The sequence below is a fragment of the Scyliorhinus canicula genome, chromosome 5 (genome assembly GCF_902713615.1).
Source record: "Scyliorhinus canicula chromosome 5, sScyCan1.1, whole genome shotgun sequence".
In the NCBI taxonomy this organism is placed as follows: domain Eukaryota; kingdom Metazoa; phylum Chordata; class Chondrichthyes; order Carcharhiniformes; family Scyliorhinidae; genus Scyliorhinus; species Scyliorhinus canicula.
In genome coordinates, this window is record NC_052150.1 from 222611128 (window position 1) to 222675401 (window position 64274).

Genomic DNA, 64274 nt, shown 5'->3' on the forward strand with positions numbered 1-64274 from the left:
CCAGCTCTGGGTCACTGTCCGTGGGGAGTTTATTGTGTGGAGATGCCGGCGTTGGACTGGGGTAAGCATAGTAAGTGCTGTTGGACTTTAACCTGGTGTTGTAAGACTTCTTACCGTGTGGAGTTTGCACATTCTTCCCGTGTTTGCGTGGGTTTCGCCCCCACAACCCAAAGATGTGCAGGCGAGGTGGATTGGCCGCGCTAAATTGCCCATTAATTGGGAAAAAATGAATTGGGTACTCTAAATTTATTTTCAAAATAATAAATAAATAAAAAGGAGTGGCAGGTGAAGTACAATGTGGAAAAGTCTGAGGTCAAGCACTTTGGAAGGAGGAATAGAGGCAGAGACTATTTTTTAAATGGGGAAATGCTGAGGAAATCAGAAGCACAAAGGGACTCAAGAGTCCGAGTTCAAGATTCTCTTAAGGTTAACGAGCAGGTTTCAGTCGTTAGTGAGGAAGGAAAATGCAATGTTAGCATTCATATCGAGAGGGCTAGAATACAAGAGCAGCCGTTCTGTTTGGTCCCCGGTGGGAAGGCCAGTGCTGAACGGCACTTGCCCAAGGTTTCCGAGGCGATGGGGATGAATCCCAAAGCCTGGGGCACATTCAAGTGAGACTAGCTGTCTCGCTCTAATATGCAGATTTGCCAAAGGATGATCCCGCCCACAATGGGCTGGATTCACATCGCAACGTCCCGCCAGATTGCGTTGGATGTCGCGAGGCACTGCGAGCCTGGAGCGGGGTCTCCCAGCATTTATCGGTCTCACTTCTCCGTGGCGTACTGCGTTTCCGTCGTGGCAGGCCATTGGATCGCACCCGTTAACTTGAGAATTGAGGTACCCCCCCGGAACAGATCGAATGGGCAGGTTTGGATAGAGGAAGTGTGCTGAGGGGGGGGGAGGATGTATTGACAGGTAGGGAGGTTGATGGGTGACATGTATAGCAGGCGGTTCCATTATTTCAAACTAAAATTGGAAGAATGTTTATCGTGAAAAGCCACACATTATCCGGGAGGTTTGTTGCTATTTTTCAGGGTCCCATTCTGCAGTGTTTCTTATTGACTGTTGACGTCTACCGGGAGCTGAGATGCAATTGGCTCATTCGGGGCAGAATGCGATTGACTTGCTCTCTTTTGTAAGGTCATTCAGGAGGTCACGAAGTTTCAGTGACATAGCAACCTGGAGTTAGAAACAAAGGAAGACGTTACATTGATATAGCTCCTTCCGCATCCCCAGGAAATCTCAGCGGGTCTGACAGCAGCTGTGGAGAGAGACACAGAGTTAAGGTTTCGAGCCTGGATGACTCTTTGTCAGAGCTAGGGGGGAGTCTGGCTGACTCTTCCTGAAAGTCACCCAGGCTCGAAACGTGAACTCTGTTTCTCTCTCCACAGATGCTGTCAGACCCGCTGAGATTTTCCAGCATTTCTGTTTTTGTTTCAGATTCCAGCAGCCGTAGCAATTTACTGTTATCTCAGGGGAAACTCACTTATTCTTCTTTGAAATATTGCCGTGGGATCCTACCCGAGAGAACACATGGACCTCAGATTAACATCTGATTCAAATTATGACACTTCCGATAGCATTCCCTCAATGACGAAGCTGGGAATTTTGACCTGGTTTAAAACCTCAAGTGACTGGAGTGGGATTTGAACCCACCCCTGGAAGGTAGTGCTAATCCACTGAGTCAGGGACAACTAAGCCAAACATGGCATTACAGGATCATGGGGTCAGCAGAGTTTCTTACCAGGGGTCACGGAGAGAAGGCGTTTGGGGTTTCATAGAGTTTTCAGACGGGGAGGGGCGATGGCTGGTGTGCAGGGTCCATCACTGTCCCTGTCCTCCGTCATCCCCGGACACGGTACCCTCCCTCCCCAAGAACCCCGCAAGGCGGCCTTGGAAACCAATCCCATCGCCCACCTCATTTCAAGGCCACTTTAGGTTGAATCCCCACCAATCCTGGTTGGAAGATGGGCTGCCGAGAATGTCAATGAGTTTCCAATTGGCCACCTCGCTACCCAGAAGCCCAAAACAGGCCCGGAGTTAAAATCGGGAGAGAGGAGGCCTTACCCTTCTGCTCAATCGGAGCTCATAGAAAGAAAACTGGCAGAAACCTGGCTTCATCTTTGTTCTCCTACCTGGTAGGGAATAGGATCCTGAAGGTGCTTGTGCTTCAGATGTAGGTTGTTCAGAGAGTTCTGCACATGGCTCTTGATCTCAGATGTTGTACACAGGCTCTGGGAAAGCTAAAAGGAAACCCAAAACACACAGTTAGAAAGGGATGGACTGCTCACGTATTCAATTCCATTTGTTTCCTATCATTCTCCTGGGATCCTAACTCTAAATCTCGTACTGCCCAGGAAAGGTATCAATGTTTCTTCCCAGAGGGGCTGGTTTAGCAGAGGGCTAAATAGCTGGCTTTTAATGGCAGGCCAAGGCCAGGCCAGCAGCACGGTTCAATTCCCGTACCAGCCTCCCCGAACAGGCGCCGGAATGTGGCGACTAGGGGATTTTCACAGTAACTTCATTTGAAGCCTACTTGTGACAATAAGCGATTTTCATTTCATTAATCCACCAGGGGGCAGAATTCAGAGGTAGAGAAAGACACAAGAGTGTTCCCTCTGTCCCTTTTGTGCAGAGTGCAGATTAGTATTATGGGTAGTGTTCTGGGAGCCTCACTCTAGATCAGACCTGTGTGGATAGATGGAGTGCTCTATATGACCATGCACACGGATCTTAGAGTTTTGTCTTATCTGTAGCCCCCCCCATTCCCTCTGTAGATCTGTTGAGGTACAGGTCAGTGATAATCTAATTGAATAGAGGAACATTATTTAGAAATAATCCTTATCGTCAGAAGTAGGCTTACATCAATAAAGTTACTGTGAAAAGCCCCTAGTCGCCTGTTTGGGTACACTGAGGGAGAATTCAGAATGTCCAATTCACCTCACAAGCACGTCTTTCAGGACTTGTGGGAGGAAACCGGAGCACCCGGAGGAAACCCCCGCACACACGGGGAGAACGTGCAGACTCCGCACAGATACTGACCCAAGCTGGGAATCGAACCCGGAATTCTGACGCTGTGAAGCAACAGTGCTAGCCACTGTGCTACCGTGCCGCCCATATTGAACAGCAGAGTCCCGGGATCTCACTGCACGAGTACCTCAGGATAGTGTCCTCAGCCCAGCCATCTTCAGCTGCTTCATCAATGACCTTCTCTCCATCATGAGGTCAGATGTGGGGATGTTTGCTGATGATTACACAATGTTCAGAACCACTAGCAACTGAAGCTCCACGTCCAAAAGCAGCTTGGGCTGACAAGTGGCAAATAATATTTGTGCCACACAAATGGTCCAACTCCAACTTCAGAAAATCTAACCATCTCCTCTTGGCATTCAATGGAATTACCATGAACATATCCCCACTGTCAACATCCTCGGGGTTACCATTGACCACAAACTGAACTGGACTAGCCACTTAAATACTGTGGCTAGAGACTTCCGGTGGCGGCGATGACACAGAAAGCCGCACATTTGGGAGCTCCCGTTTTAAACGGACTTTTCGGCTCTTTTAAGAGCCCAAAACGGAAATTTTTCGACGTCTCCCGGTGGGAGAAGGTGTGCTGATCGATTTTCCCCGCAGTCCATGACTCGAACTCGGAGTGGAAAGGGGGAAAAAACGGCAGCAGCTCCCCAGAAAAAACGGGGGAAGGAATCCAAGATGGCGGCCGGCGGAGATCCAGAGGAGTGGAAGCAGTGGGCCCTGGAGCAACAAGCTGCTCTCCTGCGCTGCTTTACAGACTTCAAGGCTGAGGTACTGAGCTCTCTGCAGGAAACAAACAGAAGGCTGTCGGAGATTCAGACCACCCAGGGTGCTGCCATCAAGGAGTTGCAGACGCAGGCCACTGAACGAGAGGAGGAGGCCGTGGTCCTCGTGAGTAAGGTGGAGGGGCACGAGGCACTCTACAAGAAGCGGCAGGAACGCTTCGAGGAGCTTGATCACCGCATGAGGCGGAAAAACCTGCGGATCTAGGGCCTTGCGGAGGGGCTGGAGGGGTCGGACCTGACAACCTACGTGGCTACGATGCTGAACTCGCTAGTGGGGGCCGGGTCTTTCCATCTGCCCTTGGAGCTGGAGGAAGCGCACAGGGTGCTGGCCAGGAGGCCTAAGGAGAATGAACCCCCGCGTGCGGTGCTGGTGAGGTTCCACCGGTTCAATGATCGGGAGTGTGTGCTGCGCTGGGCCAAGAAGGCGAAGAGCAGCAACTGGGAGAATGGGGTAGTACGGATCTACCAGGATTGGAGTGCGGAGGTGGCTAAGCGGCGGTCCGGATTTAATCGGACGAAAGAGGTGCTTTACAGGAAAAAGATAAAGTTTGGAATGTTGCAGCCCGCGCGCCTGTGGGTAACTTATTCGGACCGGCATTATTATTTCGATTCCCCGGAGGAGGCGTGGGCCTTCGTGCGGACGGAGAAACTGGACTTGAACTAGGGGTTGGGGGTTGCGGGGTTGGTTGTAATATCTTAGTGCTGGATTCTGCTGTTGCTGCGTTCTTCTTTTTTTGTTTTTTTGTACTTTTGCAATTTTGATATGGTTATTTACGGGGGTGTTGTTCTGCTATGTTTTTTTTGCTGTGGGGCATTGTTTGAGTTGTGTCTCTTGCGGGGAGGGTTGGGGGGGTTTGTTGTATTCTATGTCGGGTTGGGGGTATGGAGTGGGGCTGGTATTCGGGAGCTGCGTCAGAAGGGTGTGGTGGGGCAGTGCGAAAGCGCGGGCTTTCCTCTGGTTTCCCGCGCTGCGGGGCTGGGGGGCGGAGACGATGACGGGGGGAGGCGGGGCCTTAACTGGTTCTTCCCCGCGCTGGAGCGGTGCCTTGAGGAGGGATAGATTGGGGGATGATCCCACTTTGGGAGGGGTCGGGTTATTGGCGGGAGTTTCCGGGGTCAGCAGAAGTTAGCTGACCCACGGAAGTACAATGGAGGACGGTTCGCGGCTAGGAGGGTTCCTAGCCTGGGGGGGAAGGGAGGGGGGGAAAGGGGAATACCGGATTGCTGCTGGTAGGGTCAGGAAGGAGCTGGTGGGGGCTGGGGGGACAGAGGTGAGGTGTTGTCGCTGTGGGGACTGGGTCGGGCAGGGGGTGCTGGCCTGGGGCGGGCAGTCGACGGGCTATGGCTAGTCGACGGGGGAGGGGGGCGGGACGCCCTCTGATCCAGTTGGTCACCTGGAATGCGAGAGGGATTGAATGGGCCGGTGAAGCGGTCGAGGGTACTTGCTCATCTGAAGGGGCTAAAGGCAGATGTGGCAATGCTTCAGGAGACCCACCTGAAGGTGGCGGACCAGGTCCGCCTGAGGAAGGGGTGGGTGGGGCAGGTTTTCCACTCCGGGTTGGATGTGAAGAACGGGCAGCACGGTAGCATGGTGGTTAGCATAAATACTTCACAGCTCCAGGGTCCCAGATTCGATTCCCGGCTGGGTCACTGTCTGTGCGGAGTCTGCACGTCCTCCCCGTGTGTGCGTGGCGTTTCCTCCGGGTGCTCCGGTTTCCTCCCACAGTCCAAAGATGTGCGGGTTAGGTGGATTGGCCATGCTAAATTGCCCGTAGTGTCCTAAAAAGTAAGGTTAAGGGGGGGGTTGTTGGGTTACGGGTATAGGGTGGATACGTGGGTTTGAGTAGGGTGATCATTGCTCGGCACAACATCGAGGGCCGAAGGGCCTGTTCTGTGCTGTACTGTTCTATGTTCTATGTAACCGGGGAAGTGGCGATTCTGGTGGGGAAAAATGTGTTGTTTGAGGCATCGGAGGTGGTGGCGGATAAGGGGGGTAGGTATGTTATGGTTAGGGGCAGGCTACAAGGAGAGAAGGTGGTACTGGCTAGTGTGTATGCCCCAAATTGGGACGATGCGGGCTTTATGAGGCGTATGTTGGGACGGGTCCCGGATCTGGAGGAGGGAGGTCTGATCATGGGGGGGGGGGGGACTTTAATACGGTGTTGCATCCTTCACTGGATCGGTCGAGCTTTTGGACAGGTAGGAGGCCGACGGCGGCCAAGGTACTGAGAGGGTTTATGGACCAGATGGGTGGGGTGGATCCATGGAGGTTTGTGAGGCCGAGGGCACAGGAGTACTCTTTCTTCTCCCACGTACATAGGATGCAGTCAGGGAAGGCACCGGGGCCGGATGGGTTCCCGGTGGAATTTCATAAAAAGTTTGTGGACCTAGTGGGCCCCTTGCTGGTGCGGACACTCAACGAAGCGTGGGAAGGGGGGACTTTGCCCCCGACGATGTCGCGGGCGCTGATCTCGTTAATTTTAAAGAGGGACAAGGACCCCCAGCAGTGTGGTTCATACAGGCCCATATCTCTCCTCAACGTGGATGCTAAGGTGTTGGCAAAAATCCTGGCCACCAGGATAGAGGACTGTGTGCCAGGGGTTGTACACGAGGACCAGACAGGTTTTGTGAAGGGAAGGCAGCTGAACACGAATGTGCGGAGGTTGTTGAATGTCATCATGATGCCGGCGATTGAGGGGGAGGCAGAGATAGTGGTGGCGCTGGATGCGGAGAAGGCCTTCGATAGAGTGGAGTGGGGGTACCTATGGGAGGTGTTGGGGAGGTTTGAATTTGGTGAAGGGTTCATTAGATGGGTAAGGCTGCTATATGAGGCCCCGATGGCGTGCGTGACCACGAATGGGAGGAGGTCGGAGTACTTCCGGCTTTACCAAGAGACCAGGCAGGGTTGCCCCCTATCCCCCTTGTTGTTTGCATTGGTAATCGAGCCGCTGGCGATGGCGTTGAGGGATTCAGAGAGGTGGAGAGGCTTGGTGCGAGGTGGGGAGGAACATAGGGTGTTGTTGTATGCCGATGACCTGTTACTGTATGTGGTGGACCCGGTGGGAGGGATGCCGGGGGTGATGGAGCTGCTAGCCGAGTTTGGGACCTTTTCAGGTTATAAATTAAATTTAGGCAAGAGTGAGGTGTTTGTGGAGACCAGGAGGAGGGAATTGGTAGGCTCCCGCTTAGGCGGGCAGGGGAGAGCTTTAGGTACCTGGGGGTGCAGGTGGCCAGGGACTGGGGGACTCTTCACAAACATAATTTCACCAGACTTGTAGATCAGATGATCTTTCACTTTCACTTTCAGATGGAGGAGGAGTTCAAGAGGTGGGACATGCTGCCATTATCGTTGGCGGGGAGGGTACAGTCCGTCAAAATGACGGTGCTTCCGAGGTTCTTGTTCCTCTTTCAGTGCCTGCCCATCTTTATCCCCAGGGCCTTCTTTAGGAGAGGGACTAGCAGTATTCTGAGCTTTGTGTGGGCACATGGGACTCCGAGAGTGAAGAGGGTGTTCCTGGAGCGAGGGAGAGATAGAGACGGGCTGGCGCTGCCCAACCTTCTGGGGTACTATTGGGCGGCCAATGTGTCAATGGTGCGTAAATGGGTGATGGAGGGGGGAGGGGCGGCGTGGAAAAGAATGGAGATGGCGTCATGTAGCGGTACGAGCCTGGGTGCCATGGTAACGGCGCAGTTGCCGCTCTCCCCTAAGAGGTTTACCACGAGCCCGGTGGTGGCGGCGACTCTAAGAATCTGGGGACAGTGGAGACGGCATCGGGGGGAAACAGGGGGCTCGATGGAGGCTCCACTGGGTGGCAATCATCGGTTCATCCCGGGGAACAAGGATGGGGAATTTAGGGGGTGGCAAAGGGCGGGCATCAGTAAATTGAGGGACCTATTTATTGGCGGGAGGTTTGCGGGCCTGGGGAAACTGGAAGATAAATTTGGGCTTCCCCAAGGGAACATGTTCAGATACTTGCAGGTAAAGGCGTTTGCTAGGTGACAGGTAGAGGGATTCCCTTTGCTGCCCTCGCGGGGGACGATGGACAGAGTGCTTTCGGGGTGTGGGGTCGGAGAGGGGAAGGTGTCTGACATCTATAAGGTAATGCAGGAGGTGGAGGAGTCGTCAGTGGAGGAGCTGAAGGCTAAATGGGAGGAGGAACTCAGGGAGCAGATAGAGGACGGGACTTGGGCGGATGCCTTAGAGAGAGTCAACTCTTCCTCTTCATGTGCGAGGCTTAGCCTCATCCAATTTAAGGTGCTGCACCGGGCCCATATGACCAGGACTAGGATGAGTAGGTTCTTCGGGGGTGAGGACAGGTGCACGAGATGTTCGGGGAGTCCAGCGAACCACGCCCATATGTTCTGGGCATGCCCAGCACTGGAAGAATTCTGGAAGGGGGTGGCGGGGACGGTGTCGAGGGTGGTTGGATCCAGGGTCAAACCAGGGTGGGGACTCGCGATTTTTGGAGTTGCAGTAGAGCCGGGAGTGCAGGAGGCGAAAGAGGCCGGTGTCCTGGCCTTTGCGTCCCTAGTAGCCCGACGAAGGATCCTGCTACAGTGGAAGGATGCGAGGCCCCCAAGTGTGGAGACCTGGGTCAGTGACATGGCGGGATTTATAAAATTGGAAAGGGTCAAATTTGCCCTGAGAGGATCAATACAAGGGTTCTATAAACGATGGCAGCCTTTTCTGGACTTCCTGGCTCAGAGATAGGTAACTTGGTCAATAGCAGCAGCAACCAATTTCAATAAAAATTATTTCAAAAAAAAAAATACTGTGGCTACCAGAGCAGGTCAAAGGCTAGGAATCCTCCGGCGAGTAACCCACCTCCTGACTCCCCAAAGCCTGTCCAACATCTACAAGGCACAAGTCGGGAGTCCCATATTAGAGATTATTGTGCAAAATTAAAGCGCATGGGATTGGGGGAAGTATATTGAGGTGGATAGAAAACTGGTTGGCAGAGGAAACAAAGAGTAGGAATTATTCGGTCCTTTTGAAATTGGCAGGCAGTAACTAGTGGGGTACCACAGGGATCGGTGCTGGGACCCCAACTATTCACAATATATATTAATGATTTGGATGAGGGAACAAAATGTAACATCTCAAAGTTTGCAGATGATACCAAATTAGGTGGGAGGGTGAATTGTGACGAGGATGCAGGGACCCTACAGCAAGATCTGGACAGGTTGGGCGAGTGGGCAAACCAATGGCAGATGCAGTATAATTTGGATAAGTGTGAGGTTATTCATTTTGGAAGCAAAAACAGGAAGGCAGATTACTACCTGAATGGTTGTAAATTGGGAGAGGGGAGTGTGCAGCGGGACCTGGGTGTCCTTGTGCACCATTCGCTGGCTGAAGGTAAGTATGCAGGTGCAGCAGGCGGTAAAGAAGGCTAATGGTATGTTGGCCCTTCATTGCGAGAGGTTTCGAGTATAGAAGCAGGGATGGGTTGCTGCAATTGTACAGGGCCTTGGTGAGGCCACACCTGGAATATTGTGTGCAGTTTTGGTCTCTTTCTCTGAGAAAGGATGTTCTTGCTCTCGAGGGAGTGCAGTGAAGGTTTACCAGACTGATTCCAGGGATGGCGGGACTGTCATGTGAGGAGAGATTTTTTAATTTTTAAAAATGAATTTAGAGTGCCCAATTCATTTTTCCAATTAAGGGGCAATTTAGTGTGGCCAATTCACCTAGCCTGCACATCTTTGGGTTGTGGGGGCGAAACCCACACAAACACGGGGAGAATGTGCAAACTCCACACGGACAGTGACCCAGAGCCGGGATCGAACCTGGGACCTTGACGTCATGAGACAGCAGTGCTAACCACTGCACCACTGTGCTGCCCCTGTATGAGGAGAGATTGATTAGGTTGGGATTGTTCTCGCTGGAGTTCAGAAGAATGAGGGGTGATCTAATAGAAACTGACAAAATTCTAACAGGACTAGACAGGGTAGATGCAGGGAAGATGTTACCAATGATGGGTGGGTCCAGAATCAGGGGTCACAGTCTGAGGATTCAGGGTAAACATTTCGAACAGAGATGAGGAGACATTTCTTCACACAAAGAGTGGTGAGCCTGTGGAATTCATTACCACAGGAAGTGGTTGATGCTAAAACATTGAATATATTCAAGATATAGCTAGATATAGCACTTGGGGAGTATGGGATCAAAGGCTATGGGGAGAAAGCAGGATTAGGCTATTGAGTTGGATGATCAGCCATGATCGTGATTAAGGCAAAAGGCCTCCTCCTGCTCCTATATTCTATGTATCAATGTAATGGAATACTCTCCACTTGCCTGGATGAGTGCAGCTCCAACAACACACAAGAAGCTCAGCACCATCCAGGACAAAGCATTTTTATTGGCACCCCATCCACCACTTTCAACATTCACTCCCCCCACCACCAACGAACAGTAGCAGCCGTGTGCACCATCTACAAGATGCACTGCAGGAACTCACCAAGGCTCCTTAAACAGAATGTTCCTAACCGGTGACCTCCACCGTCTAGATTAGAAGGACAAGAGCAGCAGATACCTGGGAACCCCACCACCTGGAGGTTCCCCTCCAAGTCACTCCCCACCCTGACTGGGAAATATATCGGCCGTTCCTTCACTGTCGCTGGGTCAAAATCCTGGAACTCCCTCCCTAACAGCACAGTGGGTCTCCCTACACCTCAGGGACTGCAGGGGTTCAAGAAGGCAGCTCACCACCACCTTCTGAAGGGCAACTAGGGATGGGCATTAAATGCTGGTCCAGCCAGCGACACACACATCACCTGAAATAATAAATTTGTAAAAAAAACACTGATTGGTCACCTCCTGTTCCTGTCCTACTGTCGGACAATCTCAAGGAGTTGAAGATTGACCTTTGGGACAAGCGCTGCTGCGAGGCGTTTCCAGAAGAAAAATCAGAAGGGTATTGAAAACGAAAACCCACCTGAGTTCATTTTGGTAAGCATATTCCACTGGAGGGGAATGGTTGAAAGTGAGAGAGGGTCACACGTTAAAACCTTCAGGAACATATCGATTTAGCAGCTGGACCGAACAATGACTGAAGCTCGAGGTGTCTGTCACTCACCCGGCCATGTTGATAGTAAACCCGGTGAAGAGCCTCCACCCTGGCCGCCGTCACTTGGAGATACTCGGCCCTCCCATTCAGAACGTGACACTGAATTTCCTGGCCGGCCTTCGGGGCAGGCTCATCGTCCAGCATCAGGAGGTCGAGGAATGGACTTCCTGGCGGAGGGTGAGAGAGAGGATAAGAGAGGTGAGGTAGATTCATCGTTTTGACTTTCAACTTGTCATTCTTGTTGCAAAACATTTACCTCACACCCAGCAGACATGGAACACTTGCATTCCTCTTGCACTTGAAGGGCAACTAGGGATGGGCAATAAATGCTGGCCTAACCAGCGACGCCCACATCCCATGAAGTGAGTATTTTTTAAAATGTGGGCTCAATTGGCATCCAGACCTCAGATATACAGAATTGTCAAGCTGCAATGCTGCTGAGATGCTCTAAATTTAATAACCAAAGACATCAAAGGCAAGACTCCTATTATTTTACTTTCTTTTCATAAGAACTAGGAGCAGGAGTAGGCCATCTGGCCCCTCGAGCCTGCTCCGCCATTCAATGAGATCATGGCTGATCTTTTGTGGACTCAGCTCCACTTTCCGGCCCGAACACCATAACCCTTAATCCCTTTATTCTTCAAAAAACTATCTATCTTTACCTTAAAAACATTTAATGAAGGAGCCTCAACTGCTTCACTGGGCAAGGAATTCCATAGATCCACAACCCTTTGGGTGAAGAAGTTCCTCCTAAACTCAGTCCTAAATCTACTTCCCCTTATTTTGAGGCTATGCCCCCTAGTTCTGCTTTCACCCGCCAGTGGAAACAACCTGCCCGCATCTATCCCATCTATTCGCTTCATAATTTTATATGTTTCTATAAGATCCCCTCCACATCCTTCCAAAATCCAACGAGTACAGTCCCAGTCTACTAAACCTCTCCTTGTAATCCAACCCCTTCAGCTCTGGGATTAACCTAGTGAATCTCCTCTGCACACCCTCCAGCGCCAGTACGTCCTTTCTCATGTAAGGAGACCAAAACTGAACACAATACTCCAGGTGTGGTCTCACTAACACCGTATACAATTGCAGCATAACCTCCCTAGTCTTAAACTCCATCCCTCTAGCAATGAAGGACAAAATTCCATTCGCTTTCTTAATCACCTGTTGCACCTGTCAACCAACTTTTTGCGACTCATGCACTAGCACACCCAGGTCTCTCTGCACAGCAGCATGTTCTAATATTTTATTATTTAAATAATAATCCCTTTTGCTGTTATTCCTACCAAAATGGATAACCTCACATTTGTCAACATTGTATTCCATCTGCCAATCTGTTGGGCCTGCTGCTGGGCCTCTCGGTCTGTCCCACTCAGAATGAGGGGATGGTCAACAGGGCGTTTCTCTTGGAGGACATCACATGCCCTAGCTGTAGGTGTACACACTGACGATGCACAGCAGGGCTGCAACATCATTGAGGGTGCAGACATTTCGGGCTGAATCCTCCGGACTGGGGTGGTCGCTGACAGACCTCAGGAATGCCAGCCAACCCTGCCAAACATCCCAAGGTGCACACACATCTGCAATTTAAATTAAAATACCACATATAATGAATTAGTTTCTTAGAGAGATTGAGCTGGCACATTCCAGGTGTTAATAAGCTTCGGAGGGAGCCAAAGCCAGTTAAAAAATAAAATCTGAGTGGTGGTCTTAATCCATTTTACGATTTGGATTTGTTTTATTGTCATGTGTACCGAGGTCCAGTCCAGACCGATCATTCCATATGTGAAAAAACATAGGCCATACATAAATACACAATGTAAATACATAGACACAGCCATTGCGTAAAGCATATATGAGTGTAGTGTCATGTGAGAGTACCTTTAAGAAATGGGTGTTTATAAATGGGTGTGTATATAAATATCTGTAGTGGATGTACCTTTAAGAAATAGGTGTTTATAAATGGGTATGTATATAAATATCTGTAGCGAGAGTACCTTTAAGAAATGGATGTTTATAAATGGGTATGTATATACATATCTGTAGTGAGAGTACCTTTAAGAAATAGGTGTTTATTACAGCAGTGATGTCAGAGAGTGGGTGGAGCTAGGCTGTCAGCTTTTTACTTTTGCTTTAGGCTTTTTGCTGCAGGGTGGGTTTGGTTTTATTTTAGATTTGGAGAAGCTGCAATCACAGCAGGATGTGTATGAATCTCTGCAAGTGTATGAGTGTCCATTTGGGGTTTTCAAAGTGGTAACTATTCGCAGTAGTGAATTTGAATTTGATGTGCTTCTGTTAAAAGTTGTTTTTTAAGTCTTCTGGATGTTGTTTGGGAACTTATTAAGGTTTACTTCGTGTTGTAGTCTTTGGGGGTTGTATTTGAATTAATGGTTGCTAAGATGTTCACTGTATGTTTTAAAAAAGTTAACTTGAGTTCATAGAATAAACTTTGTTTTGCTTTAACAAATACTGTTAGATGTCTGCAGCATCACATCTGTAGAGTGGGCCGTGTGCTCCCCATACCACAATCTATTAAAAGCTGTGGGTCAGGTGAACGCCATGATACACTTTGGGGTTCTCTAAACCCTGGCCCATAATAGTAGCACTACTCAGCAGAGAAGATGTGTGAAGAGATCAGTTCAGTGCTTAAGCGGGTCATTCAGGAGTCTGATAACAGCGGGGAAGAAGCTGTTTTTGAACCTGTTAGTGCGTGTTCTCAGACTTTTGTATCTCCTGCCTGGTGGAAGAATGTGGAAGAGTGAATAACCCGGGTTTTTACCAGCTTGCTGTTGTGTCTTTCTCACTCTCTCCTCAGACATCCTGCCAATAGTTTTGAATCGAAGCTGGGTGCTGTAGTGTTCAATTGTTCTGCATTTGATTATGTGAATCTGCTTACTGTTGATGCTCACTGTGCTTGATTAGTTAAGCATGGGCGTGGGCTCAGAGGTAAAATGTTAAAACTAAAAGTTGCTGGGAGCATGGAGCAAACATTTTAAAACACTGCTAATAAAACCTGAGAAATTGGTGTCATTTATACATAGATCAGAGATGTAAAACATACAACAGAGGCGGCATTCTCCCGAATCGGCGCGATGGCACGACACTGGCATAGAAAACGGCACAAACCACTCCGGCGTCGGGCCGACTGGCAGCAGCGGAATTCTCCGCACTTCCGGGGGCTAGGCCGGCGGTGGAGGGGTCGGCACTGTGTCAGCCGGCGCCGAAGGGACTGCGCGGGTCAGCACATGCGCAGAACCGCCGGCATGGTCCTGCGCATGCGCAGACCGGCTGGTGTAGTCTGGCACATGTGCAGGGGGGTGTCTTCTCCGCACCGGCCATGGCGGAGCCATACAGCCGGGCCAGGTCACCGTGGAGGCCCCCTCCCTGGGGTTGGATGCCCCCCCCCCCCCAGGACCACACCAGCCAACTTACCTGCCAGGTCCCGCCTTGTGGGACCATGTCCAATCCACGCCGGCGGGACTGGCCAAAAGCGAGGCCCGAAGAATTGCCGGGGGGAGCGAAACCCACGCAAAAACCGGTGAGAATGTGCAAACTCCACACGTACAGTGACCCAGGGCCGGGATTGAACCCAGGACCTCGGCGCCGTGAGGCAACAGGGCTAACCCACTGCACCACCGCGCTGCCCAATTGAGCCAAGGTTGACCATTCCCAGCAGCCACCAAGTTAGGCCTCAGCCTCAACTCAATGTTTTAGGCCCCAAATCAAACCCAGGTGCACCACCAAGCCCAGATGTTTCACACCTTGATCAAAGTGTCTAAAACACAGCCTGTGGGGAGATACATTTTGTGTGGGTTTTCTTCTTCGATCATTTCACTAAACCAAGGAAGTTCAAAAAATGCCAGGATCGGTAACACTCAGAGATTTTCAGGGTGCGGAGTAAGGTAGCCTGACGGTGACAAGGTCCCAGGTTCGATCCCGGCTCTGGGTCACTGTCCGTGTGGAGTTTGCACATTCTCCCCGTGTCTGCGTGGAGACACCCCCACAACCCAAAGATGTGCAGGGTAGGTGGACTGGCCACTCTAAATTGCCCCTTAATTGGAAAAAATGAATTGGGCACTCGAAAAAAAATTTTAAATCTCGGTTCAATTGGTGGCATTTGTTCCCTTCGGGTCAGAAGTTTGTTGTTTTAAATCCCACTCTCGAGACTTCAGCACAGAATCACGGCTGTACTGAAGGAGTGCTGCACTGTTGGAGGTACCCCATCTTTCAGTTGAGTCCCATTTTCCTGTTTAGGTGGAGGTAAAAGATCCCAAGGCACTATTTGGAAGATGAGCAGGAGTGTTCACCTCAACCTCCTGGCCAATCAACCTCACAAAATCAGCTTCTCCTGGTCATTATCACATTGCCTTTTGTGGGAGCTTGCTGTGTATAAAATGGCTGCTTTGCGTTTCCCACATGGCAGCCAAACGTATGGACTTCATCAATTGAACAGTGCTTTGGGCCTGTGAAAGGTGCCTATTGCCAGCCTAGGCCGGTTAATTCCAGTTAGGCAGCATCCCCCCCTCCTGGCCCATCTCTCACCGTCCAGGCCGTACAATCTGCAAACTGTCTTCTTTCCTGGGAGAGTCGTTTTCTCCTTGTCCTCAGTCAGTTTGATCCGGGGTTTTCCACAGATCTGTGTCAGCTGCAGAGCAAAGGGCAAAGGTCAGTCAGCAGGCAGGAACCCAAGAATTCCCGGAGAGTGAGGTTGTGTTTATCGGGAGACGGATTCCTCACTCCAGCAGGTGAATCTGGGCAGCGAGAGCCAGCAAGCAGAGAATAGGCCCCTGTGTCTACGTGGGAGGCATTTCTCCCAGATCCCGGACCAGAGGAGCTCCGACCTGGGAACCAGCCCAGAGATGGAGCTTTGTCACGGGGATCAGTAAGGTGCTGGGGCTCTGTCATGGAGATCAGTCTGGTGACGGAGCTCTGCTACGGAGAAGGAGCTCCGTCGTGGAGATCAGTCTGGTGACGGAGCTCTGCTACGGAGAAGGAGCTCCGTCGTGGAGATCAGTCTGGTGACGGAGCTCTGCTACGGAGAAGAAGCTCTGTCGTGGAGATCAGTCTGGTGTTGGAGCTCTGCTATGGAGAAGGAGCTCCGTCGTGGAGATCAGTCTGGTGACGGAGCCCTGCTACGGAGAAGGAGCTCCGTCATTGAGATCAGTCTGGTGTTGGAGCTCTGCTATGGAGAAGGAGCTCCGTCATTGAGATCAATCTGGTGTTGGAGCTCTGCTACGGAGAAGGAGCTCCGTCGTGGAGATCAGTCTGGTGACGGAGCTCTGCTACGGAGAAGAAGCTCTGTCGTGGAGATCAGTCTGGTGACGGAGCTCTGCTATGGAGAAGGAGCTCCGTCATTGAGATCAGTCTGGTGTTGGAGCTCTGCTATGGAGAAGGAGATCCATAATGGTGCTAGTCCAGAGATGCTGCTTTGTCATGGGAATCAATCAGATGTCAAAGCTCCAACACGTGATTGGGTTTTCAATCAGAACTCCAACATGGGGACAGGGATTTATATCGAGACGGATTCCAGCATGGGGATGGGTCTAGAGTGGAAGCTCCACTGTTAGGGGTTTGGGACCAGTCATTGCAATTAGTCCGGTAACAACAATCACAACAGTGCCGACAATCCTCCCTATCTCTGTAACCTCCTCCAGATCCTACACCCGTACCTATCTCTATAACCTCCTCCAGCCCCTACAATCCTCCCGATCTCTATAACCTCCTCCAGATCCTACACCGTACCTATCTCTATAACCTCCACCAGCCCCTACAATCCTCTCTATCTCTATAACCTCCTCCAGCCCCTACAACCCTCCCTATCTCTATAACCTCCTCCAGCCCCTACAACCCTCCCTATCTCTATAACCTCCTCCAGCCCCTACAATCCTCTCTATCTCTGTAACCTCCTCCAGCCCTACAATCCTCTCTATCTCTGTAACCTCCTCCAGATCCTACACTGTACCAATCTCTATAACCTCCTCCAGCCCCTACAACCCTCCCTATCTCTATAACCTCTTCCAGCCCCTATAATCCTCCCTATCTCTATAACCTCCACCAGCCCCTACAATCCTCCCTACCTCTATAACCTCGTCCAGCCCCTATAATCCTCTCTATCTCTGTAACCTCCTCCAGATCCTACACCCGTACCTATCTCTATAACCTCCTCCAGCCCCTACAATCCTCCCTATCTCTGTAACCTCATCCAGACCCAACAACCCTTCCTAACTCTGTAACCTCCTCCAGCCCCTACAATCCTCTCTGTAACCTCCTCCAGACCCAACAACCCTTCCTATCTCTACAACCTCCTCCAGCCCCTACAACCCTTCCTAACTCTGTAACCTCCTCCAGCCCCTACAATCCTTTCTGTAACCTCCTCCAGACCCAACAACCCTTCCTATCTCTATAACCTCCTCCAGCCCCTACAATCCTCCCTATCTCTGTAACCTCCTCCAGACCCAACAACCCTTCCTATCTCTATAATCTCCTCCAGCCATACAATCCTCTCTATCTCTGTAACCTCCTCCAGATCCTACACCCGTACCTATCTCTATAACCTCCTCCAGCCCCTACAATCCTCCCTATCTCTGTAACCTCCTCCAGCCTCTATAATCCTCCCTATCTCTGTAACCTCCTCCAGCCCCTACAATCCTCCCTATATCTGTAACCTCCTCCAGACCCAACAACCCTTCCTATCTCTGTAGCCTCCTCCAGCCCCTACAATCCTCCCTATCTCTATAACCTCTTACAGCCCCTATAATTCTCCCTATCTCTGTAACCTCCTCCAGACCCAACAACCCTTCCTATCTCTATAATCTCCTCCAGCCATACAATCCTCTCTATCTCTGTAACCTCCTCCAGATCCTACACCCGTACCTATCTCTATAACCTCCTCCAGCCCCTACAATCCTCCCTATCTCTGTAACCTCCTCCAGACCCAACAACCCTTCCTATCTCTGTAACCTCCTCCAGCCCCTACAATCCTCCCTATCTCTATAACCTCTTACAGCCCCTATAATCCTCCCTATCTCTGTAACCTCCTCCAGCCTCTATAATCCTCCCTATCTCTGTAACCTCCTCCAGCATACCCTCCAGACCTAACAACCCTCCCTATCTCTATAACCTCCTCCAGCCCCTACAATCCTCTCTATCTCTGTAACCTCCTCCAGACCAATACCTTTCCTATCTCTGTAACCTCCTCCAGCCCCTACAATCCTCCCTATCTCTGTAACCTCCTCCAGACCCAACAACCCTTCCTATCTCTATAATCTCCTCCAGCCATACAATCCTCTCTATCTCTGTAACCTCCTCCAGATCCTACACCCGTACCTATCTCTATAACCTCCTCCAGCCCCTACAATCCTCCCTATCTCTGTAACCTCCTCCAGCCTCTATAATCCTCCCTATCTCTGTAACCTCCTCCAGCCTCTATAATCCTCCCTATCTCTGTAACCTCCTCCAGCATACCCTCCAGACCCAACAACCCTCCCTATCTCTATAACCTCCTCCAGCCCCTACAATCATCTCTATCTCTGTAACCTCCTCCAGACCCAACACCCTTCCTATCTCTGTAACCTCCTCCAGCATACCCTCCAGACCCAACAACCCTCCCTATCTCTATAACCTCCTCCAGCCCCTACAATCCTCTCTATCTCTGTAATCTCCTCCAGACCAATACCCTTCCTATCTCTGTAACCTCCACCAGCCCCAACAACCCTCCCTATCTCTGTAACCTCCTCCAGCCCCTACAATCCACCCTGTCCCTGTAACCTCCACCAGCCCCAACAACCCTCCCTATCTCTATACCTTCCTCCAGTCCCTAGAACCCTCCCTATCTCTATACCCTCTTCCAGTCCCTGCAGCCCACCTCCCTATCTCTGTAACCTCCTCCAGCCCCTACAGTCCTCACTATCCCTATAACCACCTACAGCCCCTACATCCCTCCCTATCTCTGTAATTTCCCCCATTCCCTACAGCCCTCAGTTTCTTTGCTAACTTGATGGATGTTGTCAGTCACTCTGCTCCATGTGTAGCTTCAGCCACCGATCCCCCCCCTGCCTGCCCCACCCTTCCCCCCGGACTCCCCTGCCTGCCCCACCCTTCCCCCCGGACTCCCCTGCCTGCCCCACCCTTCCCCCCGGACTCCCCTGCCTGCCCCACCCTTCCCCCCGGACTCCCCTGCCTGCCCCACCCTTCCCCCCCTCCCCTGCCTGCCCACCCCCCCTCCCCTGCCTGCCCCACCCTTCCCCCCCTCCCCTGCCTGCCCCACCCTTCCCCCCGGACCCCCCTGCCTGCCCCACCCTTCCCCCCCTCCCCTGCCTGCCCACCCCCCCTCCCCTGCCTGCCCCACCCTTCCCCCCCTCCCCTGCCTGCCCCACCCTTCCCCCCGGACCCCCCTGCCTGCCCCACCCTTCCCCCCGGACTCCCCTGCCTGCCCCACCCCTCCCCCCTCCCCTGCCTGCCCCACCCCTCCCCCCTCCCCTGCCTGCCCCACCCTTCCCCCCAGACTCCCCTGCCTGCCCCACCCTTCCCCCCGGACCCCCCTGCCTGCCCCACCCGTCCCCCCGGACTCCCCTGCCTGCCCCACCCCTCCCCCCTCCCCTGCCTGCCCCACCCCTCCCCCCTCCCCTGCCTGCCCCACCCTTACCCCCAGACTCCCCTGCCTGCCCCACCCTTCCCCCCCAGACTCCCCTGCCTGCCCACCCCCACACACAAACCGTACCTTATACACACAGCCCAAGGACGGCTGCAGGGGGCAAGTGACCAGATTTGTTCCCACACCAATTGAGTCAACTTCATTCCGCTGGAAAACAAGGAATTGGACAATTAGTGAAAGAGGGCTAGAGTGGGGGGGGGGGGGGGTGACCAGCAGATTTGAGAGAGAGGTGAGGGGAGGGGTCCAGAGGGTTAAAGAGTGTAGAGGGGCAGGATGGTTTGGAGGGGGAGGAGGATTAGAATGAGAGACAAGGGATTGGAGGGTTCGAATGAGGGGAATCATAGATCATAGAATTTACAGTGCAGAAGGAGGCCATTTGGCCCATCGAGTCTGCATCGACCCTTGCTCGCACCTCTCCCTATCCCTTCAACCCAGTAACCCCACCTAACCTTTTTCACACTAAAGGGCAATTTATCATGGCCAATCCACCCAACCTGCACATCTTTGGACTGTGGGAGGAAACCAGAGCACCCGGAGGAAACCCACGCACACACGGGGAGGATGTGCAGACTCCGCACAGACAGTGACCCAAACCGGGAATCGAACCTGGGACCCTGGAGCTGTGAAGCAACTGTGCTAAACACTGTGCTGCTGTTCCTCCCCCTTGTGAGACCCTCTCACCTGTCACGGTGGGTGCGTCACTCTCGCCTCTGATTGGCGAGTCACTCTTACCTGGTTCTGTAAGTTGATAAGATCCTTTTCACTGACACCATTACTGATGATAATGGGTATTTCTGAAAACCACGATACTCCGAATCTGAGGGTAAAAGCAGTTCATCGTTAAGCAGATCATTTAACATAAGGAGGGGAGAGATTTGGGAATAAGACAAAGCGAGGATTGGAGGCGAGTATGGCTGGTCAGACTTACTCCTTCGCACAGGCCTGTAATGTGCTGCGGATCTTTAAGGATTGCTGCACCAGGTCTCCACTGTCCAGCCGCAGTCCTTGTGTTTTGTAACCCATTTCATGGAGAGTCAAGGACACTGCGCAGAAGTTGGGAACGCCGCTCCTGTGAGGGAATGTGAGGACAAAGTTAGGAACCTCCCCTGGACTACCGACTCCTGCTAAAGCTGCCAAGCCAAGGTGGGGCTCCTCAGGGGGTCCACATTCAGGATGGGACCGCCCCTTAAATCTACAAGGCCTACAAGCACCGTCCTGGGCTGACAACTCTATCCCAATGGGACATGTGCTGGGTTAAACAGCAAAATGATCCTCGCAGCAGCAACACAGGGTTGAACTTTACCAGAGCCCCGCAGAAAGGTTGGGGGGCAGGGAGGCTCTGTAAAATGGCGAAGAAGATTTGGGGGTGGGGTTGGTGTGCCGGTGCCAAGGTGCCCGCTGCAGGGAAGGTGGCGGAAGGCTCTCTTTCCCAGTGGCCAATTAAGCTCTTTAAGTGGTACAATTAAGGCCCCTTTCCCAACGTTGTTGGCATTCAGTCAGGTGGGGAAATCTCCCCGCAGGCTCAGGGTGGGGCCCTCCTATTTGGTTCTCAGCATGCCCCCAGTGCCAATGGCCAGCTTCTGCGGTGGTGCTGCCATTTCCCACCCCCTCTCCAGGGCCTGCCACGCTCCCCGTTACCCCCGTGCGAGCTCCTTCCATTCATGGCGGTCATTACCTCCAGGTGCAGTCCCATCAGTGGCCACCGGTCCCGGTGGCACTGCTGAGCTACTGGCCCTCTGATTGGCCCGCAACTCCTGGGGGTGGCCGACAATCCTTAAAAGGGACAGCAGCTCTGATTGTGATGAATTATTTGTCTGGCTCCCTGTAACATGAAGCTCCAGGTCGCACAAAAGAGATGAAAGGGTGTCTCTCTGTTTTCAGACCCATTGTCTGGATTCCTATTACGGGAACAAAATTCCGGCCAAAGAATTTCTCCGGAAGGAGGCCATTTGGCCCATCCTGCCGATGTCAGCTCTTTGAACGAACGATTCAATCAATCTCTCTCCTCTGCTCTCTCCTGTCATGAGAATGTCGCTTTAAGAAATGTTTGGCTGCTCATGTTACTGCAGTGATGTCAGAGTGTGGGTGGAGCTGAGCTCTGGCTGCAGTGATGTCAGAGTGTGGGTGGAGCTGAGCTCTGGCTGCAGTGATGTCAGAGTGTGGGTGGAGCTGAGCTCTGGCTGCAGTGATGTCAGAGTGTGGGTGGAGCTGAGCTCTGGCTGCAGTGATGTCAGAGTGTGGGTGGAGCTGAGCTCTGGCTGCAGTGATGTCAGAGTGTGGGTGGAGCTGAGCTCTGGCTGCAGTGATGTCAGAGTGTGGGTGGAGCTGAGCTCTGGTTCTGCTTTTTAGTTTCACTTTGAGAAAAGCTTGGGTGTGTCTGTGTCTTTTTGGTTTCGTTTTTTGTGTGTTGTAGCTGAAGTCAGACAGAGAAGCTGTATTGCTGATCTCTCTGCCATGAAGGACTATCTCTTAATCATTTGGTGACTTCAGAATTATGAATGTTTTCAGTATTGAATGTAAACTCTGATGTGCTTCTGTTTAAAGGTTTGTTAAGTCTTTTGGGTGTAAAAGGACAGCATACGGGTTACTTAGTGTTGTATTCTTTGGGTTGTTATCTTTGAATTAATGGTTGCTAAGATATTCACTGCTTGTTTCAAAAAGGTTAACTTGCGTTCATTGAATAAACATTGTTTTGTTTGAAAAAATTACTGGTGCATTTCTGCTGTACCACACCTGTAGAGTGGGCCGTGTGCTCCCCATACCACAATCTATTCAAAGTTGTGGGTCAGGTGAACTCCATGATACACTTTGGGGTTCTCGAAACCCTGGCCCATAACAATCCCCATAACCCCAGGTCTGTCCACAGCTCCCCTATGGAGAGGAAATTACTGAACTGAAAAAGGTAGTGGAGGAAATAATATAATTGACAAGACTCCAGGACCTGATGGTGACTACCACAGGACATTAACGCAGGTCAGGAAACTGTTTCAGTGTCAGTGCTGATCTTCCAACTCTCTCGATTCAGGAATTGTCCTTGGATTAGAAAATCACCAATAACACTTTTAAAATGTATTTCACGGCATGTGGGCAATCACTGTCTAGATCAATATTTGTTGCACATCTTTAAATACCCTGAATAGGTTGGTGGGTGAGCCGCCTTCTTGAACTGCGGCAGTGTTTATGGTGTACGCACAGCCACTGTGCTGTTAGGGAAGGAGCTCCAGGATTTTGACCCAGTGACAGTGAAGGAACGACCGATATATTTCTAAGTCAGGGTGGTGAGTGACTTACATAGAACATACAGTGCAGTAGGAGGCCATTCGGCCCATCGAGTCTGCACCGACCCACTTAAGCCCAATCCTCCACCCTATGCCCGTGACCCATAAGACCATAAGACCATAAGACATAGGAGTGGAAGTAAGGCCATTCGGCCCATCGAGTCCACTCCGCCATTCAATCATGGCTGATGGGCATTTCAACTCCACCTCCCAGCATTCTCCCCATAGCCCTTAATTCCTCGCGACATCAAGAATTTATCTATCTCTGCCTTGAAGCCATTTAGCGTCCCGGCCTCCACTGCACTCTGCGGCAATGAATTCCACAGGCCCACCACTCTCTGGCTGAAGAAATGTCTCCGCATTTCTGTTTTGAATTTACCCCCTCTAATTCTAAGGCTGTGCCCACGGGTCCTCGACTCCTCGCCTAACGGAAACAGTTTCTTTGCGTCCATCCTTTCTAAGCCATGTATTATCTTGTAAGTTTCTATTAGATCTCCCCTTAACCTTCTGAACTCCAATGAATACAATCCCAGGAACGCCAGCCGTTCCTCATATGCTAGACCCGCCATTCCAGGGATCATCCGTGTGAATCTCCGCTGGACACGCTCCAGTGCCAGTATGCCCTTCCTGAGATGTGGGGCCCAAAACTGGACACAGTACTCCAAATGGGGCCTAACCAGAGCCTTATAAAGGCTCAGTAGCACATCGCTGCTTTTATATTCCAACCCTCTTGAGATAAATGACAACATAGCATTCGCTTTCTTAATCACGGATTCAACCTGCATGTTTACCTTTAGGGAATCCTCGACTAGCACTCCCAGATCCCTTTGTACTTTGGCATTATGAATTTTCTCACCGTTTAGAACGTAGTCTATGCTTGGATTCTTTTTTCCAAAGTGCAAGACCTCACATTTTCTCACGTTGAAATGCATCAGCCATTTCATGCACCACTCTCCCAAACTGTCTAGATCCTTCTGCAGCCTCCCCACTTCCTCAGCACTACCTGCCTGACCACCTAACTTCGTATCATCAGCAAACTTCGCTAGAATGCCCCCAGTCCCTTCATCCAGATCATTAATATATATGGTGAACAGCTGCGGCCCCAACACTGAACCCTGTGGGACCCAATAACCCCTCCTGACCTTTTGGGACACTAAGGGCAATTTATCATGGCCAATCCACCGAACCTGCACATCTTTGGACTGTGGGAGGAAATCGGAGCACCCGGAGGAAACCCACCCAGACACGGGGAGAACGTGCAGACTCCGCGCAGACAGTGACCCAGCCGGGAATCGAACCTGGGACCCTGGCGCTGTGAAGCCACAGTGCTAACCATTATGCTACCGTGCTGCCCGAGGAGGGGAGGGGAACTTGCAGGTGGTGGGGTTCCCAGGTATCTGCTGCCCTTGTCCATCTAAGATGGTGGTGGTTGTGTGTTTGGAAGGTGCTGCCTAAGGAACCTTGGTGAGTTGCTGCAGTGCAGACTCTATCCATAGAATCCATAACAACCCTACAATGCAGAAGGAGGCCATTTGCCCATCGAGTCTGCAGCAACCCTCTGAAAGAGCACCCTACCAAGGTCCACTCTCCCGCCCTATCCCGTAACCAGACCTAACCTGCACATCTTTGGACACTAAGGGCAATTTAGCATGGCCAACCCACCTAACCTGCACATCTTTGGGCTGTGGGAGGAAACCGGAGTACCCGGAGAAAACGGACGCACACACGGGGAGAACGTGCAAACACAGTGACCCAGTGGGGAATCGAACCTGGGACCCTGGTGCTGTGAGGCAGCAGTGCTAACCACTGCGCCACCATGCCGCCCCACTCTAGAGGGTACATACAGCTGCCACTGTGCGTCGCTGGAGGAGGGAGCGAATGTTGAAGATGGTGGATGCGGCGCCAATCAAACAGGCTTCACGATGTAAGGAGGATGGAAAAGACAAACAAAAAGACATTCTTGTCCAATCAGACTAACTTCAGCCCTGCGGATGTAACACAAATCTATGTTTACATATCATTTGAACAGAAACAGGCCATTCGGCCCAAATGGTCTCTGCTGGTGTTTATACTCCACTCAAGTCTCCTCTATACTAGGGCAGCACGATGGCGCAGTGGTTAGCACTGCTGCCTCACGACGCCGAGGTCCCAGGTTCCATTCTGGGTCACTGTCCGTGTGGAGTTTGCACATTCTCCCCGTGTCTGCGTGGATTTCGCCCCCACAACCCAAAGAGATGTGCAGGATAGGTGTATTGGCCGCGCTAAATTGCCCCTTCATTGGAAAAAAATGAATTGGGTACTCAAAATTTATTTTTAAAAAGTCTCCTCCATACTTCATCAAACCCTATCTGCATGTTCTTGTGCTTCTTTCTTCCTTGGTTGAACTTCCAAAATTTTGCACCTCTGACAGTGGAAGCTCACCCACTGCCTAGAATTAGTGACAAGGCCCTTGAGAAGGACCTGAACGCACAACGTTCTGGTGAGAGAGCCACCAACTGAGCCCATTGCTCAGCGACCCCATTGCTTTCTGAGGGACCTTACTGGGTGCACGTTTCCGTGTTAGGCTGCGACAGGTTGTCCCAAATGGCTGTTTTATTTTTTTTAAATGGCAAAATTGATTTTCTACCTCATCACACTATATGTGTCGACCAGAGCGATGAAGTTTGCTGGATATGTCATGGCGTAGGAAACGAAGGCTGCCAACTCGGAGGAATTGATTTGATCCCGGGGCACTTGTAGAAGGCAGCAGACACGAACGAGCCACGTCTCACACAGGGAGACAAAATCCACAGCGGCCTGTCCCTCAGAGGCAGGTTTCAGAGTCTGCTGGGTGTTGAGAAAACAGAAATGCCGTGAGTTTGGACATTCCATGGCCTGGAAACCGGTCCACTGTTCAGGCGCTATGTAGACGACTAAAGGCCCCAGTATGGCGAGCAGGGCCTCCTGGTGGGAGTCCGCTGCCTGGCCTAATGGACAAGGCCGAATATATCCAGAGGAGGTGTGAATGACAGAATGATGAGCTTGAATCCTGTTGAACAGAGAGACATGTTGCTCAAGCTTTTCATCTCTCACTCATCAGGACAAACACAAGAATACCAAATTTCAAACTAACACAATTTATACTCCAGCAGAAAAGGGTACTGATTGGTTAGAAAGTTGATTCTGATTGGCTGAGCTGTTGCCTTGGAGAAAGCAATGGTAAACCGTAGGCTCTCCAAGCTCCCGGGTAATTCAAAAAGATGCAAGACTTGAACATATTTCTTTTGTTTGCAGAGAATAGGTCCCTGTGTATAAATGTATGTCACCTCTAGCAGGTGCAAACATTACAAGGTAGTTGACCATCTTAAATTGCTTGTTGGTGTAACTATTAACGCACTCAGGATTGTACAGAAAGCGCTGCCCAATCGCAGGATAATGGATCAGTCATTCATCAAGTCATTTGTGTAAAGTAGTTCTACAATCTGGTTACTGATATTCCTCAACTGGGTGACCTTTCTATTTATTTATTCTTTCATGGGATATGCACATTACTGGCATTTGCCCAACCCTAACTGCCCTTGAACTGAATGGTTCGCTTGACCATTTAAGAGTCAACCACATCATAATAATAATCGCTCACTGTCACGAGTAGGCTTCAATGAAGTTACTGTGAAAAGCCCCTAGTCGCCACATTCCGGCTCCTGTTCGGGGAGGCCAGTACTGGAATTGAACCCGAGCTGCTGGCCTTGTTCTGCATTACAAGCCAGCTGTTTAGCCCACTGTGCTAAACCAGCCCATATTGCTGTGGGCCTGGAGTCACAATTAGGCCAGACTGAGTAGGTATGGCAGATTTCCTTCCCTAAAGTGCATATGAACAGATGGGTTTTTACAACAAAAAAAGAAAGACTTGCATTTATGCAGCACTTTTGCACTTTCTATAACTAATGGACATCTTTAAGCGCTTCAGGGCTAATAAAGAACTTCTGAAGTTCTGCACCCAAGCAGGCAGAGGGCTCCTCAGTTAATGTCTGAAAGGCAGCACCTCCAAGATTGCAGCAGTCCCTCAGTTAAGGCGGCTCGGTAGCACAGTGGTTAGCATTATTGCTTCACAGCGCCAGGGACTCGGGTTCGATTCCCGGCTTGGGTCACTGTCTGTGCGGAGTCTGCACGTTCTCCCCGTGTCTGCGTGGGTTTTCCCCCGGGTGCTCCGGTTTCCTCCCACAAGTCCTGAAAGACGTGCAGGTTAGTTGAATTGGACATTCTGAATTCTCCCTCTGTGTACCCGAACAGCCGCCGGAGTGTGGCGACGAGAGGTTTTTCACAGTAACTTCATTGCAGTGTTAATGTAAGCCTACTTATGGCACTAAAGATTATTATTATTAAATGCAGGTCTTGCCAGCAATGCCAACAAACTGAGAATTAATATTAAAAAGGAATGATATAATTTTCTTTTTAAATTTAGAGTACCCGATTATTTTCTCCAATTAAGGGTCAATTTAGAGTTGCCAATCCACCTAACCTGCACATCTTATGGGTTGTGGGGGTGAGACCCATCGGGGAGAATGTGCAAACTCCACACGGACAGTGACCCAGGGCCGGGATCGAACCCGGGTCCTCAGCGCCAAAGACAACAATGCTAACCACTGTGCCACCGTCTGCCCCTGATATTATTTTATAATATATGTTTTGTATTGTCATATGTTTTTACTATCTTGTGTAACTCGTCATTGGATTAGCCTCAGGATTAAGGAGAGGAAGCACTTACCTGAACCTTGACCTCTGACATTGATGTGAAGGAAGTGATGTATGAATGCGCCATGGAGCCAAACAATGGAATCCCATAGAGTTTCCCAGCTAGGACATTACTCGTGCCATCGAATCCTGATGGAAAACAGGTACAAAATAAAAACATGCGTCCAAAAGCGATTTTCCAATTTTCATTTAAAGTTAAGTTGGATTCTAATTAGTTTGGAACTGGGGTGAGTTATCGGACGTATGTCGGTATCGGGGCTGGGTTTGGGGTTGTGTTTCGGATAGACTGAATTTTGTTTATTGTCACGTGTACCGAGGTACAGTGAAAAGTATTTTTCTGCGAGCGGCTCAACGGATCATTAAGTGCGTGAAAAGAAAAGGAAATAAAAGAAAATACATAATAGGACAACACAGGGTACACAATGTAACTACACAAGCACCGGCATCGGGTGAAGCACACAGGGTGTAGTCTTAATGAGGTCAGTCCATAAGAGGGTTATTTAGGAGTCTGGTGACAGTGGGCAAGAAGCTGTTTTTGAGTCTGTTTGTGCGTGTTCTCAGACTTCTGTATCTCCTGCCTGATGGAAGAAGTTGGAAGAGTGAGTAAGCCGGATGGGAGGGGTCTTTGATTATGCTGCCCACTTTCCCCAGGCAGCGGGAGGTGTAGATGGAGTCCATGGATGGGAGGCAGGTTCCTGTGATGGACTGAGCGGTGTTCACGACTCTCTGAAGTTTCTTGTGGTCCTGGGCCGAGCAGTTGCCATACCAGGCTGTGATGCAGCCAGATAGGATGCTTTCTATGGTGCATCTGTAAAAGTTGGTAAAAGAGTTAATGTGGACATGCCGAGTTTCCTTAGTTTCCTGAGGAAGTATAGGCGCTGTTGTTGTGCTTTCCTGGTGATAGTGTCGACATGGACAGATTTTTGGAGATGTGCACCCCTAGGAATTTGAAACTGCTAACCATCTCCACCTCGGCCCCATTGATGCTGACAGGGTGGTGTACAGTACTTTGTTATGTGGAGATGGCAGGTCGGGGTGATATCAGTGGACTGTGCGCCTGGAGTCACATGTAGGCCAGACCAGGCAAGGATGACGAATTCCCTCCCTAAATCTCTCTGCCTCTCTTTTCATCCTTAAGTTCCCAGCTCTTTGACCCATCTTCAGCAACTTCGTATAATCATTCCCCCTTTGGCCCAGCATCCGTTTTCTTTCACCGCACCCCCTCTCTGAAGGCTCTTGGATGTTTTTCCACTCGCTTTGTCAATGGACCTGGCAAAGCTTTTCCCTGGGATTGGGAGCGAAATTGGGATTTAGAATTGGAATTTTGTTTGGGGGTGGGTTTTGGAATCTGTTTGGGGTTTGGATTAGAGTTTGGGATTGGGATTTGGTTTGGGATTGGCAATTCAGTTTGGGCGTGGATTTGGAGTCTGTGCTCGTAGGTGACGTTGGAATATTAGATCATGGACATCATCAGCCAGCTACTTATTCTCTTAGAAACACAGGCAACACCCCGGCCCTATAAATCCCTCCCTGATCATTCGAGAATTTGCATCAATTTTACATCAATTATTCCCTTCACGGTCGGATTCTTGCAGCATCGCAATAGGACAGAGAATGATGTATTTTACCATCGACCTCACCTCCTATGTATGAGTACTTCGAGGCTGAGACACCGCCATCCGGACCTTGCTGCCCTCCTCAAGCCGAGCTCCAGGAGACGCTTCTCTGGTCCAGCCGCCAGTCTGAATCTGGTAGCGTTGGTGGCCACGAGGCTGTGGAGACAAGGATGGTTACCAATTTTCAACCCTCACCTCTTGAAGCTCACTCCTGGGTGGCCCCACGGAATGTGGAATCGAAAGCTACAAGGGAGCTCCCAATACCATCAACGGGAAGTTCTGGGGATTCTGGGCATGAGTGGCTTCTACTGGAAATTCATTCCAAATTAAAAAATATATATATTTTATTAAGGCATATGTAATTATTATTTTTTTAAATTTAGAGTACCCAATTCATTTTTCCAATTAAGGGCCAATTTAGCATGGCCAATCCACCTACCCTGCACATCTTTGGGTTGTGGGGGTGAAACCCACGCAAACACGGGGGGGGGGAATGTGCAAACTCCACACGGACAGTGACCCAGAGCCGGGATCGAACCAGGCAACTCGGCGCAGTGAGGCTGCAGTGCTAACCACTGCGCTGCCCTTGGCATATATCATTTTAACAACTGTCAAGAGGAAAAACAACAAAGTAAATAACACCCACCCACCCAACAATCAAACCCAACCAACATAGCTTACAAACATAATTCCCCAAATCCCTTTTCCCACTAACTATTTCCCACCTCAACCAATCCCCCATGCCTCCCTCTTTCGTTTTACACCCCCCCCCCCCCCCCCCCCCCCCCACCTCTCGCTCTGCTGACAGTTTAATTCCTCCAAAGAAGTCGATAAATGGCTGCCACCTCCGGGCGAACATGATCTTCTGAAGCCTGAGAAACCCGGCCATGTCACTGACCCATTCTCCTGATCGTTGTGGATGGCACGGTTGCTTCGCGGCTCCGGGGTCCCGGGTTCGGTTTCGGCTTGGGTCGCTGTCTGTGTGGAGTCTGCGCATCCTCCCCATGGCTGCGTGGGTTTCCTCCGGGTACTCCGGTTTCCTCCCGCGGTCCAGGGATGTGCAGGTTGGGTGGATTGGCCATGAAAAATTGTCCAAAATTCTATGATTAACCTAGGGCAAAAGTTCGGCGCAACATCGTGGGCCGAAGGGCCTGTTCTGTGCTGTATTTCTCTATATATCTCGGGGTTCCAAGTCCCTCCACGCCAATAAGATCCGTCTCCAGGCTACCAGGGAGGCAAAGGCCCAAATATCAGCCTCTCTCGTCCCTGGACTCCCAGGTTTCCCGACACACCAAAGGTCGCCACCTCTGGACTCGGAACCACCCTTGCCTTCAGTGCCTCCAACATGGTTTAATAACCTTGCGTGGAATCACTCCTGGAGTGAAATATCCTTTCTTCACCATTATACAAATTTCAAAAATGTTTTTGTGATTTCTGTCCAGTATCTCGGCAAATGTTGGGGTCTGATTGGGGATGGTAAGCCTCTGAATGAGGGCCTCGATTGTAGTCTTTGTTGCAATATCACCTCTAGCCCCTCTAAGTGACACATCCGCACACCCAAAGGAAATGAAAAACGTGCATTTATATAGAACCATTCAGAACCAATGTGTTAGTTACCTAGATTATCCATTTTTTGATCTTGGTTAACAGTGCGCTGGGATCGTTTACATCCAGCAGAGACCAATTCTGACTGTTCAGCTCACACCATATAAAAGTTGGTAGAATACAGATATCAGTCTGTGAAGCTGACACAACTAACACGGAAATGGTAGAAGGGCTCAGTTTAATGTTGCATCTGAAGCACCTCTGACAGTGCTGCATTCCCTCAGCACTTGGACAGCCATTTTGATTTTTGTTCTCAGGTCCTGAAGAGGGACTTCAATCCGGAACCTTGTGATTCAGAGGAGAATAGGCTACCAAACGCTGACGCACATCCGGAACTTACTGCACAGAGCAGAAACAGGCCACAATCGGCAAAGAGAAGTTTGAGTAAATATTGTCTGTAAACATGTGAAAACGTGACTGTACGGACATGTGAGCTTGTCACTGTGCAACCGCTTGACCGTGTTAAAATGCGATCATGTCATCATATCGCAGAGGGCTCAGAAACACCTGGAGAGAAACCATGAAAATTAAATACTAATTAAATCAACGGTGCACCCTAACCTGGCATAATTCACCAAAGTGAGCAGTGGTGTTTCGAGAATCTGAAGAATGGGCAGAGGCCCCTCGATTTCCAACATAGCGACCTGGGGAGAGAGATTCTCACATTAACACCCCTCACAGACTGACAGAGATTCACATTAACACCCCTCACAGACTGACAGAGATTCTCACATTAACACCCCTCACAGACTGGCAGAGATTCTCACATTAACACCCATCACAGACTGACAGATTCACACATTAACATCCCTCACAGACTGACAGAGATTCTCACATTAACACCCATCACAGACTGACAGATTCACACATTAACATCCCTCACAGACTGACAGAGATTCTCACATTAACACCCCTCACAGACTGGCAGAGATTCACATTAACACCCCTCACAGACTGACAGAGATTCTCACATTAACACCCCTCACAGACTGGCAGAGATTCACATTAACACCCCTCACAGACTGACAGAGATTCACACATTAACACCCCTCACAGACTGACAGATTCACACATTAACACCCCTCACAGACTGACAGATTCACACATTAACACCCCTCACAGACTGACAGATTCACACATTAACACCCCTCACAGACTGACAGATTCACACATTAACACCCCTCACAGACTGACAGATTCACACATTAACACCCCTCACAGACTGACAGATTCACACATTAACACCCCTCACAGACTGACAGAGATTCACATTAACACCCCTCACAGACTGACAGAGATTCACATTAACACCCCTCACAGACTGACAGATTCACACATTAACACCCATCACAGACTGACAGAGATTCTCATTAACACCCCTCACAGACTGACAGATTCACACATTAACACCCCTCACAGACTGACAGAGATTACACATTAACCACCCCTCACGACTGACAGATTCACACATTTAACACCCCTCACAGACTGACAGAGTTCCACATTAACACCCCTCACAGACTGACAGATTCACACATTAACACCCCTCACAGACTGACAAGATTCACAACATTAACACCCCCTCACAGACTGACAGAGGTTCCCACATTAACACCCCTCACAGACTGACAGAGATTCTCACATTAACACCCCTCACAGACTGACAGAGATTCACATTAACACCCCTCACAGACTGACAGATTCACACATTAACACCCCTCACAGACTGACAGATTCACACATTAACGCCCCTCACAGACTGACAGAGATTCTCACATTAACACCCCTCACAGACTGACAGAGATTCACACATTAACACCCCTCACAGACTGACAGATTCACACATTAACACCCCTCACAGACCGACAGAGATTCTCACATTAACACCCCTCACAGACTGACAGATTCACACATGAACACCCCTCACAGACTGACAGAGATTAACATTAACACCCCTCACAGACTGACAGATTCACACATTAACACCCCCCACAGACTGACAGATTCACACATTAACACCCCTCGCAGACTGACAGAGATTCTCACATTAACACCCTTCACAGACTGACAGATTCACACATTAACACCCCTCACAGACTGACAGAGATTAACATTAACACCCCTCACAGACTGACAGAGATTCTCACATTAACACCCCTCACAGACTGACAGATTCACACATTAACACCCATCACAGACTGACAGAGATTCTCACATTAACGCCCCTCACAGACTGACAGAGATTCACATTAACACCCCTCACAGACTGACAGATTCACACATTAACACCCCTCACAGACTGACAGATTCACACATTAACACCCCTCACAGACTGACAGAGATTAACATCAACACCCCTCACAGACTGACAGATTCACACATTAACACCCCTCACAGACTGACAGATTCACACATTAACACCCCTCACAGACTGACAGAGATTAACATTAACACCCCTCACAGACTGACAGAGATTCACATTAACACCCCTCACAGACTGACAGAGATTCACATTAACATCCCTCACAGACTGACAGAGATTCTCATTAACACCCCCCACAGACTGGCAGAGATTCACACATTAACACCCCTCACAGACTGACAGAGATTCTCATTAACACCCCTCACAGACTGACAGATTCACACATTAACATCCCTCACAGACTGACAGAGATTCACATTAACACCCCTCACAGACTGACAGAGATTTCCACATTAACACCCCTCACAGACTGACAGATTCACACATTAACATCCCTCACAGACTGACAGATTCACACATTAACACCCCTCACAGACTGACAGATTCACACATTAACACCCCTCACAGACTGACAGAGATTCACACAGGAGAGAGTGGTTAAATTGGGGAATCATGCATTTTACCTATGCTTACCTGCCTTCTATTCTCCTGTCTCATCCTGCTTAATTAACAAACATCTATTAATGAACATTTTGAAAATATTATTGACTCCCGCCCTCAACAGCTTTTGAAAGGGCAGAGTTCCACATTTCCACTGCTTTTTGTTTGAAAAGTAATTCCCTGAATGGCCTGTTTCTTGTTCCTGGGCTGACCACACTATATCCACCCGACCGATTCCTCTACTCCTGATCAACACGTCGCTTAGAATTCAGACACCACTTCATCTTTTTGTTTAATTTTTCCAATTAAGGGGCAATTTAGCATTGCCAATCCACCTACCCTGCACATCTTTGGGTTGTGGGGGTGAAATCCACGCAGACACGGGGAGGATGGGCAAATTCCACACGGACAGTGACCCAGGGCCTAATTAGTTGCTGATGTCTTGGTGTACAGGTCCACAGGTCACTGAAAGGGGCAACACAGGTGGGGAAGGTAGTCAAGAAGGCATACAACATGCTTTCCTTCATTGGCCGGGGCATTGAGTATAAGAATTGGCAAGTCATGTTGCAGCTGTATAGAACCTTAGTTAGGCCACACTTGGAGTATAGTGTTCAATTCTGGTTGCCACACTACCAGAAGGATGTGGAGGCTTTAGAGAGGGTGCAGAAGCGATTTACCAGGATGTTGCCTGGTATGGAGGGCATTAGCTATGAGGAGCAGTTGAATAAACTCGGTTTGTTCTCACTGGAACGACGGAGGTTGAGGGGCGACCTGATAGAGGTCTACAAAATTATGAGGGGCAGAGACAGAGTGGATAGTCAGAGACTTTTTCCCCAGGGTAGAGGGGTCAATTACTAGGGGGACATAGGTTTAAGGTGCGAGGGGCAAGGTTTCGAGGAGATGTACGAGGCAAGTGTTTTACACAGAGGGTAGTGGGTGCCTGGAACCCGCTGCCGGAGGAGGTGGTGGAAGCAGGGACGATAGTGACGTTTAAGGGGCATCTTGACAAATACATGAATAGGATGGGACTAGAGGGATACGGACCCAGGAAGTGGAGAAGATTTTAGTTCAGACGGGCAGCATGGTCGGCACAGGCTTGGAGGGCCGAAGGGCCTGTTCCTGTGCTGTACTTTTCTTTGTTCTTTGTCCTTTGTACTCAGGGGAACACAAAGCCAGGTGTGTGCAACCTGTCCCCATAATTGAATGTTTTAGCAGCGACACTGGCCCCAGGTTCCAGGTGAATGCAGCAACCGGCAATGCTGAGTTCAAGATCAGCGTCCTGGGGAATAGGTCAGGGAGATAAGGATGAAACATGCCATGGTAACCGAGCGGGCAAGTTCACAAACAAGTCATCCGATCCATCATATGAACTGTAGGAGAGGAGTAATGTACAAAATCAATATATATTTCTGCTGGAATGCAAAGAGAGGGCATCATATTTTCATGCGACAGAAACAAAACTGAAATGAAATATCCATCAGGGTGACTGTGGTAGTATGGCTAGAGAGATCATATTACCGGAGAACCAAGCTGCCATTGGTACAGCAGCCTCGCTGCCCATTGGCCCAGGCACGTCATGTGCCTCTCTGCCAATTGGTTGTGGCTGGTCAGGTGACTCCCCGCCGATTGGCTGAGAGGTTGGTAGCTCCGCCTACAAGGTGTGGTATAAGAGCTCGTACTGGCTGGCAGTCGGCCTTTCTCTGCATGACCACTGCCGGGCTCACATCTAGCGGATTAAAGCCTGTTGTTTGGAACTTCACTACGACTCGAGTCCAATTGATGGTGCATCAGTGGCACGGCTGCCTCGCAACACCGGGAACCTGGCTTCAACAAGGCCAACACTTGTTGCCCATTCCTAGTTTCCCTCAAACTGAGTGGCTTTTTTTTGAGAGTCAACCACGTTGCTGTGGGTCTGGAGTCACATGTAGGCCAGACCGGGTAAGGATGGCAGATTGCCTTCCCTGGAGGACATTAGTGAACCGGGTAGGTTTCTACGACAATCAACAATGGTTTAATTTGACTTCTAATTCCATCATTTGACTTCTAATTCCAGATTTTTATTGAATGCAAATTTCACCATCTGACAAGGCGGGATTAGCCTGGGTGTCTGGATTACTATTCCAGTGACAATAGCACTATGTCACTGCCATTCCTGATGGGTCACAGTCTGTGCGGAGTCTGTACGTTCTCCCCGTGTGTGCGTGGGTTTCCTCCGGGTGCTCCGGTTTCCTCCCACAGGCCAAAGATGTGCGGGTTAGGTGGATTGGCCGTGCTAAATTGTCCCTTAGGGTCCAAAGGTTAGGTGGGGTTATGGAGGTAGGACGGGGATGCGGGACAAGGCAGGATGCTCTTTCAGAGGGTCGCTGCAGACTCATCAACAAATAGCCTGCTTCTAAACTGGAGGGATTCTATCATTGAAACACAGAGTCACACAGACACACACACACACACACAGACACACACTCACACAGAGACACACACTCACACAGAGACACACAGAGACACACACAGAAACCAAAAATATATCCAAGAACAAAGAACAAAGAAAAGTACAGCACAGGAACAGGCCCTTCGGCCCTCCAAGCCTGTGCCGACCATGCTGCCCGTCTAAACTAAAATCTTCTACACTTCCTGGGTCCGTATCCCTCTATTCGCATCCTATTCATGTATTTGTCAAGATGCCCCTTGAATGTCACTATCGTCCCTCCTTCCACCACCTCCTCCGGCAGCGAGTTCCAGGCACCCACTACCCTCTGTGTAAAAAAAAGCTATTTATAGAGGTGACCAGGTGTGTAGATGAGGGAAATGCATTTGATGTAGTCTACATGGACTTTAGCAAGGCTTTTGATAAGGTCCCACAAGGGAGACTGATACCGAAGGTAAGGGCCCAGGGGATCCAAGGTAATTTGGCAAATTGGATCCAGAATTGGCTGAGTGGCAGGAAGCAGAGGATGATGGTCGAGGGGTGTATTTCTGACTGGAAACCTGTGTCCAGTGGGGTCCCGCAGGGATCAGTGTTGGGGCCCTGGCTGTTTGTGGTTTATGTAAATGATTTAGACTTGAATGTAGGAGGGTTGATCAGTAAGTTTGCGGATGATACAAAAATTGGTGGGGCGGTAAATAGTGAGGAGGATGGCCTTCGATTACAGGAGGATGTAGACGGGCTGGTCAGATGGGCTGATCAGTGGCAAATGGAATTCAATCCAGATAAGTGTGAGGTGATATCGTCGACCTCGTAAAAACGGCCCAAGACATTTGCTCAGCTTGCAAGCTTGATGCTGAAATAGGTTTGCATCATGGCAGCACGGTAGCATTTTACAACAAAAAAAAAGAAAGGCATTTATGCAGCGCTTTCCACAGCGAGTGACCATCTCAAAGCGCTTCAGGGATAATAAAGAACTTCTGAAGTTCTGCACCCAAGCAGGCAGAGGGCTCCTCAGTTAATGCCTGAAAGGCAGCACCTCTAAGATTGCAGCAGTCCCTCAGTTAAGGCGGCTCGGTAGCACAGTGGTTAGCATTGTCGCTTCACAGCTCCAGGGTCCCAGGTTCGATTCCCGACTTGGGTCACTGTCTGTGCGGAGTCTGCCTGTGTCTGCATGGGTTTCCTCCGGGTGCTCCGGTTTCCTCCCCCAGTCCAAAGATGTGCAGATTAGGTGGATTGGCCATGACCATTCCCGTACCAGCCTCCCTGGACAGGCGCCGGAATGTGGCAACTAGGGGCTTTTCACAGTAACTTCATTCAAGACTACTCGTGACAATAAGCGATTTTCATTTTTCATGATAAATTGCCCTTAGTGTCCAAAAGGGTTGCTGGGTTGCGGGGGTGGGTGAAGGTGTGGGCTTAAGTGGGGTGCTCTTTCCAAGGGCCGGTGCAGACTCGATGGGCTGAATGGCCTCCTTCTGCACTGTAAATTCCATGAATCTATGATGGACTTGGACAGGACAAACAAGGCAAGGGAATACCTGATAAACTAGGAAATACCGAGGATCAGTATGTACACCGTCCCTTAAGGTACCAGAGCAGGTATATACAGTGGTTAAGAAGACATATGATACACTTATTAGCAGAGGCATGAAGCTTAAGAGTGGGGATATTATGCTGGAACTGTATAAAACTTTGGTGAGGCCACAGCTAGAACACAGCTAGAGGCGCAACATCGAGGGCCGAAGGGCCCGTACTGCGCTGTAGTGTTCTATGTTCTATGTTCTATTGTGTGCAGCTCTGGAATCCACATTATAGGAGGGATGTGGTAGCCACTGGAAAGGGTGCAGAGGAGATTCACCAGCAGGTTGTCCAGGCTGGAAAGCTTTAGTTATGACGAGAGATTGGATAGATTGGGGTTGTTTTCCTTGGAATAGATGAGACTGAGGGGGGACATGACTGAGATGTATACATACACATACATACATACACATACACATGTGTATACATACACATACATCAACAAACACACACACATACACACACATCAACAAACACGCACACATACACACACATCAACAAACACACACACATACACACACGTAGACATCAACAAACACACACACACATACATCAACAAACACACACATCAACAAACACACACACATACACACATACATCAACAAACACACGCACACATACATCAACAAACACACACATCAACAAACACACACACATACACACATCAACAAACACACACACATACACACACATATCAACAAACACACACACAAACACACACGTAGACATCAACAAACACACACACATACACACACACATAGAGATCAACAAACATACACACACATAAACAAACACACACACATAAACAAACACACACATAGACATCAACAAACACACACACACACACACACACACACACATCAACAAACACACACACATACACACACACACATACACACACACATCAACAAACACACACACACACATACACACACATACACACACATCAACATCAACAAACACACACATACACACACATACACACACATCAACATACACACACATCAACAAATACACACACATCAACAAACACACACACATACACACACACATCAACAAACACACACACATACACACACACATAGACATCAACAAACATACACACACATAGACATCAACAAACACACACACATGCACATGCACACATCAACAAGGGCAGCACGGTAGCATTGTGGATAGCACTATGGCTTCACAGCTCCAGGGTCCCAGGTTCGATTCCGGCTTGGGTCACTGTCTGTGCAGAGTCTGCACATCCTCCCTGTATCTGCGTGGGTTTCCTCCGGGTGCTCCGGTTTCCTCCCACAGTCCAAAGATGTGCAGATTAGGTGGATTGGCCATACTAAATTGACCTTAGTGTCCAAAATTGCCCTTAGTGGGTTACTGGGTTATGGGGATAGGGTGGAGGTGTTGACCTTGGGTAGGATGCTCTTTCCAAGAGCCGGAGCAGACTCGATGGGCCGAATGGCCTCCTTCTGCACTGTAAATTCTATGAAACACACACACATACATACACAAACACATCAACAAACACACACACACATACATCAACAAACACATACACACATACATCAACACATACACACACACACATCAACAAACACACACACATCAACAAACACACACATACACATCAACAAACACACACACACCAACAAACACACACACACACCAACAAACACACACACACATACACACACACACATCAACAAACACACACATATACACACACACACACACACATCAACAAACACACACACATACACACACACATCAACAAACACACATATATACACACACACATCAACAAATACACAGACGTCAACAAACACACACACACACATTCACACACACAGACACACACACATCAACAAACACACACACATCCCCACACACACACACACACACAGACACACACATACATCAACGAACACATACACACACAGGCACAAATACACACACATCAGCAAACACACACACATACAGACACAGACACACACAGACACACACACGTCAACAAACACACACACATACACACACACACACATACACACACGTCAACAAACACACACACATATACACACACACACACATCAACAAACACACACACACATATTCACACACACAGACATACACACACATCAACAAACACACACACATACACACACACAGACACACACATACATCAACGAACACATACACGTACACAGGCACAAAAACACACACATACAGACACAGACACACACAGACACATACACACACACACGCAGAGACACACACAGACAGACACACACACACGCAGAGACACACACAGACACACAGATGACACAAACACACGCAGAGACACACGCACATACACACAGACACACACACAGACAACACAAACACACGCAGAGACACACACAGACACACATACACACAGACACACACAGACACACATACACACAGACACGCAGAGAGACACGCAGACACACAGACGACACAAACACACGCAGAGAGACACACAGACACACACACAGACAGACACACACACACACGCAGAGACACACACACACATACACACAGACACACACACAGGCACACACACACACACACACACATACACACTGACACACACACACACAGACACACACAGACAGATGCAGACACAGATAGACAGACAGAAGCAGACAGGACAATAGAGACACAGTGACAGCCACCTGCTGTAACAGGCTGGGTGTTGCCAGTTTTTCTTCCTCCCTTACCTTTGGAAAGACGACTGATCCCTCAGGCACAGCTCTCAGGGTGACTGTTGATGTGTCCATTTTGCGCAGATAATCGTAAAAACCCTGTTCTGTAGAAGGGGGGAGCACCGACTGCAGAAAGTTGACATCTGTGGCAAGGAAGAGAAAATGAAGCTCCCCTTTAGTCACAAGTTGGCGCTGTGTCACTGGGTGAACCTTCAGAAATTGGTCAGTGCCCCAGATGTTACATAGAACAGTCCCGCACAGAACAGGCCCTTCGGCCCTTCGACTGGAGATTAGCGCCCATGGGCTGCATCCGCACACCTAGACCCAGCCATTGCAGGTCTGCCCCTGTTAACTGAGAGTCACCACGTGGCCTGGTGATAACTAACCAGTAACTAACCAGCTTGTCCAGTATATAATCACTGGTAGAACTTCAATCACTGGTTAGGAACATTGGGACATCCATCTGTTGAACTCAAAACCTCCACTCAGTGAGTCAATGACTGACCTGTAGCTTAACCATCATTTCCTCATCTTTGTACATATCCTTTGCCCAATATAAATCTACTGATAGTAAAAACAGAGAATGATGGAAATACCCAGTTAACCGTTCAGATCAATGACCTTTAGTCAGAACTGGATGAAGGGATGCATTGGGCTTTAAACAAGCCCATCACAGAATTACAGAGCTGTTCTGTCGCAGAATGAGTCTATTCGGCCCATTGTGTCTGAGAAGGGCCCTCCGAATGGGCAATTTGCCTGGCACCATTCGCCCACCATCTCTCCATAACCCTGCAAAATTTTCCTTAGTCCTCATGAGTGCCCAGCAGAGGGCAGCACGGTGGCACAGTGGGTTAGCACTGCAGCCTCACGGCGCCGAGGTCCCAGGTTCGATCCCGGCTCTGGGTCACTGCCCGTGTGGAGTTTGCACATTCTCCCCGTGTCTGCGTGGGTTTCGCCCCCACAACCCAAAGATGTGCAGGTTAGGTGGATTGGCCACGCTAAATTGCCCCTTAATTCGAAAAAATGAATTGGGTACTGTAAAAAAAATTTTTAATGAATGCCCGGCACAAAGAATTGACTAAACTTCATTCAGAGCGATGTGAATCTTTAGAATTCTATACCCCAGGGGGCTGTGAATGCTCCATCATTGCCTGTACTCATGACTGAGGTTTTAGGTTGCTTAGGGATACTGGGGGAAGTTGGCTCTGAGGTAGATCAGCCAAGGTGGTACTGAATGGCAGAACAGGCTCAAGGGGCTGAATGGCCTCCTCCTGCTCATATTCCTCGTGTCCTTATTCTTAGGGGCTGTTTAGCACACTGGGCTAAATCGCTGGCTTTGAAAGCAGACCAAGGCAGGCCAGTGGTTAAGAAGACATATGATACACTTATTAGCAGAGGCATGAAGCTTAAGAGTGGGGATATTATGCTGGAACTGTATAAAACTTTGGTGAGGCCACAGCTAGAACACAGCTAGAGGCGCAACATCGAGGGCCGAAGGGCCCGTACTGCGCTGTAGTGTTCTATGTTCTATGTTCTATTGTGTGCAGCTCTGGAATCCACATTATAGGAGGGATGTGGTAGCCACTGGAAAGGGTGCAGAGGAGATTCACCAACAGGTTGTCCAGGCTGGAAAGCTTTAGTTATGACGAGAGATTGGATAGATTGGGGTTGTTTTCCTTGGAATAGATGAGACTGAGGGGGGACATGACTGAGATGTATACATACACATACATACATACACATGTGTATACATACACAAACATCAACAAACAGACACACATACACACACATCAACAAACACGCACACATCAACAAACACACACACATACACACACACATCAACAAACACACACACACAACAAACACAAACACACACACACACACATACACACACACATCAACAAACACACACACATACACACACATATCAACAAACACACACACATGCACACACATAGACATCAACAAACACACACACATACACACACACATCAACAAACACCCACACATACACACACACACACATACACACACATCAACAAACACACACACATACACATACACACACATCAACAAACACACACACATACACACACACACACACACATACACACACATCAACAAACACACACACATACACATGCACACATCAACAAGGGCAGCACGGTAGCATTGTGGATAGCATAATGGCTTCACAGCTCCAGGGTCCCAGGTTCGATTCCGGCTTGGGTCACTGTCTGTGTGGAGTCTGCACATCCTCCCTGTATCTGCGTGGGTTTCCTCCGGGTGCTCCGGTTTCCTCCCACAGTCCAAAGATGTGCAGATTAGGTGGATTGGCCATACTAAATTGACCTTAGTGTCCAAAATTGCCCTTAGTGGGTTACTGGGTTATGGGGATAGGGTGGAGGTGTTAACCTTGGGTAGGATGCTCTTTCCAAGAGCCGGAGCAGACTCAATGGCCTGAATGGCCTCCTTCTGCACTGTAAATTCTATGAAACACACACACATACATACGCAAACACATCAACAAACACACACACATCAACAAACACATTTAGGTTTTAGGTTGCTTAGGGATACTGGGGGAAGTTGGCTCTGAGGTAGATCAGCCAAGATGGTACTGAATGGCAGAACAGGCTCAAGGGGCTGAATGGCCTCCTCCTGCTCATATTCCTCGTGTCCTTATTCTTAGGGGCTGTTTAGCACACTGGGCTAAATCGCTGGCTTTGAAAGCAGACCAAGGCAGGCCAGCAGCATGGTTCGATTCCCGTAACAGCCTCCCCGAGCAGGCGCCGGAATGTGGCGACTAGGGGCTTTTCACAGTAACTTCATTTGAAGCCGACCCGTGACAATAAGCGACTTTCATTTCATTTTCATTCTATTGCGCAATCCTTCCTCCCTCTCACAGGAAGCGTTTTAATATAAGTTTCACTGCCTTACCTTCCTCAGTAAACTGGAATTTGGAGAGGAACAGCAGGCAGTCCTGGAGGCCAGCGAAAATGGTGAACTCCCCCCCCAGGGGGTTTTCTCTGAAGTATAATTCAAACACAGCGTTCGTCTCCTCTCTCCCACATTTCCAATATCCGTAGGCCATAGTGAACTGGTAGAAATCAGTGAGCAAGGGCTGTACTGCGCTGTCTCGCATCATCTTTCAGGCTGAATGCGAACTTGGAGAGACTGTACTTGCCACAGCACACTGTGTGCTCCCAGCACTCAATCACACACACACGCAACCCTGTACGAGCACGGCTGTGTTCACAGCAGTCAATAACGTACACACACAAACGCATGGATGACAGGATGTTCCTTGCTGTGCTATGAGGCAGCACTTGAACAACACCCTGCTCTCCCCCACACAGAGTTCTGGGAGTTGTAGTGCTCAAGTTACAGCGACACTTGGGATATGAAGCGTCTCAAGCTGTCACACCCCAGGCAGGTTTGACTCATTCTGTCTTATTTTCGAAGCATTTTCTCTCTTTGTTGAACAGAAATGTGAGTGTGTCTGTGCGTGTGTGTGTGTGTCTCTCTGCCTGTGCATGTGTGTGTGTGTGTGTGTCTCTGCCTGTGCGTGTGTGTATCTGTGTGTGTGTCTGTGTTTGTGCGACTGTGTCTGTGAGCGTCTGTGCGTGTGTGTATCTGTGTGTGTGTCTGTGTTTGTGCGACTGTGTCTGTGAGCATCTGTCTGTGCGTCTGTGTGCACCTGTGTGTGTGTCTGTGTTTGTGCGACTGTGTCTGTGAGCGTCTGTCTGTGCGTCTGTGTGCACCTGTGTGTGTCTGTGTTTGTGCGACTGTGTCTGTGAGCGTCTGTCACTGTGCGTGTGTTAGTGTGTGAGTGATTGTCTGTCTGTGTGTGTCTGTGTGCGTCCGTTTGTGTGTGTGTGTGTGTATCTGTGTGATGTCTGCATGTGCATCTGTGTGTGTATCCATGGGTGTCTATGTGTGTGTATGAATGTCTGTGTTTGTACGTCTGTGTGTGTGTCTGTGTGAGTGCGTGTAAGTGTTTGTGTGTTTGCTTGTGTGTATGTGTGTGGAAGTCTGTGTGTGTCTATTTTTGCGTGTCTGTGTGTGTGAATGTGTTTTTTTTTAATTTAGAGTGTCCAATTATTTTTTCCAATTAAGGGGTAATTTAGTGCGGCTAATCCACCTCCCCTGCACATCTTTGGGTTGTGGGGGTGAAGCCCACGCAGACACGGGGAGAATGTGCAAACTCCACAGTGACCTGGGGCCGGGATCGAACCTGGGTCCTCAGCGCCCTACCCAGCAATGCTAACCACTGCATCATCGTGCTGCCCAGTGAATGTGTGTATGTCTGTGTGCTGTGTGTGTCTGTGATTGCGTGCCTGTGAATGTGTCTGTGTGTGTGAATGTGTGCGTGCCTGTGTGTGTGTGGCTGTGTGTGTGAAAGTGTGTATGTCTGTGTGTGTCTGTGTTTCTGTGTTTGTGTGTGTTTGTGTGTCTGCGTGTGTGTCTGTGATTGCGTGTCTGTGTTTGTGTATGTATTTGTGTGTGTGTTTGTATGTCTGCGTGTGTGAATGTGTATATGTCTGTGTGTGTGAATGTGTGCGTGTCTGTTTGTGTCTGTATTTGTGTGTGTATTTGTGTGTCTACATGTGTGAATGTGTGTACGTCTGTGTGTAAGAATGTGTGTGTGTCTGTGTTTGCGTGTCTGTGTTTGTGTGTGTATTTGTGTGTCTACATGTGTGAATGCGTATGTCTGTGTCTGTGAATGTGTGCGTGTCCGTTTGTGTGTGTCTGTGAATGTGTGCGTTTCTGTGTGTGTGCATATGTAATAATAATAATCACTTATTGTCACGAGTTGGCTTCAATGAAGTTACTGTGAAAAGCCCCTAGTCGCCACAATCCGGCGCCTGTTCGGGGAGGCTGGTACGGGAATCGAACCGTGTTGCTGCCTTGGTCTGCATTACAGGCCAGCTACTTAGCCCAGTCTGCAAAACCATATGTGTGCTTGTCTGTGTGTGTGTATTTGCGTATCTGTGTGTGTAAATGTGTGTGCGTGTCTGTGTGTGTGAATGTGTGTGTGGCTGTGTGTGAGAGAATGTGTGTGTATCTGTGTGTGTGTCTTCTGTGTGTGTGCGCATAATTATGTGTGTGTGTATCTCTGTGTGTGCGTATCTGTGTGTGTGTATCTGTGTGTGTGTGCGTATCTGTATATGTGTGTGTGTGCATATCTGTGTGTGTCTGTGTGAATGTGCGTATCTGTGTGTGTGTCTGTGTGTATGTGTGTCTGTGTCTGTGTGTGTATGTGTGTGTCTGTGTGTGTGTGTCTGTGTGTGTGTGTCTGTGTGTGTGTCTGTATGTGTATGTGTGTGTGTGTGTGTGTGTGTGTATGTGTGTGTGTGTCTGTGTGTGTATGTGTGTGTGTGTGTGTGTGTGTGTGTGTGTCAGTGTCTGTGTGTGTCTGTGTGTGTGTCTGTGTGTGTGTGTCTGTGTGTGTGTGTCAGTGTCTGTGTGTGTCTGTGTGTGTGTCTGTGTGTGTGTGTGTGTCAGTGTCTGTGTGTGTGTGTTTCTGTGTGTGCGTATCTGTGTGTGTGTCTGTGTGTGTGTGTGTGCGTATGTGTGTCTGTGTGTGTGTGTTTCTGTGTGTGTGCGTATCTGCGTGTGTGTCTGTGTGTGTGTCTGTGTGTCTGTGTCTGTGTGTGTATGTATGTGTGTGTGTGTGTGTGTGTGTATTGTTAAGATCCCAGACCATCGCTTCTTGGCCTTTTGGCTCAGATCTGGTACGTCTCTGGTGTGGATTCAATGAACCATGAACCATGGACCATGAATTGGATTCAATTTGAATTTGAATTGGTGTTTGGAGCAGGCAAGAAGCTGGATTAGGGGTTCGCTCCTGTCCACACTCTGACCTCTGGCTTTGTAACTCAGAAAAAATAATTTAAAAAAAATCCCAGACCAGACCCCAACATTTGTTAGGATCCTGGGCAGGAACCCCCCTGACACTTTCTGTTATTTGTAAATCTGTGAGGAAAGGGTACCCTCTCCCACAACGATTCCATTGACAAATGGAGATCTTTTAGATTAAGACAAACTTTATTCTTCACACATTAACATCACAGAAATCTAGTTTACGATTAACAGTTAAACAATTCTTTTTTTCTCTATAATTTTTTTTCCAATTAAGGGGCAATTTAGCGTGGCCAATCCACCCACCCTGCACATCTTTGGGTTGGGGGGCAAAACCCACGCAATCACGGGGAGAATGTGCAAATTACACACGGACAGTGACCCAGGGCCGGGATTCGAACCTGGGACCTCTGCACTGTAGTCCCAGTGCTAACCACTGCACCACGTGCCGTCCACAGTTAAACAATTCTCAACAATGAAAGGAAACACTTCTACCTTCCCTATCTCCAATTATGCAAAGCCCATCACAGGTCAAAAGTCACTTATAAATAAAGTTAGTAAAGACAGGAATACTTGCTAACCTCTGGATAGAAATTACTTGGAAAGACTGCTTGGGGAATGAGAGAAACACTTTCAGACACCAGCTCCAAATCCTGCTGTCCATTGGAGAGTAAAACTAAACTTCCTGCTACAGACCTCTCTGTCTCCTCCTGTGAATTACATCATCTTTATCCCACTCAAATCCCCTGTTCTGCTTACCCAAGTCTCAAATGTCTCAAATTATCTTATTTGCAGGGAATCCTCTAGCCACTCTTTGTAAACACAAACATGGTTGAATTGAATGATGATCTCACTTTTACAACATTTTAATTACACCTTTTGCAGCCACAGAGTCTGGATACATTAACCTAGATTCTTTAATAATATTACTGCAACAGATATATATATATATTTATATATATATATATATATGTATATATACACCTGAACTCAGTCTATTCAAAACACTGCTGAAACAGATATAAATTATATATACCAGTGTCTTACATTCATCACAGTGTGTGTTGGATCGGATTGGATTTCATTGGTTTTGATGATAATAATAATCTTTATTAGTGTCATAAGTAGGCTTACATTAACATTGTAATTAAGTTACTGTGAAAATTTATTGTCACGTGTACCGAGATACAGTGAAAAGTATTGTTCTGCGTACAGCCCAGGCAGATCTTTCCATACATGAAAGTACGTGGACATACATAAATACACAATGTAAATACATAGACACAGACATCGGGTGAAGTATACAGAGTGTAGTACTACTCGGTAGAGAAGACGCATGGAGAGGTCAGGTCAGTCCATAAGAGGGTAATTCAGGAGTCCGGTAACAGTGGGGAAGAAGCTGTTTTTGAGTCTGTTCGTGCGTGTTCTCAGACTTCTGTATCTCCTGCCTGATGGAAGAAGTTGGAAGAGTGAGTAAGCCGGGTGGGAGGGGACTTTGATTATGCTGCCCGCTTTCCCCAGGCAGCGGGAGGTGTAGATGGAGTCAATGGATGGGAGGCAGGTTCGTGTGATGGACTGGGCTGTCTTCACAACTCTCTGAAGTCTCTTGCGGTCCTGGGCCGAGCAGTTGCCATACCAGGCTGTGATGCAGCCCGATAGGATGCTTTCTAAGGTGCATCTGTAAAAAGTGGTGAGATTTTCATCCCCCACAGCAGTCATCCGCCCGGAGCTGTTAATCTGAGTCTTCTGGAAATGGTCGGTTTTAATTCAGGATGTTTTCCTGCTCTCCTCCCCTTCAATACCATTTTCAGTACTTTCCCCAACACAGGATCATTTCTGGTATTTCATGGGACTTGAGTTGTGTGGTAATCCACCACTGTATATATATGTGTGTGCCTCTATTCGGGGATGTACAATAGTACCTGCTATTTCAGGTTTGTCGGTAAGCCCCTGCCAGCTAGCTCCGCCCACAGGGAGCAGTATAAATATCCATGAGATCTCCTGAGCGACCATTTTATAGCTGCAGTTGAGGGAATAACATCTCACGGTAATAAAGCCTCTTTTGTACCGTTTCGTGTTTCTGTGCGCAATTGTTAGCGCAACAATTTATTACCGTGAGATTTCCCAAATCATGGACATCAGAATTAAACCTGATCGCCTGCAGCTGGATCCGCAATCGCTGAACGCCAGGAAATACTTTAACCACTGGCTGGCTGTCTTCGAAGCCTACATCACCTCAGCGGACCCTTCACCATCGGAGGCTCAGAAAGTGCAACTACTTTACTCCAGACTGAGCTCCAGCGTGTTCCCGCTGATACAGGAAGTGCCTACTTACGCTCGGGCTATGGAATTGCTCAAAGAAAATTATGTCCAGTCGACGAACACTCTGTTTGCGAGGCATGTACTCACCACTCGCATCCAGCAATCGGGTGAGTCGATTGAGGACTTCTGGCGGCCCCTTATCCCTCTAGTACGGGACTGCGAGTGCCAGGCCGTCTTGGCTACGGAACATTCCAATCTCCTCATGCGGGATGCATTTGTAACGGGTATTGCATCGGACCCCATCCGGCAACGACTGCTGGAAGGGGCCACGCTCGATCTAACAGCGACAAAGACTTTAGCGCTCTCTATGACGGCCACTTCCCGTAACGTGCAGTCCTACCCCGCCCACTCATCCTACCGCACGGCCCACCCATCCTACCCCTCGTGGACCCCGCTACCGACCCCCCCGACTGGGGCTGCTCCCGCGCAGTATGCCTGCGCTGCTCGCCATAGCGCCACCCTGGGGGTTCCCGCTGCTACTTCTGCGGCCTGCAGAAGCACCCCCGCCAGCGCTGCCCGGCCCGCGCCGCGACCGGCAAATCTTGTGGCAAGAAAGGCCACTTTGCAGCGGTGTGTCAGGCCCGCGCTGTTGCCTCTATCACGCCCGACCTCTTCCCCGCACCCCAGCCGATCGCACAATGGGCCCCGCCGTCCGCAGCCCCCGGGGCCTCGTGCGATCAGTGGGCGCCGCCATCTTCGCCATCCCCGCAATGTGCGCACCATGGGTGCCGCCATCTGGCCCCGCCCCTACAACGTGCGTTGCATGGGCACCGCCATTTTCTTCCCCGCAGATACTCCGGACGCCGCGATTTTGTCCTCCCCTCGGGACTGGATCACAGGATTCGGGTCGCTGCCGCTACGCATAGAATCTTCGGACTCTTCGGACGATCGCCCGTTACTCACCTCCATGATGCTCGACCAATCCCGTCCTCGCAACCTGGCCACCGCTTCAGCAACGGTGCTCATCAACGGCCACGCGACCTACTGCCTACTTGACTCCGGGAGCACCAATAGCTTCTTCCATCCGGACACGGTAAGGCGCTGCTCCCTCGTGGTCCATCCCACCAACCAGTGGATCTCCCTGGCCTCCGGATCCCTCTCTGTCCCGATCCGGGGCTTCTGTCTGGTCAGACTCACCGTACAAGGCGTGGAATTCAGCCGTTTCCGCCTGTACGTTCTCCCCAACCTCTGTGCGACACTTTTACTGGGCCTGGATTTCCAATGTAACCTCCAGAGCCTCACCCTCAAATTCGGCGGACCCCTACCCCCACTCACCGTTTGCGGCCTCACGACCCTCAAGGTTGACCCTCCCTCCCTCTTTGCCAATCTGGCTGCAGATTACAAACCCGTCGCCACCCGGAGCAGATGGTACAGCACCCAGGACAAGGCCTTCATCAGGTCCGAAGTCCAGCGGCTGCTTCGGGAGGGTATCATCGAGGCCAGCAACAGCGCCTGGAAAGCTCAAGTGGTGGTGGTGATAACTGTAGAGAAACACAGGATGGCCGTGGACTACAGCCAGACCATCAATCGGTACATGCAGCTCGACGCGTACCCCCTCCCTCGCATATCTGATATGGTCAATCAGATTGCACAGTACTGGGTCTTCTCAACGATTGACCTGAAATCCGCCTCCCACCAGCTCCCCATCCGTAAATCGGACCGTCCCTACACTGCCTTCGAGGCAGACGGTCGTCTGTACCAATTTCTGAGGGTTCCCTTCAGCGTCACGAATGGGGTCTCGGTCTTTCAACGAGAAATGGACCGAATGGTTGACCGGTACGGACTGCGGGCCACGTTTCCGTACTTAGACAATGTCACCATCTGCGGCCACGACCAGCAGGACCATGACGCCAACCTTGCCAAATTTCTCCACACCGCCACTCTCCTCAATCTAACTTATAACAAGGAGAAGTGCGTATTCAGCACAGACCGCTTAGCCATCCTCGGCTACGTAGTCCAAAACGGACTACTGGGGCCCGATCCCGACCGCATGCGCCCCCTCATGGAGCTTCCACTCCCCCACTGCCCCAAGGCTCTCAAACGCTGCCTGGGGTTCTTTTCTTACTACGCCCAGTGGGTCCCACAATACGCGGACAAGGCCCGCCCACTGATCCAGTCCACACAATTTCTCCTCACGGCCGAGGAACAACAGGCCTTCGCTCGTATCCGCTCAGACATAGCCAAGGCCGGGATGCACGCAGTAGACGAGACACTGCCCTTCCAAGTAGAGAGCAACGCTTCAGATGTCGCCCTTGCCGCCACTCTAAACCAGGCAGGCAGACCCGTGGCATTCTTTTCCCACATCCTCCATGTCTCTGAAATTCGACATTCCTCTGTTGAAAAGGAGGCCCAAGCTATCGTTGAGGCGGTGCGACACTGGAGGCATTACCTGGCCGGCAGGAGATTCACTCTCCTCACTGACCAACGGTCGGTAGCCTTCATGTTCAACAACACGCAGCGGGGCAAGATCAAAAATGATAACATCTTGCGGTGGAGAATCGAGCTCTCCACCTATAATTACGAGATCTTGTATCGCCCCAGCAAGCTCAACGAGCCCCCAGACGCCCTCTCCCGAGGTACATGTGTCAGCGCACAAGTGAACCAGCTCCGTGCCTTGCACGAGAGCCTTTGCCATCCGGGGTCACTCGTTTGTACCACCTAATCAAAGCCCGCAATCTGCCCTACTCCGTCGAGGAAGTACGGACAGTCACCTGAGACTGCCAGATCTGTGCGGAGTGCAAGTCGCACTTCTACCGGACAGACCGCGCCCCCTCCGCCCGCCCCACCCCTCCGGCCGCCCCCCCCCCCCTCCGTCCGCCCGTCCCCTCCGTCCGCCTCCCCCTCGGCCCCCCCCCCCGCCCCCCCCCCCCCCGCCTCGGCCCCCCCCCCCCCCCTCGGCCCGCCCCGCCCCCCCCCCCCCCCCCCCCCCCCGAAGGGCGCTGAAGTTCAGCTTGCCCGGGGCGCCAGCAACCCTAGGGCCGCCGCTGCTGGAGTTTAATCGGTTTCTTCCGCGATGTATTGAGACACACACACACACTATTGCTCTATAACAGTACCATCGAAGCCAGTGACGTCAGTCGATTACCACGGCCTATGTGTCCCTAATATGTACTCATCTCTGTAGTATCACTGCAGAGAAGATTGACGTCACTGATCACCTCTCCTTTGTATCGGAATTGTACCTTTGTCTCTGTGTAAGCCAACTGAAAGGCTCAGCAATTATCACCTGTGGGGGGGGGGATGGGTTTCTTATTGTGTATAAATATCTTTACGTGCCTCATGTTCCCCAGAGTGTGCCTGCTGTGACCCTTGATTCCAGCGGCCTCTCTCCTTGTGTCAAGTAAAATCATTTAACCTTTAACTGTGTTGTTATCTGTTGCACTTCTTTCAGTCTAAAAGTCTTACTCGGATGTTCAGGATTTCGACAGCACGGTGGCGCAGTGGTTAGCATTGCTGCCTCACGACGCCGAGGTCCCAGGTTCGATCCCGGCTCTGGGTCACTGTCCGTGTGGAGTTTGCACATTCTCCCCGTGTCTGTGTGGGTTTCGCCCCCACAACCCAAAGATGTGCAGGGTAGGTGGATTGGCCATGCTAAATTGGCCCCTTAATTGAAAAAAAAATGAATTGGGGACTCTAAATTTAAAAAAATGATTTCCACAGCGCCGTGTGGCAGCAAGGCTATCCACTGTGCCACCGTGCTGCCTTGAAGATTCTGCATTGTTAATGTACTAGATGCAAATGCTATTGGTCTGTTTGCCCCTGAAGGCAATATGTATATTTGACACCACCGCTCCAGCACCATACGGTGAAGCATCACGGGGAAGTTAGTAATGGTAACTTTGGATTGAAATGAACCAACACTGCTGACTTCTTCGGTGCTTCTTTTGAAGATTGATCTGCTTTTCACATTCTGCTGTCCTTGCCATGCGGGTTACGCACACAACAATGGGCGGCACGGTAGCACAGTGGTTAGCACAGCGCCGGGTCCCAGGTTCGTTTCCCGGCTTGGGTCACTGTCTGTGCGCAGTCTGCGCGTTCTCCCCGTGTCTGCGTGGGTTTCCTCCGGTTTCCTCTGGACAAATTTTCCAAAGGAGTTGATTAATCCTCGGAATGACCTAAGTTGAAGGACATTCTTTGGTTGTGGACCACCATAATCGCTTGCATTTTCTTAGGTGCTTTATGCAGACCCTTACTGTCAATTACATGTCCAAGATCCATTGTATAGATGTCTGGAAGAAATCACACTTAACTTTCCTGACTTGAAGCCCAAGCATTTGAAATTGTTTCAATGTACCTTCTGAGTGCTGTAAATGTTCTTGATCACGTGTGTCAGAGATCAATATATCATGTCGGTTACACTGTACCCCCTGTAAGCCACTGAGGATCTGGTCCATTGAAATAAAGCTGGCGCTGTCGTTATTCCAAAAGGTAATCTTTTGCAGGAGAATATGCCTTTGTGAGTGAGGATGGTGAGCAGGTGTTGAGATTCAGCTGTAACATTCATTTACCTGCAATAGGTCAATCTTGCTTAACTTCTATCCTCCTGCTAGGCCTGCGAACAAATCTTCAATCAATGGTAGCGGCTATTGATCCATGCATGGAAAAGGATTGACTGTTGTCTTAAAGAATCTGGCGATACGAATTGTACCATTCTGTTTCATGACAGGTACAGTAGGGGTTGCCCAGCCACTAGTAGTGACGGGTTCCAAGGCTCCGGTTTCCACAAGACTTAGTTGTACAGATTGAACTTTTGGATTTATAGCGTAAGGTATTGCTCCAGCCTTGAGACATTTGGCTGGCTATTTTCCTTAATCTTCAGGGACTTGTGACAATAAAGATTCTGGGCTGGATTCTCCACCGCGCCACATTTCAGTTTCACCCCGTCGGCGGGATACTCCGTTACGCTGACTAGTCAATGGAGTTTCCCATTGTGGGGCAGCCCAGGCTGCTGGGAAACCCCTGGGCTGCCGGCAAAATGGAGCATTGGCCGGCGGAGAATCCAGCCCTATTTATTTTAATGCATTTGGAGAGGGCAAACAAGGGAATTCTCAATAAATGTCAGGATAATGAGGGGTTGAGGAAAAGAGAGACCTTGGAGTGCATTCCCACAGGTCCCTGAAGGTGGCAGTACAGGTGAATAAACTACTAAAGAAAATAGCAGGAGTAGGCCCTCGAGCCTGCTCCGCCATTCAATAAGATCGGGATTGATCTGGTTGTGACCTCCCGCCTTCCCCCAATAACCTTTCACCTGCTTGTTAATCAAGAATCTACCGGGCTATTCAAAGGTTCTGCATCCGCTGGCTTTTGAGGAAGAGAGTTCCTGAGACTCACGATCCTCTGAGAGAAACAATTCTCATCTCTGTCTTGAATGAGCGTCCCCATATTTGTAATATTGCGTGCAGTTCTGGTCACCGCACTATCAGAAGGACGTGGATGCTTTGGAGAGATTGCAAAGAAGGTTTATTAGGATGTTGCCAGGTCTGGAGTGTGTTAGCCATGAAGAGAGATTGAATAAACTCGGATTGTTTTTGTTGCAAAGATGGAGGCTGAGGGGAGACCTGATTGGGGTCTAAAAAAATTACGAGATGTATAGACAGGGTGACTAGAACATAGAACAGTCCAGCACAGTACAAGCCCTTCAGCCCACAATGTTGTGCCAAACATTTATCCTAATCTAAGATCAACCTACCCTACACCCCTTCAATTTACTGCTGTCCATGTGCCTGTCCAAGAGTTGCTTAAATGTCCCTAATGACTCTGACTCCGCCACCTCTACTGGCAGAGAATTCCACACACCCACCACTCTCTGTGTAAAGAACCGACCTCTGAAATCTCCCCTATACCTTCCTCCAATCACCTCAAAATTATGTCACCTCAAAACATCCATTTCCACCCTGGGGAAAAGTCTCTGGCTATCCACTCTATCCATGCCTCTCATCACCTTGTACACCTCAATCAAATCACCTCTCTTCCTTCTTCGCTCCAGTGAGAAAAGCCTTAGCTCCCTCAACCTTTCTTCATAAGACATGCCCTCCAGTCCAGGCAGCATCCTGGTAAATCTCCTCTGAACCCTCTCCAAAGCATCCACATCCTTCCTATAATGAGGCGACCAGAACTGGACACAATATTCCAAGTGTGGTCTAACCAGGGTTTTATAAAGCTGCAGCAAAACCTCGCGGCTCTTTAACTCAATCCCCCTGTTAATGAAAGCCAACACACCATACGCCTTCTTAACAACCCTAGTCAGAAGATTTTTCCCAGGGTAGAAGACTCAATTACAAGGGGGCGAAGGTTCAAGGCGAGAGGGGGAAAGTTTAGGGGACAAAGACGGGGGAGGTCTTTGATGCCGAGGATGGTGGGTGTCTGGAACTCATTGCCAGTGGAGGTGGTGGAGGCAGGCACGATAGCAGCGTTTAAGATGTATCACGATACACACATGAACAGTTGGGGAACGGAGGGATACAGATCATTTGTGCAATAAGCAGTCGGGCTAAATAAGGAATCTGGATCAGCACAGGCTTGGTGGGCCGAAGGGCCTGTTCCTGGGCTGTAATGTTCTTTATTCTCTTGATTTAAACAGTGACCCCAGGTTCTTGCTTCTCCCACAAGAGGAAACATCCTCTCCACACCCACCCCGTCAATGCCCCTCGGGATCTTAAACGTTTCAATCAACTCGCCTTTTATTCTTGGAAACTCCAGCGATACAAGTCTAGCCTGTTCAACCTGTCCTCATAAAACAACCCACCCACACATCTGTTCAATTGGGTTTGTAAATCTGGCAATAAACAAAAGAAGCAAGATTGAAACAAATTGTTCCTCTGGACAGCTATTTATAGACAATAAATTCTTGATCTGTTCAATTGGTCTAAATATCTGAAACTAATGTGATGGCTTTGACTCTGACCAGTTGATGGAAGAGGAAGAGCAATTAAAATCTCCCAGGCGAGTATGACCTTCAATTCTCTTCTTATAGTCTTTAATCTGCAATGATCACTATTACCCAAATGTTCTCAAATTCTCTTTGTGCACGGTAGCATTGTGGATAGCACAATCGCTTCACAGCTCCAGGGTCCCAGGTTCGATTCTGGCTTGGGTCACTGTCTGTGCGGAGTCTGCACATCCTCCCCGTGTGTGCGTGGGTTTCCTCCGGGTGCTCCAGTTTCCTCCCACAGTCCAAAGATGTGCAGGTTAGGATTGGCCATGATAAATTGCCCTTAGTGACCAAAATTGCCCTTAGTGTTGAGTGGGGTTACTGGGTTATGGGGATAGGGTGGAGGTGTTAACCTTGGGTAGGATGCTCTTTCCAGGAGCCGGTACAGACTCGATGGGCCGAATGGCCTCCTTCTGTACTGTAAATTCTATAAGATATAATAGTACCAGGTCAAATTACATGAGCCCTGCCTGCAACAGTAGTGGACTCGCCAACACTAAGGGCATTTAAATGGTCATTGGATAGACATATCGATGATAAGGGAATAGTATAGAGGGACTTTAGAAGGGTTTCACATGTTGGCGCAACATCGAGGGCCGAAAGGCCTGTACTACGCTGTAATGTTCTATGTTCATTCCTGGTATTAGTCTGTTAAACAGTCTCGGAACTGCTTGCAACGCATCTACATCCTTCCTTAAATAAGGAGACTAATACTGCAAAGTAATCCATGGATGGGAATCTCTGGCCCCCAGTTGCGTGTTTCTTGGCAGCGTGCCATTCGCTGGCAGTGGGGATTCTCTCTTCCCGCTGGTTGTCAATGGGATTTCGCACTGAAGCCTCCCCACAACGCCGGGAAACCCACAGGAGGGTGTGCACTGCCAGTGGGAAAAGAGAGGGAATTGAGATGTGGTCTCACCAGTGTTCTGTACAACTGAAGTATAACCTCCCTACTCTTATATTCAATTCCCATCACAATAAACATCCTGTTAGCTTCCCCACATACCTACATATTAGAGCTTTGTGATTCATGCACTGGCACGCCCAGATCCCTCTGCATCTCAGATCTCTGCAATCTCTCACCATTAGATAATAAGCTTCATCTTTATTCTTCCTGCCAAAATGGACAATTTCACATTTGCCCATATTATACTCTGCCAGATTTTTGTCCACTGGCTTAACCTATCTAGGTCCACTTGTCGCCTCCTTATGTCCTCTTCACAACTTACTTTCCTACCTTTCTTTGCACAATCAGCAAATTTTGCACCCATACCTTCTGTTCCTTCAACCAAGTAAGTTATATAAGTGATAAAATGTTTTTTTTTAAATAATTTTTATTGAAAAATTTTGTATTTATATAACAACTACGAGCCGCAATAAAATACCAACAATAATAATAATAACAGTCATAAATATTCGTCCATCCTCAATGAACAAAACATATTAACAACAACTTAAATTAACACAATATTAAGTTAAATAACCACAGAAAAAAAAATAGAAATAATACAGAACAACCTCCATTCCCCCCCCCCCCCCCCCCCCCCCCCCCCCACCCCGGGTTGCTGCTGCTATTGACCAAGTTACCTATCTTTGAGCCGGGAAGTCCAGAAAAGGTTGCCACCATTTATAGAACCCTTGTACTGATCCTCTCAGGGCAAATTTGACCCTTTCCAATTTTATAAATCCCGCCATGTCACTGATCCAGGTCTCCACACTTGGGGGCCTCGCATCCTTCCACTGTAGCAGAATTCTTCGTCGGGCTACTAGGGACGCAAAGGTCAGGACACCGGCCTCTTTCGCCTCCTGCACTCCCGGCTCTACCGCAACTCCAAATACTGCGAGTCCCCAGCCTGGATTGACCCTGTATCCAACCACCCTCGACACCATCAACGCCACCCTCTTCCAGAATTCTTCCAGTGCTGGGCATGCCCAGAACATATGGGCGTGGTTCGCAGGACTCCCCGAACATCTGGTGCACCTGTCCTCGCCCTCAAAGAACCTTCTCATCCGAGTCACAGACATATGGGCCCGGTGCAGCAACTTAAATTGGATGAGACTAAGCCTCACACAGGAGGAGGAAGAGTTGACTCTCTCTAAGGCATCCGCCCAAGTCCCGTCCTCTATCTGCTCCCCGGGTTCCTCCTCCCATTTAGCCTTCAGTTCCACCACTGACGACTCCTCCACCTCCTGCATTACCTTATAGATGTCAGACACCTTCCCCTCTCCGACCCACACCCCCGAAAGCACTCTGCCCATCGTCCCCTGCGAGGGCAGCAAAGGGAATCCCTCTACCTGTCGCCTAGCAAACGCCTTTACCTGCAAGTATCTGAACATGTTCCCTTGGGGGAGCCCAAATTTATCTTCCAGTTCCCCCAGGCCCGCAAACCTCCCGCCAATAAACAGGTCCCTCAATTTACTGATGCCCGCCCTTTGCCACCCCCTAAATCCCCCATCAGTGTTCCCCGGGATGAACCGATGATTTCCACCTAATGGAGCCTCCATCGAGCCCCTTGTTTCCCCCCTATGCCGTCTCCACTGTCCCCAGATTCTTAGGGTTGCCGCCACCACCGGGCTCGTGGTAAACCTCTTAGGCGAGAGCGGCAATGGCGCCGTTACCATGGCACCCAGGCTCGTACCTCGACATGACGCCATCTCCATTCTTTTCCACGCCGCCCCTCCCCCCCCCCCCCCCCATCACCCATTTACGCACCATTGACACATTGGCTGCCCAATAGTACCCCAGAAGGTTGGGCAGCGCCAGCCCGCCTCTATCCCTCCCTCGCTCCAGGAAAACCCTCTTCACTCTCGGAGTTCCATGTGCCCACACGAAGCTCAAAATACTGCTAGTCACCCTCCTAAAGAAGGCCCTGGGGATGAAGATGGGCAGGCACTGAAAGAGGAACAAGAACCTCGGAAGCACCGTCATTTTGACGGACTGTACCCTCCCCGCCAACGACAATGGCAGCATGTCCCACCTCTTGAACTCCTCCTCCATCTGATCTACAAGCCTGGTGAAATTATGCTTGTGAAGAGTCCCCCAGTCCCTGGCCACCTGCACACCCAGGTACCTAAAACTCTCCCCTGCCCTCCTAAGCGGGAGCCTACCAATTCCTTCCTCCTGGTCGCCAGGGTGCACCACAAACACCTCACTCTTGCCTAAATTTAATTTATAGCCTGAAAAGGTCCCAAACTCAGCTAGCAGCTCCATCACACCCGGCATCCCTCCCACCGGGTCCGCCACACACAGTAACAGGTCATCGGCATACAACGACACCCTATGTTCCTCCCCACCCCGCACCAAACCCCTCCACCTCCCTGAATCCTTCAATGCCATCGCCAACGGCTCGATTGCCAGTGCAAACAACAAGGGGAACAGGGGGCAACCCTGCCTGGTCCCTCGGTAAAGCCGGAAGTGCTCCGACCTCCTCCCATTCGTTGGCACACATACCATCGGGGCCTCATATAGCAGCCTCACCCATCTAATGAACCCTTCACCAAATCCAAACCTCCCCAACACCTCCCATAGGTACCCCCACTCCACTCTATCGAAGGCCTTCTCTGCACCCAGCGCCACCACTATCTCTGCCTCCCCCTCAATCGCCGGCATCATGATGACCTTCAACAATCTCCGCACATTCGTGTTCAGCTGCCTTCCCTTCACAAACCCTGTCTGGTCCTCGTGTACAACCCCTGGCACACAGTCCTCTATCCTGGTGACCAGGATCTTTGCCAGCACCTTGGCATCCACATTAAGAAGAGATATGGGCCTGTATGAACCACACTGCTGGGGGTCCTTGTCCTTCTTTAAGATTAAAGAAATTAGCGCCCGCGACATCGTCGGGGGCAAAGTCCCCCCTTCCCACGCCTCATTAAGTGTCCGCACCAGCAAGGGGCCCACTAGGTCCACAAACTTTTTATAAAACTCCACTGGGAACACATCCGGCCCCGGCGCCTTCCCTGACTGCATCTGCCCGATCCCCTTAACTAGCTCCTCCTGCTCAATCGGCGCACCCAGCCCCTCCACCTTCTCCTCCTGCACCTTCGGGAAAGAAAGCCCGTCAAGGAACCTCTCCATTCCCCTCCTTTCCACCATTGGCTCCGACCGGTACAGTTCCCCGTAAAAATCCTTGAAGACCTCATTCACCTCTACCCCCTTCCGCACCACATTCCCACTCTTATCTCTCACTCCAGCAATTTCCCCAGCCGCATCCCGCTTGCGGAGCTGATGAGCCAGCATCCTACTCGCCTTTTCACCATGTTCATACACTGCCCCTTGTGCCTTCCTCCACTGTGCCTCCGCCTTTCTAGTGGTCAGCAAATCAAATTTAGCCTGTAGGCTGCGCCTCTCCCCCAACAGTCCCTCCTCTGGTGCCTCCGCGTACCTCCTGTCTACCTCCAGCATCTTTCCCACCAGTCTATCCCTCTCACTCCTCTCGCTCCTCTCCCTATGTGCCCGGATGGATATCAGCTCCCCACGAATCACTGCCTTCAAGGCTTCCCAGACCATCCCCACCCGGACCTCCCCCGTATCATTCACCTCGAGGTACCCCTCAATACTTGCCCAGGCCCTCCTGCACACCTCCTCCTCCGCCAACAACCCCACATCCAACCGCCACAACGGGCGCTGGTCTCGCACCTACCCCATCTCCAACTCCATCCAATGCGGAGCGTGGTCGGAGATTGCAATGGCCGAATATTCGGCCTCCTCCACTCTCGGAATCAGTCCCCTACTCACCACGAAGAAGTCTATCCGAGAATAAACCCTATGTACGTGGGAGAACATAGAACATAGAACGATACAGCGCAGTACAGGCCCTTCGGCCCTCGATGTTGCACCGACATGGAAAAAAAAACTAAAGGCCATCTAACCTACACTATGCCCTTATCATCCATATGCTTATCCAATAAACTTTTAAATGCCCTCAATGTTGGCGAGTTCACTACTGTTGCAGGTAGGGCATTCCACGGCCTCACCACTCTTTGCGTAAAAAACCCACCTCTGACCTCTGTCCTATATCTATTACCCCTCAATTTAAGGCTATGTCCCCTCGTGCTAGCCACCCCCATCCGCGGGAGAAGGCTCTCGCTGTCCACCCTATCTAACCCTCTGATCATTTTGTATGCCTCTATTAAGTCACCTCTTAACCTTCTTCTCTCTAACGAAAACAACCTCAAGTCCATCAGCCTTTCCTCATAAGATTTTCCCTCCATACCAGGCAACATCCTGGTAAATCTCCTCTGCACCCGTTCCAAAGCTTCCACGTCCTTCCTATAATGAGGCGACCAGAACTGTATGCAATACTCCAAATGCGGCCGTACTAGAGTTTTGTACAACTGCAACATAACCTCATGGCTCCGGAACTCAATCCCTCTACCAATAAAGGCCAACACACCATAGGCCTTCTTCACAACCCTATCAACCTGGGTGGCAACTTTCAGGGATCTATGTACATGGACACCGAGATCCCTCTGCTCATCCACACTACCAAGAATTTTACCATTAGCCAAATATTCCGCATTCCTGTTATTCTTTCCAAAGTGAATCACCTCACACTTCTCCACATTAAACTCCATTTGCCACCTCTCAGCCCAGCTCTGCAGCTTATCTATGTCCCTCTGTAACCTGCAACATCCTTCCGCACTGTCTACAACTCCACCGACTTTAGTGTCGTCTGCAAATTTACTCACCCATCCTTCTGCGCCCTCCTCTAGGTCATTTATAAAAATGACAAACAGCAACGGCCCCAGAACAGATCCTTGTGGTACGCCACTCGTAACTGAACTCCATTCTGAACATTTCCCATCAACGACCACTCTCTGTCTTCTTTCAACTAGCCAATTTCTGATCCACATCTCTAAATCACCCTCAATCCCCAGCCTCCGTATTTTCTGCAATAGCCGACCGTGGGGAACCTTATCAAACGCTTTACTGAAATCCATATACACCACATCAACTGCTCTACCCTCGTCTACCTGTTCAGTCACCTTCTCAAAGAACTCGATAAGGTTTGTGAGGCATGACCTACCCTTCACAAAACCATGCTGACTATCCCTAATCATATTATTCCTATCTAGATGATTATAAATCGTATCTTTTATAATCCTCTCCAAGACCTTACCCACCACAGACGTTAGGCTCACCGGCATATAGTTACCGGGGTTATCTCTACTCCCCTTCTTGAACAAAGGGACCACATTTGCTATCCTCCAGTCCTCTGGCACTATTCCTGTAGCCAATGATGACCTAAAAATCAAAGCCAAAGGCTCAGCAATCTCTTCCCTGGCTTCCCAGAGAATCCTAGGATAAATCCCATCCGGCCCCGGGGACTTATCTATTTTCACCTTGTCCAGAATTGCCAACACTTCTTCCCTACGCACCTCAATGCCATCTATTCTAATAGCCTGGGTCTCAGCATTCTCCTCCACAATATTATCTTTTTCTTGAGTGAATACTGACGAAAAGTATTCATTTAGTATCTCGCTTATCTCCTCAGCCTCCACACACAACTTCCCACCACTGTCCTTGACTGGCCCTACTCTTACCCTAGTCATTCTTTTATTCCTGACATACCTATAGAAAGCTTTTGGGTTTTCCTTGATCCTACCTGCCAAAGACTTCTCATGTCCCCTCCTTGCTCGTCTCAGCTCTCTCTTTAGATCCTTCCTCGCTTCCTTGTAACTATCAAGCGCCCCAACTGAAACTTCATGCCTCATCTTCACATAGGCCTCCTTCTTCCTCTTAACAAGAGATTCCACTTCTTTGGTAAACCACGGTTCCCTCGCTCGACCCCTTCCTCCCTGCCTGACTGGTACGTACTTATCAAGAACATGCAATAGCTGTTCCTTGAACAAGCTCCACATATCCAGTGTGCCCAACCCTTGCAGCCTACTTCTCCAACCAACACATCCTAAGTCATGTCTAATGGCATCATAATTGCCCTTCCCCCAGCTATAACTCTTGCCCTGCGGGGTATACTTATCCCTTTCCATCACTAACGTAAAGGTCACCGAATTGTGGTCACTGTTTCCAAAGTGCTCACCTACCTCCAGATCTAACACCTGGCCTGGTTCATTACCCAAAACCAAATCCAATGTGGCCTCGCCTCTTGTTGGCCTGTCAACATATTGTGTCAGGAAACCCTCCTGCACACATTGTACAAAGAACGACCCATCTAATGTACTCGAACTGTATCTTTTCCAGTCAATATTTGGAAAGTTAAAGTCTCCCATAACAACTACCCTGTTACTTTCGCTCTTTTCCAGAATCATCTTCGCCATCCTTTCCTCTACATCCCTAGAACTATTAGGTGGCCTAAAGAAAACTCCCAACAGGGTGACATCTCCTTTCCTGTTTCTAACCTCAGCCCATACTACCTCGGGAGAAGAGTCCCCATCTAGCATCCTTTCCGCCACCGTAATACTGTCCTTGACTAGCAGCGCCACACCTCCCCCTCTTTTGCCCCCTTCTCTGAGCTTACTAAAACACCTAAACCCCGGAACCTGCAACAACCATTCCTGTCCCTGGAGAAGAAAGAGTACTCCCGTGCCCTTGGCCTCACAAACCTCCATGGATCCACCCCTCCCATCTGGTCCATAAACCCCCTCAGTACCTTGGCCGCCGCCGGCCTCCTACCCATCCTTGAACTGGACCGATCCAGTGAAGGATCCAACACCGTATTGAAGTCCCCCCCCCCCATAATCAGACCTCCCGCCTCTAGATCCGGGACACGTCCCAGCATACGCCTCATAAAGCACGCATCGTCCCAATTTGGGGCATACACACTAGCCAGTACCACCTTCTCTCCCTGTAGCCTGCCCCTAACCATAACATACCTACCCCCCTTATCCGCCACCACCTCCGATGCCTCAAACAACACATTTTTCCCCACCAGAATCGCCACTCCCCGGTTCTTCACATCCAACGCGGAGTGGAAAACCTGCCCCACCCATCCCTTCCTCAGACTGACCTGGTCCGCCACCCTCAGGTGGGTCTCCTGAAGCATTGCCACATCTGCCTTTAGCCCCCTCAGATGAGCAAGTACCCTCGACCGCTTCACCGGCCCATTCAGTCCTCTCGCATTCCAGGTGACCAACCGGATCAGAGGGCGTCCCGCCCCCCTCCCCCGTTGACTAGCCATAGCCCGTCGACTGCCCGCCCCAGGCCAGCACCCCCTGCCCGACCCAGTCCCCACAGCGACAACACCTCTCCTCTGTCCCCCCCAGCCCCCACCAGCTCCTTCCTGACCCTGTCAGCAGCAACCCGGTATTCCCCTTTCTCCCCCTCCCTTCCCCCCCAGGCTAGGAACCCTCCCAGCCGCGAACCGTCCTCCATTGTACTTCCGTGGGTCAGCTAACTTCTGCTGACCCCGGAAACTCCCGCCAATAGCCCGACCCCTCCCGAAGTGGGATCATCCCCCATCCTGTCCCTCCTCCAGGCACCGCTCCAGCGTGGGGAAGAAGCAGTTAAGGCCCCGCCTCCCCCCGTCACCGTCTCCACCCCCCAGCCCCGCAGCGCGGGAAACCAGAGGAAAGCCCGCGCTTTCACACTGCCCCACCACACCCTTCTGACGCAGCTCCCAAATACCAGCCCCACTCCATACCCCCAACCCGACATAGAATACAACAAACCCCCCCAACCCTCCCCGCAAGATACACAACTCAAACAATGCCCCACAGCAAAAAAAACTGAACAACACCCCCATAAATAACCATATCAAAATTACAAAAGTACAGAAAAGCAAACACAGCAACAGCAGGAAACAGCAATAAAGCATTACAACCAACCCCGCAACCCCC

General features: G+C 49.9%; 1 protein-coding gene across 1 annotated transcript; it reads right to left on the reverse strand.

The window, feature by feature from the left end:
• Nucleotides 1-322: 322 nt before the first annotated feature.
• On the reverse strand, nt 323-43672 carry naprt (nicotinate phosphoribosyltransferase). The gene is given in 14 exon segments (XM_038798580.1): nt 323-1179; nt 2136-2243; nt 10895-11052; nt 15428-15530; nt 19605-19685; nt 20271-20355; nt 20467-20607; nt 25443-25639; nt 27561-27676; nt 29188-29236; nt 29238-29319; nt 31330-31412; nt 40376-40503; nt 43301-43672. Coding segments are annotated over 14 exon segments (1620 nt in total). The 5' UTR covers nt 43509-43672; the 3' UTR covers nt 323-1098.
• Between the last annotated feature and the right edge of the window lie 20602 nt (nt 43673-64274).